This window comes from Periplaneta americana, chromosome 7, assembly GCF_040183065.1.
Source record: "Periplaneta americana isolate PAMFEO1 chromosome 7, P.americana_PAMFEO1_priV1, whole genome shotgun sequence".
NCBI lineage: Eukaryota > Metazoa > Arthropoda > Insecta > Blattodea > Blattidae > Periplaneta > Periplaneta americana.
The window spans coordinates 155,899,958-155,972,046 of NC_091123.1; positions in this window are offsets into that span (position 1 = coordinate 155,899,958).

Sequence of the window (72,089 nt, forward strand, 5' to 3'; positions counted from 1 at the left end):
ATAAAATCACTCAGAAATGCTATCTACTGTCCGTTCAAGTGGTTTTGTCGCAGGTTTGTAGAAAGGGGGGGGAAATCACGTGACAGTTAATTACTTAAGGAGGCTCTTTTATTTAAGTTATTTTAAACACTTGAATAATATTACGTAGACGTCCAATTCCTAACAGAAATTAATGTTTTCAGAAAAGAGCTAAGATAGCCCAGCTACTAGACTTCACAAAGGGGCGAACAGAAGCAGGTGGGTGAAACCGAGATGCGACATAGGGAAACGGACGACAGTACCCGTACGAATATATGATTCAATATTGAAAGCTCTTTCGTCACTGGAAATCGCGAACATATTTCTGAAACTTACTATACTCAGTAACTCAGTACTGCTTACGCGCCCTCGGCTCTGTGTCGTGAACGGTTGGAAGTTTACTAGTAGAAGGGGTGGGAGTGAAGTACATTCCAAAACTCAGGTACAATAAAAATTGAAGAAAAAATAAAATGATGTCCCTGTATATATAAATGTATGTATATATATATGTATGTATATATATATATATATATATATATATGTATATATATATATATTGGGTACGGCAAAACATCCTCCCTAAATTAAAGTTTGAATAAAAAACAGATGGATCAAAATAAGGAAACTGTATTAATATAAATGGTATCTAAACAGTGGGAAATTTAAGTTCACATGCGTTGCCATAGCGATATCAAATGACATGCGCAAAACAGCAAGAATTGAATAGGGCATGAATACGCGGAATTGATATTCAATTAGTGCAAATTGTAATCTGTAACGAATTCCAATTATGCCATGGTCGGGTGCAGAACGTGCTTACGCTGTGGTATCATTTCTGGTAAGTTGTAATTCCGTTGTCGCTGCCCAGCGTGCTTTCCGAGGACGCTTCCAGATTCCCTCTCGTGGTCGCTGTTCAAAAATTGTTTGAACGTGATTTTGAAAATCGTATGAGGTCATGTGCCAAACATCCTTCAAAATTTGCCTGAAGATGCCGTGGTTCTTTTTAGTGATGAAGTACATTTTGAGTTATCGGGATGCGTGAATCATCAAAATTTTCGATATTGGAATGGACAGAACCCTCGTGAACTTCATGAAAAACCTCTACATAATGACCGTGTTATTGTATGGTCCGTGGTTGCAAGAGTCCGGATACTTGGTCCTTACTCTTTTGAAGAGGATGGTGCTACTGTGACAGTAAACTATCAGCGGTACGCTTTTATGATAAACAATTTTTTGGTACCAAGACTCAATGCGCTGCAGATTGACTAGGTATGGTTTCAGCAGGACGGAGGAGCCACCTCTCACACAGCTCAGATTTCTCTCCAAGTCTGAGACAGATGTTTCCCGGACGCTTAATTTCTTCACGTGGTGACGTCCCCTGGCCAGCACCTGCGATTTTTTCTATGAGAGCATCTTAAGGTTGAGGTGTCCAAACATCGGCCGAGGACTTTGCCAGACCTAAGAAATGCAATACAGGAAGAAATTGGTCTTATTCCTCAAGAAATGCTAGTTAGAGTGATGCAGAATTTCCAAAGTCGCATTCAACAATACATTGATAGTGAAGGACACCACTTGAGAGACACTTTATTCAAAAAATGAAAAATTCCCACTGTTAAGATACCATTCATATTAATAAAGTTTCCTTTTTTTTGATCCATCTGTTTTTTATTTACACTTTAAATTAGGGAGGATGTTTTGCCGCATCCTTTATTTTTTAATTATTTTCAAAATGTACTATCGTGCAAAAAATACTGTACAGTACACGTTTGTGAAGTGCATTACAAAATTTCGGAAATTGAAAAACTCGCTCTGCTCTTTTGTCAAACTTTTTATGATTTTGTTAAAAGCACTTCCCAACCTTGTATCGTAATATAGGCCTACTATTTAGTAAACCTGCCTCACAATCACTTTGTCCATTGAAATCACACGAGTTTTCAGGGATCTAATTCAGTTTCGCTTAGGTGAGGAGCAGTTTGATCATGAAATGCATATATCCTGCTTATTTTAAAGAAATAGTACTAATCACTTTTGATATCTTAACAGACAGAAAGTGAGAGATTACCTGTTCATCAGTTCAATTTATATTATTTAAGAAAAATACCACCTTCCAGAAATCGAGGTTGTCGATCTGATGATGGGAGCAAGGGGAACCATAACCTCCTCCTTTGCCAAAACATGGAAAACATTAGACCACAATAACACCATTACTAAGCGAGTTGGCGCAGACGAAAGCGTTTTGTGACTCGTATTCTGGTTTCAAACCCCGTTGCCGACCAATCTGACTGAGTTTTTTATGGTTTCCCTCAGTCACAAAGGCAAATACTTTTTCCCCGTTCTCCATTCCTTCCAGTGCATCTTTAAGGAGGCAGTTTATTCCTAGCCAGTGATCCAGCCATTTCTTTTCTATTCGTGATTGATGTCAGCATTATTCTTTCTTCACCCACTCTTTCTAGCACAGCTTCATTTCTTATTTTTATCTCTTCATTTCACCTTCTTCATTCTTCTCCATATTCACATTTCAAATGCTTCTAGCCGTTTCTCTTCACTTTGATATAATGTCCATGTTTCTGCCCCTGCAATGCCACACTCCACACAAAGCTCTTCATTAATCTCTTCCTTAGTTCTTTTTCCAGAGGTTCACAGAAGATGCCCATTTTTCTATTAAAAGCTTCATTTACTATTGCATTGCTATCCTCCTTTTGACTTCCTGGCTGCAGCTCATGTTACTGCTTATAGTACACCTCAAGTATTTGAAGCAATCCAGTTGTTCTACTGCCTCATTTAGAATTCGCGAGTTTATCTTCTTTATTTTTCTTTTGACAACCATGGTCTTCGCTTTGTTTGCATTTATCTTCATCCCACACTGATCAGAGCTGTCGTAGCTACACAAATTCATCACGATGCTGATTGGGCACCGGTCCCATACACTGGGCGAAATTCATGACAAAACTCTTTTCCTGTGGGGACTCGAATCAGAGCTCATTCCGTAATGCAAGTCCAGTCATATACATATTCTTCTTCAGTGATTGGAAAGCATAATAACAGGACAATAAGAAGTTGGAAGATGTCACTTCATCTTCGATCATACTGATCATTGGCTCACTTTTGCACTCACCACTTCAGTTTTGTTTCCTGGTTTGCCGCTTTCTCCATTACAGTATTCTGCGGTCTCACTAGATGTTTACTGCAGAGGCATCTGCAGTATCAATATTGACATGTTGTTATATGCAGAGACATCTGTTATCAAACCTTGAAGCTTGCTCATGGGGGGAAGAAATTGACGAGTAATCGTTTCAGTAAAGAATAGGATCACATTCTACAAATCTACCACAAGCGACACACTGTTTTATTTCCCTTTCGAAGACACTTATGGTAAAAATTTCTATCGTTTTTGGCAGTCTTTCATTTTCGGTAGATTTTGATCAACTACATCACCAAAGAGAAAAGTATATGCTACACTGCTTCGTCGATATACGAGAAGACCAATGTTTTCCTACTTAGATATAACACGAGGAGCAAATCCCCTGCAATCGGGGAGGTCCACGTTTAGGTTGAGCATGAGAGTCGAGAAATTTTATGGATAATAAAAGTCGATTATAGGGGAATGGGTATTTAAGAGTTATTAATTCATTATAAATAAGTGCATCTGATACAACGTTAATAAAAATTAATTTCATTTCTTAGAAGAAAAGAAAATATATATGAGCCGTTGAGAGCAGAAGTGGTGTAAGTCAAAAATGGGTAATGAGGGTTAAAGTAAATATTCTGTAAAATACAGCGCAAAGTAGCAAATAAAATTCAATTTATTTAAACTATTAGTAGTCAGTGGATAGCACGAAGGACATATTAATTGCTACTTTGCGCTGTTTTTACAGAACTTTTACTTTAAACCTCATTACCTAGACGAATATAAGGAGAGCTCACCCTGCTTGTTGCAGGAGGCCCTTGCCCTAATGGGATGTAGTGGGTTATATATTTATTTATTTATTTATTTATTCATTTAACCAATTTTGACTTACACCACTTCTGCTTTGAACGGCTCATATACAAGCTTACACGTCTATAAAATACAATAATAAATAAATAAATACATAAATAAATGAATAAATAAATGAGTAAATAAATAAATAAATGAGTAAATAAATATTTGACAATGAAACTATTACTAGAAAAACACAAAGAATTTAATATTGAGACACATATGGCTTTTGTGGATTTCAAGAAAGCCTTTGATAAAGTAGACAGATCAAGGTTATTACAAATTTTAGTAGACGACAATGTTCCACAACAGTTTATCCACAATATTCATAACATATATAACCAAAATAAAATAGCAATTAAACAGGATAGTAAGCTATCATCTTGGACACACATCAATACTGGTGTAAGACAAGGATGTGGATTATCATCCATTCTCTTTATTATTTATGTGAACCGAATAATTAAAGAGTCGTCCTGGTGGAAGCAAACTCGCCATGGATATATACAAATTAACAGACACCTTAAATTGGATTCAATTCTCTTTGCAGATGATTTGGTATATTAGCACTTTCAGAAGACGACCTCCAAAGGTCAATATATAATTTGCAGCAAGTAGCAGCCACATACAATATGGAAATTTCAACAGATAAAACAAAAATTATGGCATTCTGTTACCCAATACAAAGTAAAATTTGTCTCGATAATAAAATATAAGAAAGATGTAATATTTTCCCATATTTAGGTTACAATCTTTCCATTTTTGAAGAATTGGACATATCACAGAAAATTAATGAATACACAAGAGCTATGGGCATTATAAATAGTGTGATGAAACCATCCTTGGTTCAGAAACACACCCGCTTACGTCTCTACAACACATTGGCACGACCGATGCTCAGCTATGGCAGCGAAGCATGGACACCGAGGACAGCAGATAAAAGCAGAATAACGGTTTGTGAAATGAGATTCATGCGAAGAACAGCGGGCTATACTGAATGGGATCTGAAACGAAATTGTGAAATTTTAAAGGAACTAAAAACTCAACCAGCTTTAGATTACATTGTTCAATATCAGTCTAATTGGAAACATCATTTGGAGAGAATAGTAGACTCCCAAAGGCAATTTATGATTATGTACCACATGGCCAAAGATCTGTGGGTCGTTCTGCTAAGAGATGGCGTGAAAATTTTATGTGAGACAGTAACAGGCCTTGTGGCCTAACACTTGTCAGGCAGAAGAAGAAGAAGAAGAATAAATAAATAAATATTACCTTAAACTCTTCAGCAGTATCCTTACAGTCTTACTAATAAACCGTGTATAGTTTTTATACGAAACTTATGCAGAGTTGAGACAGAAAACGTTACTAATAAACCGTGAATAAGCTATGGACGTATAAACAGGCTGTAACTATACAATGGGAATTGCTTTGCAATAGTTACATACACGAAACCCCTTGTTTAAGCGTTGTATATAGAGAAAAAATGGCTGCCCCTCTAACAGCTGTTCGTATCGACTGTCATTTTATGATGATGGATGCCTTGTAACCAAAGAAGAACAAACCAAAGATCACAGAATTATTAGAATAATATTGCTGTAGCTTGTACTCTCTGACCAAAATGTAGTGTGGTAATCGATTAGAGGCAGTTGTACTATCGATACTTAACATGCAACACTAGAGCGCTCTACCGGATGCAATAGAGAACCTCAGATATTCTATTACTTTTCGTAACGAAGTAATGACGAAACTATGACGTAGCTGTGTAATAGCTGTACTGTTATACACGACGTATGTAGTGATTATTAGTAAGGAATTTACACACGACGTATAAACGAGCTACTCATTGTATAAGTATAAGACAGTTAAACGTGTGTATATAGAGTTTTTATTAGTAAGACCGTTAATATTTTAGCCGTTTTCAAGGCGTTGAATAGGCCTAATATTTACTTTCCAAAAATACTCAGACATGAACGTGTTTGCGACATGATGCCTTATCGGTATGCGGGGACTTGGATTCTCGTCACAACAGATCACGTTGTACACTACTGCTGCTTTCTTTAGACTCAAACGCATTCTACTAAATAATCGGAGCAGTATATAAATAGGCCTATACGCCAACAACGCAATATTTTAAATATTTGAATAATGCTCAATTCTGCGAAGTTCCGCCGCTAGTTGTCATTTGTCAACTGGTCATGCATAGGTCATAAAATTGGACTATATTTTATTGGATTTAGGCAACAGACTTTTGTAATAAAGCTCGTGATTTTCTGCTATTCGAGTAAACAGCTTTTCATGTACTTTTTTTTTTTTTTTGCAAACAAATCGCTCGCATTTGCCGGCTGGGGAATAAGTTAATGTCCTTTAGGCATAAATTATTGTATGCACGGTTAAATTTCCAATATTTTCCTGCGTGTATGTAGAAGGGTAGTAGCTTTTATATGTTCGAATTCACTGCCTTTTCATTCCTATAAAATTTTTTTCGACTATTACACTCTTACTACGTCATACTACTTTTGACCAATAAAACGGTACGAAAGGACGTATTTCGAACAATCATGGCTGCTTATCGCACAATTGTATCGCGTCCCTAGCATTTGTTTAATTTTATCGCGTCCTAGCATTTGTTTCTTTGTTTGCCAACATTTGAAACTGCGCTGGTCTGGACGTCAAAATATATATATATATATATATATATATATATATATATATATAATTACAAACCACTCCAGTCTATGCACAGCAGTTTCAAATATGACTCGCATTGGCATTCAAGAACAAGAATTAATAAAAATCACTGATCATACCTATGCATCTTCTGAAATCCGATTTACAAATAAATGAAGAGCACCATTCGGAAATCCTGAATAGGTTGAATACACCATGTAGGCCTAAATCAACGAGTTCCACTTCTATTACGCACACGTCCAATATAATATCAATTGAACCACCAACCACATTCAAATTTGAAAATTGTACATTCAATAATTATTCCTTTTAAAATTATTCATGTTTATTTTTTATGTCGTCGTCGTTAATTAAAACTTTTCTAACACTTGTGTATATTAGTTAGGTTATGTTATAGCTTCTGCTATATGATATTATGGATAGTCACGTATCAAGATTGTTTAATATTAAGATTTATTGAAAATCATCTGTCAAGTGACGTTGATTACTGGGATTCGGATAATTGAAGTGGAATGCAACTGTCTTAATAAAAATGAAACTGAATCAACAAAGCTTTCTTGACTAGTAACCGTCTACAGAGTTCAATGAAGATTCCATAGTTGGCACAACTGCCATCTAGCGCAATGGTGCAATAATACATTTGAAGACAGGTTTATTTTTGTAAGTCAATTAATATTTTATTGTATTGGAGTACTTTGTTACTTATAATCTTTATATACTTTCTTCTAATCGTGTAATAGTCAATTAAATCCCACTCGAGTTTTGATTTTCTCTAGATAAATCAAAACCTCTAGTGAGATTACTGTTGATAAAACGAGAGGAAATTATTTTCTTGTGATCTCACTTGTCAGTGTTTTATACTCTATGGATGTAGTGTTGGGAAGGTCATTGCATATAAGTTCTGTAGCGAAAACATTTCATGAACCTTTATTACATTTATGTAATTTTCAAACCTGCTATTATATTTTATAACGCCTTCTTGTATGCCATGCAGTTAAGTGAACATTTTTCTATTCTTGAGACTCAACTTAAAGATCCCGGTGAGTCCAAGTAAAAATTCATGATGTAGAAAGGTTGTGTTGCATAAGCTTTCATCTGGGTACTCCTGTTAATTTTCCTATCGTAATATATTTAAAATAAGTGTACAAGAAATTAGAAAATCTTGCATTGACTAATTTCCACAGAATACCAGCTTCATGTAACATTTTCTGGGTAAGATTGCAACAGACCATAAGTTACCGTGGGGATAACTAGAAATGTGTTATTTTCGAAAAATAGTGACATGCTAATAAATTGTCCTGTTCGAGATACAGTGTAATTCCCTCGTTAAAGGCCCCAAAATTTTGTCCTTAAAACTGTTATCTACTTAAAGTTTGTCTGGAAGTTTTGTATGCACATACTTCCAACAATGTAAAACAGGATCTAACCCCCCCTTCCAATAGGTTTGGGCCTTTTCAGTGACCTTGATTGATTTTTGTTCCGCTACATTGCATCTCGGTAGTGTTGGCTCGAATATCTAGGGATCAACAATGTACACAATCGAAGAGCACGTGTTTCTTGTTCATAAATACTGGTAAATGTTACCGTTTGAGCCAACTAGCTCGGATAAATATGTGTTATTACCTTTATTTTATTAATGTTACACGTTATTGTATTTTCGAAATAGTGTTATTAATAAACGGAGGTTTCAATTTTCTTTGGATAAGGCAGTAGAGCAAGTGAACAGCTTCAAATACTTGGAATGTACTATAATAAGTAACATAAGCTGCAGCAAGGAAGTCAAAAGGAGGATAGCAATGACAAAGGTGGCTTTTAATATAAAAAGGGAGTATCTTCTGCGAACCTCTGGAAAAAGAATTAAGGAAGAAACTAGTGAAGTGCTTTGTGTGGAGTGTGGCATTATATGGCGCAGAAACATGGACATTACGACGCAATGAAGAGAAACGAATAGAAGCATTTGAAATGTGGATATGGAGAAGAATGGAACGTGTGAAGTGGACAGACAGAATAAGAAATGAAGTTGTGTTGGAAACTGGAAGGAATGGTGAACGGGAGAAGAGTTCGTGGCAGAAGAAGATATCAGATGATAGACGATATTAAGATATGTGGACCATATGCGGAGACTAAGAAGAAGGCAGAAAATAAGAACGATTGGAGAATGCTGGGTTTGCAGTGAAAGTCTGCTCTTGGGTAGAACACTATAAATGTTTATATATATCAGAAAAATATGATGTTAAAAGAAAAGTAATACCTGCAGGGCTACTTAAAATTTCTGATTGGAGAAAGCTGGATTTGCAGTGAAAGATCTGCCCATGGGCAGAACACTTATGTATGTATGTATGTATGTATGTATGTATGTATGTATGTATGTATGTATGTATGTATGTATGTATGTATGTATGCATGCATGTATGTATGTATGTATGTATGTTATTTTATGATTCGCAGGGAGAAAGGTTTTTCAGTTGCAGTCACTGTTTTCTCATGAATATCTTTCCACCGATTTAAGTTTTCGTAGGGATTAGTTGCAATTACTTCACGCATTAACATTACGTCATTGCAGTCACTATTTTCTCATGAATATCTTTCCACAGATTTAAGTTTTCGTAGGGATTAGTTGCAATTACTTCACGCATTAACATTACGTCATCATTAATGTTGAAACGTAGCCTTTCCTACGACATTCTGCTCACGACAGAGCTTTACGACAAACGAATGGGATTGTCTCATTACGATTTCTGCTAACGATAATGTGACGCATGCGTAGAACACCAACCATGTGACTATATAGTTTACCGTAAACGAAAATCAGTGTGGCAAAAACTCTGTAATATTTACTACAGATTACGCAATCGCTATTTTAATGTACTGTGTGTTTATATTTTATTATATTTGATACTTCTATTCATATAACTTTTATTTTAATTATCTGATCCAGACTTTGTACTAATCGTATAAAAACTCTTTTTAACGATATTTTGTTTCCTTTTATCTATAACTGGGCGCTGCATGCATTTTTGGGGCGATATTTTCAGTACCTTATTACTGATGGGTAAGAAAAAGCAGCAAACACGGCTGAATATCACGACAGTCGAAGACAAAGCCGCGGTTTTATTAACTACGATAATGTTTAAATTCAGCTCGGGAATAGAGAGCATTTAAATGGGAAATACTACATTAAAGCTTTTATGTAAATCGGATATTCAGTTTCGCAACGTCTCCTCCCACAAACCCTTGCGATATTTATTACACGATTCTACGACATTATTTTCAATATTTGGAAACGCGGGGATGATAAAAAAAAAAGGAAGTGAGAATTGGGTAGAAAGAGAGATATAGAATAAATCGATTCGAAATCCGAATCAAAACAAACTGGAATAAATAAAAATAGGCGGGGGCGGAAAACGGTGTGGGATAAGCAATGTTGAGTAGCTGCAGCATCAACAACAGCAGCTGCAGCAACTTCAAAGCGAAATGAAGAATAATGGCCCCAAGGGAAGCGCAGGGAGAGGGAGGCGATCCAGACAATATGTGACAAAGTAGGTCCCTTCTATCCTAGTGTCCCTGCGTCGCAAGTCCCTCCGCGCCCGCCTGATATACTGCCACACACATTGTCGCCGATATAAATCTGCGAGGCGAGGAATAATAATTGTCCAGTTCTGGACTGTCCTTGTCAACGTATGAATTTCACTCTTTCCTGCTTACAGCATGAACTTCAAGTGACTCCGATACGTCTGTCTCAGCGTAGTTGCGGCCGGTGATCGAAATCCTCGGTGAGGCCAGATGCAACTAGTTTAAATGCCTCTGATAGGAAAAGTTTGTTTATAATATTAATTATTATTGTTATTATATTATTAATATCATTATTACTATATTATTATTACTATTATTAGTCTATTCTTATTACTAGACTTCATTGAATTGCCACACGCAGCATGCAATCAGGTTGCCGATGTACGGTAGTATAGAGGAGGTGAGCGACCGCCCGGTCTCGTAGTATAAGCAGTTCATGTTAAGAGATGTGACCGGTTCAAATAGATAGAGCAGCTACAGCTAATGTATACCTATGTAAGCACTTGTTTTTGCATTACTGTGGTTGGAATAGTCAAAGCTTAACATTTGTTCAGTCCAGACAAGAATTCAATCAAGCATACTACAGTGAGAATTCCAAATAATTGTCCCTGGAATATCCTTACCCCCGCAGCCAGTCTTGACCCGCTGGGGAACGTGGTTGGATGCTGTTAATTATTATGCAGAACATTACGGCAAAATAATGGAGGTAACTGATGCATTGGATAGCACAGACAGTTCCACTGTTGCAGCTGTAAAATCATTGCCTTCTGATCAGCTATTGGAAGATATTCTGTTCATTGATTCTAATTTTAAAATCGTATCCAAAAGCATCATCCTGTTGGAATCGTCTAAACCACAACTCTCAGAAGCCCTTAATATAGTGGATAAAGTATCACAAACCGTTATCCAAAATAACAATTCACTAATTTCAGAAAAAGTGAAATATAAGTTGCGAAACATTATTGCTAAAAATTCTGCCTATTCACAACTTCGTATTATAAATGATGTACTATCAGGTCACGACAAGACATCTGAAGTTGGTGTACTAAAACGTAGTGACTTTCCATTCTTCAAATATGTACGTATTACATCGTGTGATGTTGAACGTACATTTTCCCAATATAAAAACTGTTTGAGTGACCATCGGAGGAGGTTACTTTGCAGTCGCTCAAAATGTACGTAACTCTTCACTGCAATGCACATATTCAAGGATGATGTGAGTATCTTACATTAAATTTTAAGAGTTAATATATCTCACTACAAAATAATTGTGTATTTACATGTTTAGACATTTCCTTATTCAATGATCATTCATTATATTTCTTGAATGCAGGATACATGTTTTATTGTAACCGCAGTATACTGCTCAGTGTTTACATCAGAGGCATACTACATCCTTTGCACGCTCCCTTGTCATACAGTCTATACTGCGTGCGTAGTAAACCTTGCGAGTCTCGTGGCAATTCCACAAAGTCTACTTATTACTAAAGATGAGGGGTTTGTGCGCAGCACGAAAAACACGTTGACTCGACAGGGAGCATAGGTGGACACACAGGTGAACGACTAGGGCCAGTGCAACCAAAAGAAATGCAACTACACGCTATCCATTTGCCTACTTGCCGTCTTATCATAACAAAATGAAACGAACACAGGCCTTCATAGTCCAATGCACTACAGTGGTGAACGGACGTAGTGAGCAGTGGTTACCTACAATGACGGAAACTAAGCAAACAAAGGATGTGAAATTAAATACTTCGTTGCGGAGATACAGCAGTGATATGTTGCGCATCCAAGCAAACACAATTGTATGTACAGTATGTGAGTATGAAATTACAAAATTATGTAGGAAGTACTACGTAGAAAGCCATTGTATCAGCAGAAAACATTAAGACAATATTGCACGCGCTTTAAAGGTGCTGATTCACTCAACATCAAAATTAGTATGAAATGCAAAATCAGAATTTGCTAAGGATTTATGTGCGATGATCATTAAAGCAAATATTCCGTTCGAAGATTTTTGGAAAAATATACCAAGCAGCGTGTTCCGAATCAGACAACTCTCCGTAAAGACTACGTATCTGATTGCGTAGCAATAATAAAAGAGGTATCAATTGGTATCAAATGCAAAATCAGAATTTGCTAAGGATTTATGTGCGATGATGAATAAAGCAAATATTCCTTTCGAAGATTTTTGGAAAAATATACCAAGCAGCGTGTTCCGAATCAGACAACTCTCCGTAAAGACTATGTACCTGATTGCATAGCAATAATAAAAGAGGTATCAATTAGTATCAAATGCAAAATCAGAATTTGCTAAGGATTTATGTGCGATGATGATTAAAGCAAATATTCCTTTCGAAGATTTTTGGAAAAATATATACCAAGCAGCGTGTTCCGAATCAGACAACTCTCCGTAAAAACTATGTATCTGATTGCGTAGCAATAATAAAAGAGGTATCAATTAGTATCAAATGCAAAATCAGAATTTGCTAAGGATTTATGTGCGATGATGAATAAAGCAAATATTCCTTTCGAAGATTTTTGGAAAAGTATACCAAGCAGCGTGTTCCGAATCAGACAACTCTCCGTAAAGACTATGTACCTGATTGCATAGCAATAATAAAAGAGGTATCAATTAGTATCAAATGCAAAATCAGAATTTGCTAAGGATTTATGTGCGATGATGATTAAAGCAAATATTTCTTTCGAAGATTTTTGGAAAAATATATACCAAGCAGCGTGTTCCGAATCAGACAACTCTCCGTAAAGACTATGTATCTGATTGCGTAGCAGTAATAAAAGAGGCATCAATTAGTATCAAATGCAAAATCAGAATTTGCTAAGGATTTATGTGCGATGATGAGTAAAGCAAATATTCCGTTCGAAGATTTTTGGAAAAATATACCAAGCAGCGTGTTCCGAATCAGACAACTCTCCGTAAAGACTATGTATCTGATTGCATAGCAATAATAAAAGAGGTATCAGAAAAAATCAAGAAAGGACCTCCAGGACCTTGCACACAGAGAATAAAGAATAAATAACAGAAAAATAAGAGCTATTTTACAATTTGTAACATGCTGAATAATGCAAAATCATCAGACGATAGGATAGTACACTTGACATATGCACCGTTAACGTAATGTGACGTTAATGAAGCTTTTCGCAGTTCAAGAACTGTTTGAGTGATCGACGACGGCGTTTGGCATTGGATAATTTAAGAATGTTAGTAGTGCAGTGCAATTCGGCTTGTGATGGCTCTGAAGCTATGGATGAATCATAAAAGTAAGTTTCTTCTTCTAACTAAACTAATGTTTCCACATATTCCTCATATTTGTATATTGCCATTTGCTATACCTTAACGGAGCGTTGCATTTGTCATTTTTAGACTGTACTCTTCGCGTGGTTTGTTTACGTCGGAAGTCAACACAGGCACTGGGCATACAACTGTGTAACGTCTATTCACACGCAACCTGACAACAAACCGTACAAATCCCCCATCTTTACTTATTACTATCAATGAAAAATAATAATTTCACTCACCAAATAAGCTGTTATGCTGTGAGTTTCAGTGATTGTTTCAGTGTGATGAAGCATCCCATATTATGTGTTGAAATTCCCCTTTCTTTCTTTTCTTTTTATTTTTTTCCTTTGACAGCAACAAACAAGGCCAAGAGAAGTTTATTTTACATCACATTACCACATAACCATTTATGTTGCCCATACCAGAATGCAATACAAACTCGCGTTTTAAGATTATGTGTCAGAAAAATTATCAGCGATGTCGTAGGTATCTCGGTAGTCTCTCTCTTTATTTAAAACTTCCTTTCTTTCAGTATTATTTCTTCTCGAAAAAGGAAACTCTAACAATGAATTAACTGCACCGGCATTATTTATCTCATTTGTTTCTGTTTATATTTTCCCAAAATACATAACAGCATTGGTCCAGATTCACTACTGTACTACCAAGTACAATAGTAGAACACCCTCGCTTATGTCATAAACTGAGACATAAGGGGAGAGAATCGAGTGGGTCTCTGCCTGCCAAAGAGCTGGAATTTTGTTATTTATGGCCTAGTTAGGAAGACAAGTCACCACTGCTATTCCCACCCCACTCTACCCTTGAGGCCGGCCCATGGATGGGACGAGTGAAACCTGACCTGGCCAGCCGAATTGTGCCTCAGCTACAACGTTTTAAGCGTAAACTCAAAGCCCGCGAAAGAACATGAAATGCATTAAGCCAGACCTGGCACGAACGATTCTGGCCTCAGGAACAAATTTTACTGCAAAACAGGTATATATACATCACAAGCCAGACCCGGCACGAGCGATCCCGGACTCAGGAACAAATGTTACTGCAAAACAGGTCTATATACATCAAAGTTTTCAAATGCTTCTACAGCGATATATGCTTCATTCAAATAACTAATACATTATATAAAAACACAAAATTTGATTTCAGTTAAGCCAAGTGACTGAGGCCCGGCCTCACTTGCCTCAGTCAATCAGCCGCCACTGGGTAGTAGCTGTTAATGTTAACTTGGGTGACAATCTGATTTTGGTGCTCCTAACGACTGGACCTGAAAAATGGGCGGAAATTTAAAATTGAAACTTAAGGGAAGAAGATCCATGTATTATGGGTCCCTATCACCCCGGCATGGCGCGTCCTCAGGTTGCGGATAGAGGAGACAGCCTCCAGATATGGAGGGTAGCTGCGAATATATTGAATAAGCAGTCGTGGACAGCCGATAAGAGGTGGCTTGAGGGTTGGGCGAAGGGCTAATAACCCATCACCGTAAAAAACAGCCTCTTACGAATCCATGCAATAAGCCTCGGAATGGGACCGATGGCGGGCTTGTGTGAGGGCGGTAATGAACCTGCGGGTTCCTTAAAAGCCATTTGTAAGTAAGTAAGTATTTGAAGAAGATTGTTGGATACCGGCTGAAAAGCAGTAGATTTTCATTTTTTTTCTTTTAAAATAATTTTTAATATTTAAAAAGTACAGAGTGGAAACGATATAAACTGCCAAAGTATAGGCCTACTGGTGGTAGAGCATAATTAACTGAAGACAAAAGTCAAATAATGTTTTTCTGTAACTGTGAAGGTTTTCCAAAAAAAAAACCGTGTTTTGTGTACTGGTTGAAAAGCAGTAAATTTTCAATGTTTTTCCTGTAAAATAATTTTTAATATGTCAAAAATATAGGGTGCAAACGATATAAACTAACAAAATATGTTGGTGATGGAGCATAAGTAAATCAAGAAAAAAGTCGACTGTTTTTCTGTAACTGTCAAGATATTCCCACAAAAAAGTGTGTTTCGTATACTGGTTGAAAGCAGCAAATTTTCATTTTTTGTTCTTCTAAAATAATTTTTGATATGTCAGAAATACAGGATTTAAGCCATAAAAAACTGCCAAAATATACTGGTGGTAGAGCATAAATAACTGAAGGAAAAAATCAAATAATGTTTTTCTGTAACTGTAAATGTTTTCCCAGAAAAAGTGTGTTTCGTATACAGAGTGAAAAGCAGTAGATTTTCAATTTTTTCCTCTAAAATAATTTTTGATATGTCAAAAATACAGGGTGTAAACGATTTGAAATACCAAAATATACTGGTGGTAGAGCATAAATAACTGAAGAAAATAGTCAAATAATGTTTTTTCTGTAACTGTTAAGGTTTTCCAAAAAAAAAAAAAATGTGTTTTGTATACTGGTTGAAAAGCAGTAAATTTTCAATGATATTCCTCTAAAATAATTTTTGATATGTCAAAAATACAGGGTATAAACGATTTAAAATACCAAAATATACTGGTGGTAGAGCATAAATAACTGAAGAAAAAAGTTAAATAATGTTTTCTGTAACTGTCAAGATTTTGCCAGAACGAAAGTGTGTTTTGTAAGCCTAACTTTTTGCAAATGAAAAGAGTCAGCCGTTATTTACTTTGCCCGATAGGCTGAAACAGTCGTTGGGCATTTGTATGTGTTGGGTGCAATGTCGTTGACAATGTCATTCACGTTCTATATTTACAGGTTATATTAATTTCTTTGGTATTTAAGCATGTGCAAAATTTCATATGGAGTTTCAACTAGAGAATGGTGTGTTCTCTCCTTGTTAGGTACCAAACAATTCATTAACTGTAATGCTTTGTTAATATTATGCAATGTGCACAGGATAAATTAGTGTGTTCTGAGGAAATATCCTGAAACTTATTTTTGGACTTGTCGTGGAAAGCTGAACCTCTACCGCAGGGCCGGGCATGAGAGCGGCTCCATTTAGCCGGCCAGAGCTGCTCTCGCTCCGCAAGGCACTTCAATTCCAAGCCAGAGCAGAACGCTCACGCAGTGGCGGACTCTCATTACAGCTACCTTCCCTGCTTTAATATAACAAGAGCCACGGTTGTTCTAGTCATTCAGTCTGTGAGTACATAATAGTTTATAAGGATTTTACATCAATCCATTGTACAGTACAGAATTTATAACACTCTTATTAATTTAATGAAATAAACTTCGCTCTATGCACACACAAATCATTAGGCTTATTTACATAACCCATACGCACATACTGCAACCTCCTCACCACGGTTCTACGAGACAGGCGTATGGGTTCCACTTCCCCTACTTGCTGTGGACAGAGTTCATCTGCCAATATAAATTAAACATCGCTTGTTTAATTCACCTTCGTTGAATGTTTTCAATTCCCTTGCAATTTCGTGGCAAATTTTGTAGCTAATCCTCATAGCCGATCAACTAAGTGCATTATCATCATCCTCTTAATACATGATTTAATATAATATAATATAATATAATATAATATAATATAATATAATATAATATTAGTACATTATGCAACGAGCCTATAATGGTAGTAATTAAGACGCAAGTATGATTGTTTTTTGAAACGAGCGCAAGAGAGTTTCATAATTTTCATACGAGCGTCTTAATTACCATTATAGGCAAGTTTCATACGACTTTTTATGCTCGACCATATTTCTAACCTGAAAGTATTCAAAATTATGGTTATGTGCAACTGACCTGAATTGTGAGATGTGCGCAGACGCGAAAGTATTGATTTTTTCCCAGGCCGAATTTCATTGACCTTGGCACAGAATAAGATGATCATTACTCTGGTATAACCTGAAAATTGATTTAGAATTGAAAAACGAGATGACAAATTGAATTTATTTGAATATTATTTACAATCAACTCTACTTATTATTGTAACAGAACATAACCTTCTGCGACAGTATTGGATTTCCAGCCTCCGTGACTTTTCGCTAATTCTCTTTCGATTGCATATCCGAGAATAATCGATACTTGCGGTTTTATAACGGTACAAAGCTGACTTGTCATTGGCTGAACACCTGTAAGCTGAGTTGTCATTGGCTGAACACGTGTACTTTAATGAGTAGATGTACTTTAATGACATGCATTAAAGGACTGCTACCAGGTGTATAATTACTACATTTCGGCATGGTCGAGCATAAAATGTAATATAATATAATAGGATATGATACGATATAATATGACATGACATGATATATGATATATCATATGATATGATATGATATATTATAAACTGTAATATACTATAATGTGATATAACATAATACTTGTATAATTTAAAATTATATATTACTAAATCTATAATAACTTATAATCCAATATAAATATCAAATAGATACTCTGATATAATGTACCTGAGAAACATTTTTTTAAGTTGTATTAATTTATGGCGTTCATTACCTACATATTTTTCATATTCAGTAGCATGTCGTAAAGAAAAATGCCGTTGGATATTGAACTTCTTAATCAGTTAGGTTATATTCAAACAAAAATACTGCATTACTAATGTCATTTCGGAATATTCTGTGATACAGTACTTATCATCATCATCATTATCATGTTCATCAGCCGCTTTAATGTATAAGAGGAAGCTCCGTCTTCAAAGTTCGCCATCATATTGCAGAGTCACCACTGCACCGACACTGAATGACGTACAGCAGAGGTCTCCAAAAAGCGTGTCGTCATTCGTGATGTCGCTGCTGCCCGCCGAACACAGTGTGCTATAAGGCTAGAAAAGGGGAAGAGACTCGTATCTCAACAGATGGGAGCGATCAATGGGGGACGGTCTGGTTATGTTTACAAATAATAACATCAAAAGAATAAGAAATATCATACGTTAGTATATTATTTTAACATACTGTGAAGCTGGCGCCCCATCTGTTGCTATTGACACAAGCCATTGCAAATTTAACCTCTTCTGTTCTATGGTGCCTTTAGTGCCTGGAAAAGATCTTCTCCAGTTGTATTTTGTAATTACATCTAGAAGACATTCAGACACAGTAAAATTTTCATTAACTCCTCGGATGAAAATGGCTAGGTGAGCTTTGTCATTTCTATCTGTGTTTCCGTCTAATGCAAGTGAGTAAGCTACAGACTGGTTAATTGTGGTTTCGACTTCAGATTCAATTATATTTACAATCTTGAAATTCCTTCTCTGAACTGTAATTGGAAACAATTTAATTTTCTTAAACTTTGACTTTGTTCTGGACACAGTATTTTAGTAACGTCCTGCATGCACGATTTTACAAATGATACCTGTGTAAAGGGCTTAATTGATTTTCCAATATTCCAAGTTAGAACATAGCTAGCAAGAAGCTTTTTTTGTTTAAGACTGAGGAGACGTGTGTGATTTGTGTTTGTATTTTCTTGTTTTATATTTATCAAAATATTTGTAGGCCTACACATTTCACCTAAAATTAAACGAAAAACTATATGTTTGTCATGCGGAACTGAGTGCAAATGTATTGTAATATACTGATTATTATGTATATCCAACAATTATACAGATGGCCCCAAAATAAATTATTTTCACATGTCCAACATGCCTGTAATTGTATGATATTCTTTGTGAAAAGTCGAGTATTGTCGTCGCATGTTGAATTTTAACACACCCTTAAGAATTTTCGAACAAATTAAGCATTTCACGTTCTCCCCACTAATACGAAAAAATTTCTCTTCCCTTTCATCCTTGAATGTACTACGTCCATGATTAGAGGACAATGTAAAACGGTGGAACACTCCGACCAACACAATGATAAAGGCAGTCCGCCACTGCTCTTCGTTTGCACATAAACATTGATGGCGAAGTGCATCAACCTCGGTTAAAAATGCAGTAATCATAGATTATGAAAAGACGGTTAAACAGTAGCCATGTTTAAAATGTAATTTCTGTGCACCATTCATAATCACCAATTACTTAAACATGGTTAGCTGACACCTCATTTAACCAGAGTAAAGTCTATGATGCTACACTCTTTCTACAAAATGACTAAAGGAAAGCATCCATACCTTTTTTTTTTAATTTATTGATCGATCAGCGCATTTAGCGCTATACAGATCATTTCTAAAAATTATAAATACAATATATGACGCTGAATTGAGGGCAGCCTAGATTGGGATCCTCAATGAACACAAATAATTGTTAATAAATAATTGTTTACATAGGTTGGTGTGATGATAAATTTTGATTATATTATGAGGTCCATTGGAAGTCGGCTCTTGATTCTGGTGGGAAATGTGGACTTCCTTCCGAGAGAGTAATGGACGGCGCCTGGAACATTTTCTAGGTTGTCATAGAACTTCTTAGATTGTGAATGAATAAACTGTTTGATTGTGTCAATACCAGTTTCTCTGTGTAGTTGGCTGTTATGGACAAACCAAGGAGAATTGAGTGAAATTCGTAGGACTTTATTTTGAAATGACTGGATGTGTTTAATTTCACTTATTGCAGCTCCTCCCCAGACAGGACAGGCATAAAGCAGTAGAGGTCGTAATAGAGATGTGTAAAGTAGCATGCAATTTTGTAGCTTTAGAGATGATTTCTTGTGGAGGAGCGGATATAATTTAGCGAGTCTTGAGTAGGCCAATTTAAGTTTGTTGTTGATGTGATGTTTCCATGATAGACGGCGATCTAAGTGCACTCCAAGATATTTTACAGCTTCATCCTTTGGTTTCCACTGTATCACGTTGGTTGAAAGATTTATGCATGGAGGATTAGCAGGACGACACAAAGTAAATATCATTGCTTCGCATTTATATCCATACCTCTGCAAAGATAATAGTAAAAACGACTGCGATTACTCAGTGCTCCATCAAAACGAACATGTCCTACATTTTCGCGTTGCATTTGTTTGCCTTTGGGCACTGTTATGTTTGCATGTTGCATTTCTTTGTTTTTCAGTGCTGTTAGATTAAAATCGTACAAAATGTAAAATTAAATCCAAGAATGATTGTATCCCAATGTGAGATTGAAGTATTGATAGACTTAATTGCTATATTTCAATATATTATATTTGAAAAAAAAAATGGAATATCCATAAAGGGAAATGTTGCAGAAAATTAGTACGAATGTGTGTACGATCCAGGACTCCATTCATACCAGGGAACTGTGCATTATCCTAAGATCCATCCATAACCTCTCTTCGTTCAGCCAGTGACGTATAGAAAGAGAAAATCGAGTGTTCCCTCTTAAAATACAGAAAATAACAGTTACAAAGAATCGTAATATAAGCTGCCGATCCAGAAGACAAATATGACTGTTTTTGTGTTATTTCAAGTGACCCATTTGTTGCAGCAGAAATTACATTGTCAGTAGATTTTGAGAAACGAAATCACCTCTGAAATTTTCTGTCACCTAATTCCTCGTAAGAATTCTATCTTTCCACTAAAGAAATTTTACTCTCACCACTATATCTATCCAAGTAATTCAAGTATTGCTCAATAATAATCGTCTTCGAAATAATCAGCTGTGAATCTGGCCGCCATTTTGTTTTACTTGCCCTACTAATCACTGGTTATCTCCTTTAACCGCTTGAATATGGCCGGTTAGAGATTTCCGTGGTTAACCTCCTATTTAAGTCCTAACAGAGGTTGAAGCACCATAAAAATGCTTAACCAGGGTTTAGATAGCAGTTTTAACCGGTGGTTACACTAACCGACATTGATGCACGTGGGCATGAGTACAGTATAGGTGGGGATGGGTGAGGCGGAACGCGCTCATTACGTACTGGCTTCGGTTCCGTTCAGGGGCTTACTCGCGAGTACGCTTTTGGAGACGTCTGACGTACAGTATGCATACGTCAGAGAGCTCGGAAGAACCGCTCCTTAAAGCACACAGCGCTCATTTCTCAGAATCACGTAATGTGCCCAGCCCTGCTCTAGCGCTAGCCTTCCGAATTAAGGTGTTCTTTTCTATAGTTGGACTGCCTCCCTGCATGCCCACCTCTTTTCATAGCCGTGAATCTACTCCCTCAAGTATAGCGACGGTGTAGACCTGTAGACTAGTCGATAAGGGCTGGCACGGCCCGTGTTGGCCTGCCTAGTTCCGTATGCTGGCGGCGTCCGCCACCTGGTCCCTCCTGACATGACCTGCCCCCCCTCCTCCGCATGTCGATTTCACAATTCCACTTCCCCATCCCCTCAAGGGAACGCACAACTGCTATAAATAACATATCTTGTGATGCATCTGGAAACGGCACGTATGTCTTCGATACACTGGATCTAGATATTCAAAATATAACACCTCAGAATATTATGATCTCACAACTCGAGGACCAGCACACTTACTTGTAGAAAAGCTAATATGACGTTACCAAAATATCTATGCTAATAATAAATCTGTAGCCGAAATTTTTCTGGTAATTTCCGATTTTCCAAAAACAATTGGTCCTAACATATATAATTAATCGCCCTGAAACCGAAAATCGCATTTTTGGAATTTTTGTTTGTATGTCTGTCTGTCTGGATGTTTGTTACCTTTTCACGCGATAATGGCTGAACCGATTTATATGAATATTTTAATATAAACTAAGTTCGTTGTAACTTAGAATTTAGGCTATATGGCATTCAAAATATTTTATTTAAAAGGGGGGTTATAAGGTGGCTTGAATTAAATAAATCGAAATATCTCCCTTATTATTAATTTTCACGAAAAATATTACATTACAAAAGTTTCTTTAAAAATAATTTCCGATAAGTTTTACTCTATGCAAAATTTTTATAGGACTAATATTTAATGAGATAAATGAGTTTCAAAATTACAATAACAACGCCATCTAAGGCGGTGTAATGAAATAAAAAACAAATGACTTCATCTATAAGGGGCCTTGGTCAACAACAATCGAAAGCTATGAAACATAGCCTACAGAGAATGTTTCTGCGTTTGTATGAAGTAATATCGGAAGCTAAATTAACCGATTTGTATAATTAATTATTAATTCACCATTGGAAAGTGTAGTTTCTCTAGATGGACATAATATTATAATGTTATTACAGTAACTTCTGAGTGAACCGAGGACAGGTAAGATTAAAATAGCTTCTTATACACAGAACATTTGATAGGCTATTCTGTACATTCGTTTCCTGTATTTTCTAAAATAATTTTTATGACCAAATGAGTGGTCTCTGGATCAAAATGATTGCATTTTAATTTTTTAATACAATTTAAATTAAGTAACATAATAAACGATTTATCCTTCTATCAAACACGAATGTTCCATGGATCAAATGTCCTATTTTAATTATGTTAATTACTTTATATTTATTTCTAACAGGTGCAGCGGAGCGCACGGGTACGGCTAGTCCTTTAATAAAATGTTTACGTATCATCATCATCATCATCATCATCATCATCATCATCATCGGTGTAGATCTGGCGGTAGCGCGTATATCTGCTGCTCCAGAGTTGTACTCGGGTGTAGGTTCGATTCCTGTAAACCCCTTGGGCTGATTACAGTGGAACTCCACAAATAGATACAGCAATGGTCCGTGTGCGAGACGAGGTACGAACGCTGTCTTTCTACGGAGTACTGCGGACAATGGTAAACATAAGGGCTGTACGATGTTTTTTTTTTATGGCGTGCGGACCGAAACATAAAATATTAACGTATATAATTTTAAATAATATATTGTAGTATATGCAAAATAGGTAACAAAACAAATCTGTGATTAAGTACAATAATATACGTGATACATCTGAAAGATAAAACAAACTTCTGGAGGAAAAACTCTAAATATATCTACATACGGGGCTTTCATTTCAAAACTTCCCACTCTAAATAACTAGTTAATTGAATTGAATTCAATTTAAACCAAAAAACACGTAAATTTAGATATAAAGGGGGAAGTCTTAAACAAGGCTCAATTGCATTTTAGATTTCACCTCTCAGCCACTCCCACTTTGAAATTTCAAATGGCACCCCTTTATTTTTATACTTAAATACGAAAGAGGATTCACTTGTTTATACACCTCATTCATTTATTTTCGCATCTTTTGTTTTCTATCGTCGCCTGGCAACCTGCATTTTTGTTATTGTTCATTAGAACCGATGAGGAGAAAGCTACAAACACGTATTGAGTATTTCTTGTAATAGTTGTGTTTGTGTATTAAATTATTTTAAAATGTTGTATACCCTTCAAGAGAGAACATGAATCATCCCTATTGATTAAATTTAGGAACTACATAAAATAAGCTGTGTTTCATCCTACAATCAACAAAACTTCTTATAATCACTACAGAATGCCTCGTAATTAGATGAATTTTGTTTTATCCTATGCACTGTTCTGATCGAAATGTCAAATTCTTGAGGGATGACCCTGATTGATTCACCTTTTTTAAACCGTTCCAATATTTGTAACTTCTGCTTCAACATAAGTACACATTTTCTGTTCCCTGCCTCGCTGCCAACGTGTACGAGTATCTGCACACTACTGCACTGGTTCAACCGGTTAGCCCTGTGCAGCACGGGACAGGATACGTTGACTTACCTTGTATCGTGAAGTATACGAGTGTGAGCGTCTATTTGTGGAGTTCCACTGTACCTGGTTGGGTTTTTTTCCCAAGGTTTTCCAATGAATAAGATGAATGTCGGGTAATTTATGGGAATTCCTTGGCCTCATCTCGCCAAATACTATCTCACTAGGCTGTCACTAATTCCACCGACGCTAAATAACCCAGTAGTCGATACAGAGTCGTTAAGTAACCAAGTAAAAAATCATCACTATAAATGTTAGTGGTTAGGCGACTGGTATATTCCAACACCAAAATTTGACATAGAATCCTGCAACAAAAACCATTGACATTCTAATTTACTCTAGTTTTATTTTTTTCATGTCAATAGGCATTGTTCTATTTAAAAAATTATGTTGTGTAAAAAAGTACTTACTTACAAATGGCTTTTAAGGAACCCGAAGGTTCATTGCCGCCCTCACATAAGCATGCCGTCGGTCCCTATCCTGTGCAAGATTAATCCAGTCTCTATCATCATACCCCACCTCCCTCAAATCCATTTTAATATTATCTACGTCTCGGCCTCCCCGAAGGTCTTTTTCCCTCCGGTCTTCCAACTAACACTCTATATGCATTTCTGGATTCGCCCATACGTGCTACATGCCCTGCCCATCTCAAACGTCTGGATTTAATGTTCCTAATTATGTCAGATGAAGAATACTATGCGTGCAGTTCTGCGTTGTGTAACTTTCTCCACTCTCCTGTAACTTCATCCCGCTTAGCCCCAAATATTTTCCTAAGCACCTTATTCTCAAACACCCTTAACCTATGTTCCTCTCTCAGAGTGAGAGTCCAAGTTTCACAACCATACAGAACAACCGGTAATATAACTGTTTTATAAATTCTAACTTTCAGATTTTTTGACAGCAGACTAGATGATAAAAGCTTCTCAACCAAATAATAACACGCATTTCCCATATTTATTCTGCGTTTAATTTCCTCCCGAGTGTCATTTATATTTGTTACTGTTGCTCCAAGATATTTGAATTTTTTCACCCCTTGGAAGGATAAATCTCCAATTTTTATATTTCCATTTCGTACAATATTCTGGTCACGAGACATAATCATATACTTTGTCTTTTCGGGATTTATTCCAAACCGATCGCTTTACTTGCTTGAAGTAAAATTTCCGTGTTTTCCCTAATCGTTTGTGGATTTTCTCCTAGCATATTCACGTCATCCTCATAGACAAGAAGCTGATGTAAAAGTAGACTTTCTCAAAATTATTAAAATCTATGTATGGGCTACAAATACGAGCCCTTGTCTATAATTCAACTCTGAGAAAACCGCACATCAAAATTACCTTCCGTTTCAGAAATATTTGCGGTGCAAGTTTAAAGTGACTCACCCGGTATATTCAGAAAGAAAAATAATCTAAGTTTATAGCAATGTGCGATTAATTGATTTCGTTTTTAAATTATTATATGTTTTGAGCTTATGACTTACAACATTAGAGTGTCACAAATATGAAATACTAGTATTATTATTATTCCAACTTTATACCCTGATTTTCTGTTTCATTATTAGTATTTGCACCTCACCTTCCAATAAACTTAGGAGACAGAGGAATGAAACGGCAATGCAAGAAGCCATAAAACAAGTTCGAGAAAAGACGTGAGAGACGATTCATCTGGATTCAGTATTACGATTGCGAAAACATGAGAGTACAGGAAACATTCGCGAAGAATATATGAGACTTTATAAGACAAGAAAAAGTGAAGAGAAATAAAATTATCGCATGTACCCAAAAGAAGAAAGATTAATACCGAATACATACGAGAATATAAAGTTGTTTTAATACAAGATCTAATACTTAATGTTATCTTTTTTTAAGAAATGCCTAATATTTTTTCTTGCCTTATTTTAGAGTTTTCTAATTTATTATTTCTCGATTTCAGAGTTGTTTCCCGAATTTTATTTTTTAGCATATTAAAGCTGTATCATTCTCTTAGGTTTTAGTCTATTGCAATGAAAATCTTGTTCCATTAATGTAAGAGCTTTATTTAAGAACAACCATATTAGGGCTGGGGACGGAGCGGTTCGGTTCGGAGCAGTTACTGTGACGTCATTACTCGGTTTAACCGAGTACAGTACCGAGTACAAATTTGTGGCGGCAGATTTAAAATTTAGATAGATCGAATCGATTTAGAATGTACTTTGAAAGTGAAACCAAGCGTGTTTTAATAGCGTTGTAGTAAAGCGCTTTCGGTTTGCCAATTGACGAGAAAAAAAAAGTGCTTCTCTTCATTACAAAATGGCGGTTGCAAATTTTATTTGCGTGATTACACCTATTTACGGAGTTATTTTATATGAAAGGCCTATTTAACCTTCAGTGTTGTAAGACAGACGAAATAAAATTAATAAAATAATTTATAAAAGTAATAGTTAATAAATTAACATGTGAGGTAAACGTTAAACGCTGCAGCTAAGTAAAAAAGAAGACAGAAAGAAACGGGCTCCATGAAGCGCTGCCTAAAACACTTAAAAATAATACACAGAATTATTTACTATTACAGAAATGGGTAAGATAATCAATAAAACGTGGAATCTTGAACTGAAGAAGATAATATTTATTTATTTTATAACATTGTTAGCCTTCCATACAACCATGTTCTCTTTGGTGAAGAGTAATATTATTGATAAATTTAAGTAATTAGGTAACATAATTAGTAGAAATAAATACAAATAAAATGATGAATGATGAGGTAATAAAAATCCAATAAACACATACAGAGAAATTATAATGCACTTCCTTTTTTAACATATTTCAATAGTAATCAAACACTATAATATAATAATAATAATATTAATAATAATAATAATAATAATAATACTTATGGCTTTTAAGAAACCAGAAGGTACATTGCCGCCCTCACATATATCCGCCATTGGTCCCTATTCTGAGCAAGGTTAATCCAGTCTCTACTACAATCATAACCCACCTCCTCAAGTACATTTCGATATTATCCTCCCATCTACGTCTCGGTCTCTCCAAAGGTCTTATGCCCTCCGGCCTCCCAACTAACACTCTATTGCATTTCTGGATTCACCCATACGTGTTACATGCCCTGCCCATCTCTAACGTCTGGATTTAATGTTCCTAATTATGTCAAGTGAAGAATAAAATACCTGCAGTTCTGCGTTGTGTAACTTTCTCCATTCTCCTGTAACTTCATCCCTCTTAACCCCAAATATTTTCCTAAGTATCTTATTTTCAAACACCCTTAACCTCTGTTCCTCTCTCAAAGTGAGAGTCCAAGTTTCACAACCATATAGAAGAACCGGTAATATAATTTTGTTTTATAAATTCTAACTTTCAGCGTTTTTGAGAGCAGACTGGATGATAAAAGCTTCTCAACCGAATAATAACATGCATTTCCCATATTTATTCTGCGTTAAATTTTTTCCCGAGTGTCATTTATATTTGTTACTTTTGCTCCAAGTTATTTAAATTTTCCACCTTTTCAAAGGATAAATTTCCAACTTTTATATTTCCATTTCGTACAATATTCTAGTCACGAGACATAATCATATACTTTGTCTTTTCGGGATTTACTTCCAACCCTATCTCTTTACTTGCTTCAAGTAGAATTTCCGCGTCTTCCCTAATAGTTTATGGATTTTCTCCTAACATATTCACGTCATCCGCATAAACAAGGAGCTGTTATAACGGTTTCAATTTCAAACCTTCTTTGTTATCCTGGACTTTAATAATAATAATAATAATAATAATAATAATAATAATAATAATAATAATAATAATAATAATGATAATGATAATGGTAATGGTAATGGTAATGGTAATAGTAATAGTAATAATAATAATAATAATAATAATAATAATAATAATAATAATAATAATGTCAGTGTTCATTAGACCCGCTTGACAGGTCATAAAATAGGATGAACTCCTCTTCAATACTAGAGTTTCAGCCCGCCTTGGAGATGAGGAAATAATTTGTCCTGCAGTAGAAAATATTTAAATACAACAATACCTACGTTGTTGTCTGCTAGAATTGAGTAAAACACGTGAACTCTATTTGAATGCTTGAACTGACCGGTAACGGCTACGGTTAACCGAGTAACTTCGGTGCTCCGCTGCCAAGCACATAAACCGATAGAACCGAGTAACTCAACAGTTCTACTCGCTCCGTCCCAACTCTAAACCACATACTCATAATACTTACACGACAGTTACACAAAACTTTGTTCGGAAACCCGGACTAGATACAGTATTAAGACAGTAAACTATCACACAACTAAAATATCTTACTTTTATCAAATGTGGATAAAATTAATGTAATTATTGCTTATATTACATAGAACTCCAGAATACATTAATTTTTTTGGAATATCAGTCCAACGGTTAGACTATCGAATTTGTACGGTTATAACTCGGGTTCGAATTCCGGCTGGTCAAACTGGAATGTGTGGTGAACAAGGACTGTAGTTATTTTCGAGAAATTTCTGTTTCCCCTTCCCAAATTCCACCATTGCTTCATTAATTACACCGTTCTGCATTTCAAAACTTATATTCTGTTGTTTTAAATCTGATAGGAGATTCTAAACGGATTTTTTGTATTAAATTCGAAAATAATCTCCATTTCCTCCCATCACGTCAGGTTTTCAGAAATTCATGTATAACTAGAAATGAAATTACAGCGTTGTGAAACGTCATAAAAATTATCTTCAACAAAAATTTTGTTAGAAAAACTAGGCCACAATTTGCTATTTTCCACTAATTGATCATTAATTAATATTAATTAATAATTATAAGCACATTCATAACCTTACCTCAATATTGCACTTTAAATTTTCTCCTCTTTGACCTCCTTGCATGTTGTTGAGAGCAGATGCTTTTGTAACATCCAGCAATAGTCCGCCATCATGTAGGTTCCCTCCAAATCATGGGGCTACCATTTTTCCAACTCTTCAACACAATTACGACACACTTTTTGAGGGCACCAGAATTTGTCCTGGTCTCTTAACTTAATGCCAAAATATTGAAAGTAAGTATTGTTTACAAAATATGTTATATTCTCTCTTTGTTTTACTAACGTTGATGACCCACATATATAGGATGTTTAAAAAATACGGGGCTTAATTTCTGGTATGTATTTCCCATATGTAGGCAATCAAAATAGTTCATTACAACATGTGTCCGGAAATGCTTCATTTCCGAGTTATGGCCTTCACAACATTGAAATTCACCGGAACGTTTTTCTTTCCGCAGGTCGTTGTCATTACAGAAGATGTTCAAAATGTCCACCTACTGTTTCAATACAGACCTCATATCGATGTCTCATTGACCTGAGAACACGATCCCAAACTCCAGGAGTATTGCGTATGTCCTCAGAACATGCCACAATTCGATTCCGAAGGGATTCCAAATCAGGCACCGGAGATGAATAAACCAATGATTTTAAATAGCCCCACAAGTAGAAATCGAGAGGGTTCAGATCAGATGAGCGTGGAGGCCAAGCAATTGGGACACCTCTACCTATCCATCGAGTTAAATTTTCCATACTCGCACAGATGGTAATGGAGACGTGCAAATGTCTTCCGATCTGGACATTGTCGCTGTGGGTACCTCTCCTGGTACAAACGACGAGCCAGCGCAGCATTGCCGTCTGCCTTACCGTACATGAAGTGTATTTCTGCCAGCTCTTGATTTGAATACATGTCGCACAGTCTAACGCCTACACAACACTGAATGTAACCTTCGCCTCGGAATGAACTGTCAGAGTGCCCTCTTAATGTCTCCTTTGACGACAACGACCTGCGGAAAGAAAAACGTTCCGGTGAATTTCAGTGTTGTGAAGGCCATAACTCGGAAATAAACATTTCCGGACACATGTTGTAATGAACTATTTTGATTGTCTACATGTGGGAAATACATACCTGAAATTATGCCCCGTAATTTTGAAACACCCTGTTTCGACATTTCTATGAAACAACACTATTATGTTGTACTGTCGCAGAAAAATGAGAACTTACTTCACTTTTACACGACAACCGACAATACAAAACTGAACCTCTAATTTTAAAGCAACTTTTAAAAGGGAATAGATTTATTATCTCAGTAAGGAAATCTGTAACCTCGTAAGCTGGATTGCGCTTCCATAAATAAATATATATATACTGGGACCCTCTGTCATTTCTCTAATTTATTGTTAGTTTTAATAGCAATCTCTAAGAGTAAATATTTCCTTCATAATTTTTTACGACCTGAGACACTAAACATTTCAACTTCCTGTTTATAGACAAGGTTGAGTGCAGACAGATAAAAATCTCCAAGAATAAACAAAGGATGTCTTAACCTCGGTTCATTTTAAGGGGGAGGATACAATTTTGTACATCCCCCAAGGGCGGATGTAGTCAGTAGATTTTAATAAATATCAAATATAAACGTAATAAAATATATTATATCACATTTTAAGTAATAAAGTTTAAATTATAAGCTGTCGTGCCTTTTTAACAAACGACAAGCACACTGCAATATTACTGTATTACGAAAAATATTGAAAACATAAAATTTTGAATTGTAAAAAATTCTGACGTGGTACGCTAAAACTGATTTCATTTTTGCAATCAGTGTGAAATTGTTATTCAGAAACGCTAATTTATTTCAAAACAAATCCATGCAGAACGGTGTTATCAAGCGGTGGTATATAGTTTGTCGTTCATGGTGCATCAAGCACAACGTTAGAGCGGAGGAAAAGTTAACTACAAGATCGGCGCGTCACTCCTTTCATAAAACTTTCTTTATAAACGAGGTAATACATATAATTTTCTATATTTAGATCTGATTTAAGTGATTCTGTGTATGGGAAGTACTGGTAATGTAGCTTTGCACTGTTATGCCCTCTGCTTTCAGGGACTTAGTTGCAGTTCTTAATTGAAGAGAATCTCTTTAGTAAACCCCTTTAGTTTAAGGACAAATAGAAAATGGCGGAGCGTACAGTACGAAACGGCTTTACTAACGCCGCATAATGAGTTTAGCTAACTCCGCACATTCACGAGTTCTCCGGGTTGTTTTGTTCGGCGTTGCCTAAGGAGATCCTTCTCTGGAATACACACACGCGCCCTCGCGCTATAGATGAAGCGCCGGGTGATCCGCAGTCCAAAGCCCCTCATGTGTCTATTCGGCACAGCCACAGAGAAGGTGCCGTGCCCCTGCAAGCAACCAGCTGAATGCAGAACGACACTGAATGCTCAGAGCTACACAGGCCTAAGTACAGGATACGAGAAAATCCCTGAATGTCGATTCCTGTCTCTTCGTCTAATGAACAATGATGGTGATGGTGGTAGTAATGGTGAAATAAGTCTGAAATATGGATAATAAAACAATTTCATTCATTCACTTAGTGCTCTGCCCAAGGACAGGTCTTTCACTACAAACCCAGCTTTCTCCAATCTTTCCTATTTTCTGCCTTCCTCTTTGTTTCCTCATATGATCCATATAATATATTGTAACTTTTATTACAAAACAGTAATGTAATTTTATTCTCACACCAATAATAGTCACTTTCTACAATTTAATTCTACTCCCGTCAACAACGGGATTTCCAATCCACACAGTAACACGGTATTCGTTATTGCACTCCACAGACAACAATGACAATTTACTTGGATTATTGAGAACAACAATGAACTGTTAATCTTAACTAATGTTCACAGAGCACTATTTATAAATCAGAACTGTCAGTTCTCATTTCACAGTTCGTTTGCCTTGGCTAATTCTTCTAGCTCAGTCACTCGAGTTCACAGTATCTCGAACCCCAGACCTTCAGGGACAGTCCACTGAACTTCGAACTCAGGTCCCCCAACTGCGGTCCACTGTACTCGAACTCAGGGTTTCGGATGCTCACACAGCTGCGGACACGCTCAAGTCGAACTCCGGTCTCGAAGCTGGCTTCACTGCTACACGAGACTGGCTGGCTTGCTTGCTGTCCAACGATTACAACAACGACTGCTCAAGTTCACTCGCGTGTCGTAATTTATAACCAAACCATAGCTACGAGAAAGTACGATGCTAGAAATTTCCACGGATGTCGAGAGATGGCACTCTCGAATTCTCTGGATTTCTCCCTTCTCTGCCGCGGTCGCTCTCTCTCCTCTCCTCTATACGCCACAGCACATGCCCCAGGAAGCAGATGCGCGCGCAACTTCCGCGCCCAACTACAGCCGACCTTGGCCTGATTCTTCCGGTCGTGAGATCGTTTCCCGACTGTCACATTATTAATCTCGTCTATCGTTTGATATCTTTTTCTACCCCGAACTCCTCTCCCGTTCACCATTACTTCCAGTGCATCCTTCAGTAGGCAGTTTCTTCTCAGCCTGTGACCCAACAAATTCATTTTTATGTTTCTGACCAGTTTCAGAATCATTCTTTCTTCACCCACTCTTACCAACACAACTTCATTTCTTATTCTGTCTGTCCATTTCACACGCTCCATTCTTCTCCATATCCACATTTCAAATGCTTCTATTCGTTTCTCTTCATTTCGTCCTAAAGTCTATGTTTCTACCCCACACAATGCCAGACTCCACATAAAGCACTTCACTAGTCTCTTCCTCAATTGTTTTCCCAGAGGTCCGCAGAAGATGCTTCTTTTTCTATTAAAAGCTACCTTTGCCATTCCTATCCTTTTGACTTCCTGGTAGCAGCTCATGCTACTACTTATAGTACACCCCAAGTATTTGAAGCTGTTCACATGCTCTACTGCCTCATTTAGAATTCGCAAGTTAATTTTTTTATTTTTAGTAGGTTATTTTACGACGCTTTATAAACATCTCAGGTTATTTAGCGCCTAAATGAGATGAAAGTGATAATGCCGGTTAAATGAGTCCGGGATCCAGCACCGAAACTTACCCAGCATTTGCTCATATTGAGTTGAGGGAAAACTGCAGAAAAAACCTCAACCAGGTAACTTGCCCCAACCGGGAATCGAACCCGGGCCACCTAATTTTGCGCCCAAACGCGTTAGCAGTTACTCCGCAGATGTGGACTCCGCAAGTTTATCTTCTGTATTTTTCTTCCTACGATCATGCTCTTCGTCTTATTTGCATTTATCTTCAACCCGTACTCATCACACCTGTTATTTAGCTTCAGTAACATATCCTTTAGTATCATTTTCTCTTCTGCTAACAACGCCATATCATCAGCAATCTTATGTACTTTATTTTTCTTCCTCCTACTGTCACTCCTCCCATATTCTGAAAACAGTTCTTTACTAAATCTTCCAAGTAGATGTTGAAGAGGGTAGGTGATAAAAGACATCCTTGACGTACTCATCTCCGTATTTCACTTCCTTCTGACATTTCTTCTCCTATCCTGACTTTAACTCGTTGTTTCATATAAAGATTACTGAACAATCTTCTCTCTTTTCAATCCACACCTATTTTCTTTAGGATCCCCATCAATTTATTCCGATCCACTCTATCAAAAGCTTTTTCTAGGTCAAAAAATATTACATACATTTCTTTATTCTTCTCTAGGTATCTTTCGTCGATTGTCCGCAGCAGTCCAATTGCATCTCTCGTATCTTTTCCCTTGCTGAAGCCAAACTGCTCTTTTTTCAACTTTTCTTCCATCTTAGAATAAAACGTCGATTCGGTATTCGTAAATAAATCTTCGCCGAGTGCAATATTAGAGAAATATGCATAATAAAACAAATGTGCAAAGAAAAAAAATTGTAAAATTAAATTTCTTGTAGAGTTTTCTATTAATCTATCTCTACCATCATATCCAATCTCCCTCAAATCCATTTTAATATTATCCTCTCATCTAAATCTTATCCTTTCCAAAAGTTTTGTCGCTCCGGCCTCCAAATTAACACTCTATATGCATTTCTGCTTTAGCCAGTACGTGCTATATGCCCTGCCCATTTCAAACGTGTGGAATTAATATTTATAATTATCTCGGGCACTGGAAGGAATGGTGAACCGGAGAAGAGTTTGGGGCAGATCATCATCTCAGACGATAGAGGACATTAAGATTATATGGATCACATTAGGAGACAAATAGGAAGGCAGAAAATAGGAAAAATTGGAGAAAGCTGAGTTTGCAGTGAAAGACATGAATGAATGAATGAATGAATGAATGAATGAATGAATGAATTATTTCAGCTGAAGAATACAAAGCGTGCAGTTCTGCGTTATGTAACGTCCTGCGTTCTCCTGTAACTTCATCCCTCTTAGCCCCAAATATTTTCCTAAGCACTTTATTCTCAAACACCCTTAACCTGTGTTCCTCTCTCAATGTGAGAATTCAAGTTTCACAAGCATACAAAGTAATATAACTAATATAAATTCTAACTTTCAGATTTTTTGAGAGCAGACTGCATGACAGGAGCTTCTCAGCCGAATTTGATTTCCTCCCGAGTGTCATTTATATTTGTTACTTTGTTCCAAGATATTTGAACTTTTCCACCTCTTGAAAGAATAAATTTCCAATTTGTATATTTCCATTTCGTACAATATTCTCGTCACGAGACATAATCATACACTTTATCTTTTCGAGATTTACATACAAATCTATCTCTTTACTTGTTTCAAGTAAAATTCCCGTGTTTTTCCTAATCGTTTGTGGATTTTCTCCTAACATATATCGTCATCCGCATAGACAAGCAGCTGATTAATCCGTTTATTTCAAAGCCCTCTCTGTTATCCTGAACTTTCCTAATGGCTTATAGATGATAATATTACTGCAGAAATTTTCAGACTTTCAAAAATAAAAGGTTCTTGGGCTCTACTACCTAACAATACAGACTATTCATCTTACAATGGCAAAGTACCGATCAACCAACTAAAAATAGCAGACTTTGCAAAAGTGGGAAAGTACATACCTTCAGAATTCAAAACGTTTTACCAGGAAATATTGCAGTGGCCATCTACAGCGGTCGATAACTTGCCAGGAAAAGACTTCTCATTGATTTTTGTTATTTTTCTTGAAACACTCATTCTCAAGTAATATTTGTCAATGAATTCTCATTTTTTTGTATATTTATTTATTTATTTATTTATTTATTTACTTATTTATTTATTTCATCAATCATTGTTCACGTCATGGCGGATCACATTCATCATTCAGCAGTTTTTTGTATATTGTACTTTGTGTTATTGCTTTTTCCACTTTTTTTCTTTTTTTTCTTGCTTATTTACAAAAATATTGTCCATACAGTTCGCAAAGGACATATCTCCAAAATAAAAAGCCAAAAGAAAATTATATGATAATTTCTTAAATATATTTTTTCTTTCATATTATATTGTATTTTGAAACTAAAACGCTAACTGTAAAGTTTTATTTGTCTGGGTACAACGGTTTAAAATTAAATTAGTTTTTTTTTTTAATTTCTGAACATTTTCACTTGTCAGAGATATGCCCTTTTCGAAATTGCACATTCAATTACTTTCAATTTGTCCAATAGTAGTTGCACTTACCGTAGATAATTATGGACAACCAGAATAATTCGAGTAATTTCGTCGAGATAGCACCAATGTTCACCATCATTTCCAGTCGGACATATGTGGATTTAGACGTGGCTCACCAGCATGGGAATCGTATGAAATTCGTCGTATCTTATAAAAAATTGAAAATATCACAACAGAACAAGAAAATTAGAAACGTGTTAATATCTTCAATTTTAATTAAATAAATTTATAGCCTATGTGTATGAATTAATCAACCTATATTATATTTGTATTCTATAATTTTGAAATATATATTAGTCCTACTTTTCACGTGAGTATTATTCTTCTCTAGTGTTAATATTATATTATATAATTCCATTGCCGCTGTAATTATATTTTAGTTCCTATTTTATTTTACTTATTTATTTTTATTATTAATTTTTATTTTAATATTATATCTGAACTGCGACCGAGCACGAGCGCTGCTCATTCGGTCTCAAATTTTGTTAATACTACTGTATCTTCTTTTTATATTGCTTGTATTATTTTATTCCTATTTCTCTTGTTTGTTTTGTAATTATATTCTTTATTCTGTATATATTTAAATTTAAATAAATAAATAAAATAAAGTTTTTTTGTTATTCACTTAGGAACTGCTGCTTGAAATGAATTAACGAATCTAATCCCCGATTTTCAAACTTTCTGCACGTGCATTCTCCCCTTTCTCGAGAAAGTTTCCATTTCTCTCCCTCAATTTCACCCTCCTTCATAAGATATCGGCTATTTACGATTTAATTAGCTTACTAAACTGGGGAGAGTTTACGCAACAAAACAAATAAGTAAAGCGAAAGTATTTCTTTCGCAGCAAGACTTAGCTACCCTCCTTCAAAACAACACTCTTCCCTTAGTGGGCTCGCACCACGCTTTGTAAATCAGAGGCACAGAGGGATCGTATGTCGTTGTACAGCATCGGTTCTGCGTCCTGGGAGAACATATTCCTACATACTAATAGCGTATTTGGAGATTTTTCAGTATATACTTCCTTCAACAGAATTCCTTTTTGCATCTCACTCCACAAAATAACTGCTTACAGAATCAAGTTAACAAATTCTTTCCCACTGTATGTCTTTCTAAAAGAACTTGCATTGTGATTTAGAGATATAGAAATATCATAGAAATACAGACGTGGACAAATTATTAGACTAAATTAATTATATGTGCAACAAAGCTGTATTTATCGGTAGAAATAATGAACAGAAATGTATTTTGCACAGAAATAATGGACAGTCTGAAGGTTACTAATATTTTGTGAACATTCCCTTATTCTTTATTAACATATATTATTTCAATGTACCGAAGTACATATGATATTTCACTCATAACGAGTGCACCTCAGCACATGTGTGGACTTCGGACCTATGTTCATAGACATCTACGACGTAGTGCAGAGGGAACCCAAGAGTTGGAACTCAATCAGAGACAATTCTGTTCGACGCCGGGGTTGTATCCGGTGTTGCTTAGTGGATAAAGCATCAGCACGTAGAGCTGAAAACCCGGGTTCAAGTCCCGGCGCCGGAGAGAATTTTTCTCCGTTCCATTACTCTTTCATCGTACCTTTATTAACATGTTGATTTTGTCAGGGATCGTGGAAACCAGAGTTTGACACTTTCTTTGATTATCAGCTTCATTTAGCCAAATATTAGACAGTGCTTAAATGAGTCCATGTTTTGTTGTAAGCCTCTTTTTGTTCACTTTCTTCTTCGGTATAGATCACAGATTTTCAATTTCGTTCATGCCCAGTCTTCTTGCAGTTGAATATGTATGTATGTATTTATTCACGCTGCAATGGGTATACTGCTATACTGCTTACTACATTTCGGCATGGTCGAGCATAAATACCTTTTCTCAACAATTTTGCGTTTTGTATTTTGGTTATTTAATGATCTATAAAATTATCTTAAATTTCTGAAAATATGACATTAAAAAGAATGACCAAGATTTTAATAATAATAATAATAATGATAATAATAATAATAATAATAATAATAATAATAATAATAATAATAATTGAATGTCTGCGAAATCACGACAATGCACATTTAAATATTAGGAGGAACTGACATACATCTTATTCAGGATTGGAGTAAAGAGCCATCGTCATGTGTATGGTCTCGGGTTTGAGGGATCGTTGATTGCTTTACTTTCAGCAATTTTACGTCTTCACTTGTGAGATACAATGTGCTGACTGCGGGCACTGCAGCATCAGTAGGATATTTATTCTGTGGCGTTGAATTGGTTGAAGCACGTAAGTCACGTGATCAGGAGTCAAGGATGATGCAAACATAGGAAACATTTCTCTATGACACAATTGAACTGCTTAAGCAATCTGCAGTGGGATCTCGAATACCTGAAGTTAAAAAATATCCATTTAGGCCTACAGGAAACTACAAAAAATACATAATAATTGTCTTTATATTAGTTAATTAACTCGATCACCAGACACAGACTGTTTTCATTTCTTAGCACGTTAACTTTGCACTAATTAAGTGAACTGCAATATGCTGCCATCTAGTGAGCAAAGTTCGATTCTTGCTGCGAGTGGAGTGTTTCTTTATTGTAGGAGCTTTGTACTTCACCCTTGTCTTGCTTTCAGACATTCAAATAAAGAAAATCTCATCCAGAGAATTGGCGTCTGGAAAGGTTCCCAAAATGCTGGCTGCGTTTCCACGTTGGATGGCTATTCCTATTCGTTGCCGTAGATAATTGGTGCAGCAAGGGTCTCCATTAACAGTCACCAAATTTCTGCTAATTTCGGAAACCAGGTCTTTTGCTTCTTTATACCAGGAGCCTATTGTTTCGACAGCAAAGACGATGAAGATGTAATTGTCTACTAGATGTACGTATTTACGACGTTTACTGCGTACGGCAGATTCTGCTACAGAGCTTGTGATTTTAGAAGATGATGGCAAGTGGGATGGAGCTAAGGTATCCACGCATGTCGTACCCCACATTAGCGATTTTCCTCTGCTCCACGGGACCAAGGTTAATCCATCAGGGCGCTTTCCATCGGTGCGACTAATCCCAGTGGGTTCTAAAATAGCAGGGATACCAGAAGATGTTAATGCTATCTTGATTATATTGTTAATTGTAGAATGTCTAAAAAAACGTCCCTTACTCTTGACACAGCTAAGAGCATGATGACCGAAAGTGTCGACAACTTCCCCACATACACATTTATGTGGTAGGCAGATTTTGCATCCAAGACGTAGAGCGACTGCAGTCTTAAAAGACTTGTTGTCCATCAGCGTTCCAATATTTGGGGAAGGTAGAGCTTGTATATAGAATATAGATTACGGTTATACCGTAAATAAAAGTCCGTTCAAAAACAGAAAAGGGCAAAAATGCAACAAAAATTAGAACATTTCCTAAAAAATAACCAATTTATAATACAAGACCAAAGTGTTCGTTCGTGTTGAAGTGAAACGAGTTTATATTGTATCTTGCATTGTCTGTGATGTCTCAAGAAAAAAAGTTGATGTTTCATCAACTACCGAACCCTAATTATTAGTAATTAAATCACGAAAGAATATACCTTTTATGACCACGCGTAATGACGCTACCTTCTCTCGCTGCGGGTACAAGAGCATCGAATTTTCGTATAAAATTATCCGTGCCGCGCGGACTCGTACGAAACCCTTCGAATGTACCATAATGAAAAATTGTGAGCTGGGATTAATTTCGGAATGTAGTTTCATAATTATGAAGAGAAAATAATCTATATTTCATGTTTTGCATTAAATACTTCTCTTATTATAGACCCATAGTCCTTCTCTCTATTTTTAAATCGAAACAAAAATAAAACATTCAAACCAACACAAATGTAGGTTTATTTCCGAAACAGATTATACGTGTAGGTATATTCTAAGTGCCGGTGCATCCTTGATACAGAGTAGAATTTTTAATTATTTTAAATTAAAATGGCACAGATGTTAGAGTCGTCCTATTAAAAAAAAATGCCAATAGACTTACTTACTTACTGGCTTTTAAGGAACCCGAAGGTTCATTGCCGCCCTCACATAAGCTCGCCATTGGTCCCTATCCTGAGCAAGATTAATCCAGTCTCTATCATCATATCCCAACTCCCTCAAATCCATTTAATTTTCCCAGTATACAATAAAAGTAAAGTAGTTTCACAAATTTTTGTTAAAATTTACTAGAAACATGTTCATGATGTTTTATGGGCGAGCTAAAATATGTCTAAACATGAAAAAAAATCAACAGCTTTCTTACTTAACCATTGCCAACTTTGTTTACCTGAGCATGATGACCAAAAGGCGTATGGGTAAATATTTTTGTAACTTTCAAAGAAAATTTATGTTAAATAACAATTTTTTTCTTTTTCTTGGAGTGAACAGTAAAACTGATTCATAAAGCGCGGGTCATATTTAATAATTTATTATTTTATAATCATTCCTCTCGAATGATGTTGCCTCAAACCACACAATCGTTAGTTCTATAGTGTTCTTTAGGATACTGTCAAATACCATGCTAATTATTTTTTACAGGTTCCAGTCCTTATCGTTTGAAGGTTATATTTAATTATTTTTTTACTTGGATATTAACGATACTGTACCGTATATAGCGTCAATGGATAGTATTTGGCGAGATGTGACCGAGGATTTGCCATAGATTACCTGACATTCGCCTTAAGGTTGGGGAAAACCTCGGATAAAACCCAACCAGATAATCAGCCGGAGCGGGAATCAAACCCACGCCCGAGCGCAACTCCGGTTCAGCAGGCAAACGCGCTACTGCCTGATCTACTCCGGTGGTTTTTATTTATTTATTAGTACATGTTTTTCTGTTACGTCGGTGATGATGATCATGATGATGCTGATGATGATGTGCCCTGATTTTAGTGTCTCTGACTGAAATGTGTCTATTAAATGTTAAAAAAATGCACTTCAGTTCCTGAAGTAGTAAACTTCCGAACTGTTACGTTTATGTGCGACGTTGCCAACTCGATTCATAATAACCCACTATGAAACAGTGCAGAAGTCGCTGAATTGCTATATTGCCCACATAAAATAAGATTATTTTTTTCGCTGTGACAGCAAAAAATTCCCGATTAATCTCTGTATTAGCAGTACAAATTTCACAAATTTTACCCGCTAAACTAACACTGTAAAACGCTAGATCTAACGGGAAAACAGCTGAATTGGCAACATTGTTTATATGTCTCCCATAATATCATTCCCGCTCCCTTCTGCAGCATAATGGGATGTTTTTATACTATATACAAGACAATGACCTATGAAACTTCACCCTTGCTCTCTTCTCTTACTCCTCCAAAGATTTTCTTTGTGTAGGAAGTGGAAGGTCAGATATGCGATACCTAAAGACTGGATCATTATTTCGGAGTTCCTGCAGTAATTTAACCCAGTGTGCAACATCATATTAGCAGCAATAGCAGCAACACTACTACTGCCATATTCAGTTCTCTAAGTTACTTCAGTTGATTGGCGACAATCAGAGTGAGAAAAGTGGCCATTAGGCTTGGAGCTCACATAATCAGTTTTCCTAGCCCCAAATTCCCTTGCATGGATGAGTTTTCGCGTACATTTTATATGTTTCTCCTCCATTGACATTGAGAATGACTTGAACGAAACCTGGCAAACGATTGGTACTTTTTCCTTAGAATGTTTAGTGCAGAATCGTTTTGGATTCTCCTGGATGCGGTGGCATGACGTATAGGAATTTAAAACTAAAATTCTTGTCAATTACGGAAAAATTAATAATGATAAAAGAAACTGGAGTACCCAATGAAAATCTGACCCAAAATTTTAATTTACATTATGCTGGGTGTAATAGAAACGAGCGTAAGCGAGTTTCATAATTTTCATACGAGCGTCTTAATTGCCATTATAGGCAAGATGCATACGACTGATTTTGTTCGACCACAATTAAATTTATAAGTGTTAAGTTTTTACAAATATCTTATCTTGTTACTATGCTGATAATGAAACGGAGACCATGAGTGTATTTTCTGCGTGTTCTCCACTATTGCAACAGATGGCAGGCACGGATCATGAGTGTCTTTTAGGCGTGTTCCCGACTAGTGCAACAGACACTAACACAGACACGGAGCTCTTTTGAGTCTACGCAGTATTTATTGATTTTTTTTTGCAGGGCTTTGGTTTGGACATTTTAACCTGAAAATAACACACATTAAAAGACAGGAAATTAACTGAATTTATTATAATATTATATTATCGCGCCTACCATTTTGGATTCCTGCTTTTAAGGATTGCGTGTTGTTGAAAGTACGATATTAATCAATATCGCATATGCTTAGTTGGAAATCGATAGCCAGGCAGGCAATGCTGGCCAGGCAATGGAACCATCCCTTTCAATCCATCTATCTGGAAAATGGTGATCTAACCATTGGCGTACAGGAAGTCTGAAATGTGCTGGAGCACTGTCTAGTTGATACAATAGTTGCCTGGCCACCCCAGTCCCCAGATATAACACCATTGGACTTATTTCTCTGGGGCTGCATGAAGGGGAAAGTGTACCAAACGGAGATAGCAAGCAGGGAAGACCTCGTTGCAAAGATTAACACGGCTGCAATGGAGATACACCAGCACGGATTGGTTAATGTGCAGCGAGAGGTCAGAAGGCGTGCTGAAGAGTGTGTTCGTACGAGAGAGAGACATTTTGAGCATCTGCTCTAGACACTGACAATTAGCCTACTTTCTCTCAATCATACAGGTCCATTATTTGTGGAATGAAATGGGGATAGATACGGTACGTGATATTCGTGTAACTCGGAAACGGGGGTGAATATTGAAAAAGTGTATTAGAATTTTTTGTTCAAATAAGGTCCTGAATAAGGTCCCCTTAAGGGGTGGATTCGTGAGTACTTCACTAAGCGAAAAATCTCCTTTGTTTAACTCGTCGTAATTCGGGAACCAGTAAAGATTTTTAAACGTACTTTCCGTTCATTTTCAACATTTCTCTCGTTTTGACCCCCCCAGTAACGTGAAAAACAACAAATTTTATGACATATCAGCTTCTGAACGTGTAAGTGTTTATTCTGAAGAGATCACATCAAAGTTAGTATTTTTTTTCTTATTTTTCAAAAATATTTTAATTTCGAATTGTTTTCTATGCCTTCCTTAGACATTGGGCTATCAATTAAAAAGTTACAGCGCGATTGAATTACTATCCAAAGAGCTGCGATATGATAAATGTTAAAGGAGCGGAAATGTCGTATAATGATCCTTTCGTCAGCAAATACGTCATTACTGACGTCAACATAGCGTTAACTGTTTAGCCGACCAAGAGGGTGCGAAACCTCTCTGTCTTCGTGCGTGTTTAAAATTGTCTATATTGAGATATTTAATTAAAACTATGTCATAAAAATGGTTAACGCATCAATCAGTTTAAAATTCTTTAAAAAAGTGGCAACACTTATCTTTTGTTCATCCAAAAATTGTCTTTCGCTGGCTGGAATTTGAAATTACATTTCCAGTGTAGATGATCGATAATGTGCTCGATCGTCTGGCAGCGTTCCCATAGGCTCTTTATATCGATTTATTCTCATATATCATATTTATCGATACAGCATAAATTACAAAATTAGACTATTGGGATGAGTGTAAAGGTAAATTTAAACTGAGAGTTATGAGAACAGAAACAATAAAACTCGTTCGATTGAAGCACTTCGGAACTTAAGGTATATGTACACTCACAAAACGCAAAAAATGATGAAAAATTAGAATTTTCAAAATATAAATATTTTAATATAGAATTTTCTTCCCTTTAATTTGATATAAGAATTTTCGATTTATGTCTTATGGTTTTTCAGATAAGTCCCATGTTCCAAAATGCTGCGTCATCAGCCACGGTCACTTAGGCTACTTTTGGAGTGATCTTCGTAGCAGTCAATCCCCTCGTCCAGCATTGCTTGTAAGATAAACTCCTTTCTAGTCCCGAAATAGATGCATAGATATCTGGGCATGAACATTAGATTTAAGAAACTTTTTTACATAATGAAGTAATTTATAATCTTTTACTGTTAGTCATAAAACTGTAAATTTGTGTGTCAATGATGTTGTACATCATTTTAATAAGAGTCCAAAAGTAGAAATTACAATTCTGAGGAGGATGGGCATAAACCCTGGGACAAACACCATCGCAGGATTTGTTGCATCAATGGAAATAGGGACAAAAATGCCAAAAAAAAAAAATTCAACACCTGAAGTTAAAACAAGGCGGAGGTATTTGAGAGGCAGAAAGAAGCTGAAACTGGACCGACTTGAAGCTGCTTAAGGGGTGACATATGATGATGGAGTCTTCTAGGCTCTGAAAGTTTGTGGCTCATTTCCTGTAAATAGTAATTTTAGAATATTTAATTTTTTCAAACATGATATCTCAGTGAAATATGGTGATACCAAGAAGATAGTGGTGTCATTTTGAAGCTTGAAATGTCCCCCAATGCCTGACAATGAGTAAAATAACATTAATATAATTAATACGAGGCGCATTCAGAAAGTAAGTTTCCCTATTAAAAAAAACCGCACACTTTCAGGAAAACATTTATTGGCAACAGGTACAGCAATGTTTCAGCTATTTTTCAACATAACCACCATCAGAATTGAGACACTTGTATCGTGGGATCAACTTTTGTATCCCTCTGTCGTAGAACTCTGCCGCCTGTGAATGGAACCAGCGTATGACAGACGTCTTCAGCTCTTCGTCGTTGCCAAAACGCTCACCGGAGGACAGGAATTTCTTGAGGTGCAAGAAAACGTGAAAATCGCTGGGAGCAAGATCAGGACTGTAGGGTGGGTGATCAAACAACTCCCAGCCAAATTCCGTCAAAACAGCTGCTGTGCGCCGAGCCGTATGTGCATGAGCATTGTCATGGAGGATCACAACACCTGCAGTAAGCATTCCACGCCTCTTGTTTTGAATGGCACGTCGCAATTTTCGCAGTGTTTCACAGTAACGGTCAGCGTTCACTGTTTCACCTCTTGGAAGGAAGTCAATGAGCACAATGCCCTTCCTGTCCCAGAACACCGTGCACATCACTTTCCGTACCGACAGCGTCTGTTTGAATTTCGTCCTGACCGGAGATCCATTATGCCGCCAGTGCATTGACTGCTGCTTGGTTTCCGGGATGAAGTGCGAAATCCAAGTCTCATCGTCCCTGACGATCCTGTCGAAGAACTCGTCGCCGTCATCGTGATACCGTTGAAGAAATGTCAGTGCTGCTCCTAAACGTTGCATTTTGTGTTCGGGTGTCAGGCTTTGCGGCACCCACCTGGCACACACTTTTTTGAACGGCAGGTGCTTAGTGAAAATCTCATGCAACAAGGATCGCGATATCTGCGGAAAATGGCTGCTCAGCTACGTAATGTTGAAGCGACGGTTCTCCATGATGCACTGCCGCACCAGCTCAACACGATCATCATTGATGAGGGACGGTCGCCCACTGCGCTCTTCATCATGGACACTTTGACGACCTTCGGAAAACTGCCTATACCAGCGACGCACCATCTGCTTACTCATGATGTTCGGCCCATAGACCTGACAGAGCTGCCGATGAATTTCAATTGGCGCAATGCATTGTGCATTAAAGAACTTTATCACCGACCGAACCTCGCAGGCGGCGGGAGAAGGAATAAGAGCTTCCATTTCGGATCACTGCTGCCACGCTACTGGCACCAGGCGGGACCTGTCCGGCTGGCATATGATTGATACGTCATAGATCTGTTACGCATGCGCAATTGAAACGGCTAATTACGTTTACATTCAAGGGGAAAAAATCGGGAAACTTACTTTCTGGATGCGCCTCGTAATTATCTATGGATTTTTTACATGATTTATGCAACATAAAATATTATTGTAAGTTACATATATGGTAATATTTAATTAATATAAATAAAAATAGCTCTATGTCAGGAACTAAAGAATAGTTTTAGCTATAAAACAGTGAAAAAAACTATGGCTCTATCTTAAAAACTGCATGAGCTATCATGTTTCAAGTTGCATGTCAAAATTATAAACAAAATAATTTTTAAAAACAATTTAGACATAATTTCAAGGGATCTGTTCACTTCATTCTCTTTCTGGTACCATTCTTAATTGTGTAAAATTTTTACAGAGTAAAATTATACAAAACAAAATTTTTGTATGTAAAGGTGTACATATACCTTAAGCGCGGTTGATTTATTCTACCTTCATGTTTGCTTTATGTTCTTGTACCAAGACCACATCAGCACGGCCCTTAATACAATGAGAGAGACAGAGATAGAAGCTTGGGAAGGTCGAGAAAGAAGAGAAACGAGTGCAGAGCATCTTACGATGCCTGTGTTGAAAAACCAAATAGGATTATGGGTGAAGGCAGACAGACAGGCGTGTGGGAGGTAACGGCCACTGGGTGTCGCCTATAGCTGAAACCAGTGGCGTATAATATCTGATTCTCTGTTTAAAGTCTCTTGCTTTGCGGATAATAGACTGGCGCAATGCGGAGACCCGGTGATGTGCATGAAGATGAAGACCTGCAACATAATGCCTGTTTACTCGCTTTTGCACCGAGTCACGCAGCTGTGAATGCTCAAAGAGCTTCAGCAGTTAAACACTTGTTGTAGTATAGAGTGTCGTGATTTTTGTCACTGGACAGAGCCAGGAATAAAGAACTCATAACATTTAATATTGCTAGCCAGTTTATGTCTTAGATGTTTATCGTTAACTGTCTGCCTAAAAAGTGATCGTGTTGAACTGTGATTGCGTGACTACGTCTTTATTATTTGGATTATTAGTAGCCTATATTAATGTTACATTATATTTCATTTCAACCTAAGAATTATGAGGAATAAAATGGTGACAATAATAATAATAATAATAATAATAATAATAATAATAATAATAATAATGTCCTCCTGTAGATTATTCACTGATATGTTATTATTACACAGATATACATATTATATTATTGTATGCACTATATTTAATCCATGCCTTAATATTGGTGGGCAACACCAAACTTCTCCCCTCGTATGAGATGGACACAACATCTAGTTCCATTTGTTTTTTTTTAAATACTGTCATCATACTAGATGGACTTGTCTTTGTTTCCATTTTTTAGTACACCCGCTATATTAGGTGGACGTGCCTTTGTTTTCATTTCTTTTTTTTTAATACTCCCATCATATGGGCTGGACTTGTTTTAGTTTCTATTTTTTTTAGTACTCCCGCCATATTAGATGAACTTGCCTTTGTTTCCAATTTTTTAAATACTCCCGTCATATTAGATGGACTTGTCTTTGTTTCCATTTCTTTTTTTATATTCCCGTCATATTAGATGGACTTGTCTTTGTTTCCCTTTCCTTTTTTTTTAATACTCCCGTTATATTAGATGGACTTGTCTTTGTTTCAATTTCCATTTTACTTAATACACCCGTCATATTAGATGGGCTTGTCCTTGTTTCCATTTCTTTTTTTTTAATATTCCCATCATATTAGATGGACTTGTCTTTGTTTCCATTTCCTTTTTTCTAATACTCCCGTCATATTAGATGAACTTGTCTTTGTTTCTATTTCCTTTCTTCTAATACTCCCGTCATATTAGATGGACTTGTCTTTGTTTCTATTTCCTTTTTTTTAATATTCCCGTCATATTAGATGGACTTGTCTTTGTTTCGATTTCCTTTTTTCTAATACTCCCGTCATATTAGATGGACTTGTCTTTGTTTCCATTTCCTTGTTTCTAATACTCCCGTCAAATTAGATGGACTTGTCTTTGTTTCTATTTCCTTTTTTTTAAATACTCCCGTCATATTAGATGGACTTGTCTTTGTTTCCATTTCTTTTTTTTTAATATTCCCGTCATATTAGATGGACTTGTCTTTGTTTCAATTTCTTTTTTTTTTAATATTCCCGTCATATTAGATGGACTTGTCTTTGTTTCCATTTCCTTTTTTTTTTTTTTAATACTCCCGTCATATTAGAAGGTTTTGTATTTGTTTCCATTTCCTTTTTTTTTTAATACTCCCGTCATATTAGATGGACTTGTCTTTGTTTCTATTTCCTTTTTTTTTAAATACTCCCGTCATATTAGATGGACTTGTCTTTGTTTCCATTCCCTTTTTTTTTAATACTCCCGTCATATTAGATGGACTTGTCTTTGTTTCCATTCCCTTTTTTTTTAATACTCCCGTCATATTAGATGGACTTGTCTTTGTTTCCATTCCCCTTTTTTTAATTCTCCCGTCATATTAGATGGACTTGTCTTTGTTTCTATTTCCTTTTTTTTTTAAATACTCCCGTCATATTAGATGGACTTGTCTTTGTTTCCATTCCCCCTTTTTTTTTAATACTCACGTCATATTAGATGGACTTGTCTTTGTTTCCATTCCCTTTTTTTTTAATACTCCCGTCATATTAGATGGACTTGTCTTTGTTTCCATTCCCTTTTTTTTAATACTCCCGTCATATTAGATGGACTTGTCTTCGTTTCCATTCCCTTTTTTTTTAATACTCCCGTCATATTAGATGGACTTGTCTTTGTTTCCATTCCCTTTTTTTTAATACTCCCGTCATATTAGCTGGACTTGTCTTTGTTTCCATTCCCTTTTTTTTAATACTCCCGTCATATTAGATGGACTTGTCTTTGTTTCCATTCCCTTTTTTTTTAATACTCCCGTCATATTAGATGGACTTGTCTTTGTTTCCATTTCCTTTTTTTTTTAATACTCCCGTCATATTAGATAGACTTGTCTTTGTTTCTATTTCCTTTTTTTTTTTAAATACTCCCGTCATATTAGATGGACTTGTCTTTGTTTCCATTCCCTTTTTTTTTTAATACTCCCGTCATATTAGATGGACTTGTCTTTGTTTCCATTCCCTTTTTTTTTAATACTCCCGTCATATTAGATGGACTTGTCTTTGTTTCCATTTCCTTCTTTTTTTAATACTCCCGTCATATTAGATGGACTTGTCTTTGTTTCCATTCCCTTTTTTTTTTTAAAACTCCCGTCATATTAGATGGACTTGTCTTTGTTTCCATTCCCTTTTTTTTTTTAATACTCCCGTCATATTAGATGGACTTGTCTTTCTTTCTATTTCCTTTTTTTTTTAAATACTCCCGTCATATTAGATGGACTTGTCTTTGTTTCCATTCCCCTTTTTTTTTAATACTCACGTCATATTAGATGGACTTGTCTTTGTTTCCATTCCCTTTTTTTTTAATACTCCCGTCATATTAGATGGACTTGTCTTTGTTTCCATTCCCTTTTTTTAATACTCCCGTCATATTAGATGGACTTGTCTTCGTTTCCATTCCCTTTTTTTTTAATACTCCCGTCATATTAGATGGACTTGTCTTTGTTTCCATTCCCTTTTTTTTAATACTCCCGTCATATTAGATGGACTTGTCTTTGTTTCCATTTCCTTTTTTTTAATACTCCCGTCATATTAGATGGACTTGTCTTTGTTTCTATTTCCTTTTTTTTTAAATACTCCCGTCATTTTAGATGGACTTGTCTTTGTTTCCATTCCCTTTTTTTTAATACTCCCGTCATATTAGATGGACTTGTCTTTGTTTCCATTTCCTTCTTTTTTTAATACTCCCGTCATATTAGATGGACTTGTCTTTGTTTCTATTTCCTTTTTTTTTTCTCCTCTCGTCATATTAGATGAACTTGTCTTTGTTTCCATTTGTTTTTTTTTTTTTACAATACTCCCAACATAATGATATGGACTTTGCCTGTGCTTTAATTTGGTTTTTACAATACTCATCGCATGAGATATACTTGCCCTATGCTTTTATTTGATTCCTACCATAGGTACTCCCATCATGTGATATGGACTTGTCTTATGAATACATTTGTTTTTCAATATTTCATATTGTGAAGACTGTTTTGAGAATGAATGTATATCTTCTAATACTATGATAAATAGTGATTACATTTAAATATCTAAGTAATTGTATTTTACAAAAATGGTAGTTCTAAGTGATTATCTTTACATTTCTAATGTATTCAGATTAACTAATAGATTAGATAAGTTTCAGTAATAGTCTTTCACAACGTATTATTATTATTATTATTATTATTATTATTATTATTATTATTATTATTATTATTATTATTATTATTATAACTTGAGTATTTGCATTGATTGCAGATCTTATTGAGTGGAAGAGGAGGCTTCAAGGTCTTAACTCTGCTAGGTAAGTAATATTATTTTACTAAGTATTCTGTCATTAACTTACCTGAACAAGAGTGAAATTCAGTCACTCTTACAAATTGTTTTAATTTTATTCCCATGTAGTAGTACTTTCACTCGTTCGGGCAACAAGTCCTTGAATTATATTGGCTCGTGTTGAACATCTTAGCATATTTCAATATCAATACAATCAATAATGATACTCGCATTACTATTACGTTAAAAATGTTGAAATAAAAAAAACATTAACATAAGTTATATTATTATAATTATTTATATTCTGTAAAATTTTAGTAAACCTATTTTTGAGACATGTTGTAGGCTCTGCTTTGAGAGTAACATGCGTAAGTATGCAAATGGGGAGCCCCGTGCTTGTATGCACCGAGCTATTGAGGTTAAAACTTCCACAGTAAGGCAAAGAGTGATTCATGCAATTGAGTTTTATTGCATGCACTTTCATTATTACTGGGCGTATAAACTGTTGATGAAGAAAGAATTATAGGTAGGGGGTATGAAGCATTTATTGTAAAAAGAAAATGTAATGGTTGTGTTGTCTGTTGTTGCGCGTGAAAAATTATGTCCAGATATGATACAAACGTATATTTATTATATTCACCTGCTCTTTATGTAAATTATTTCTTATTATTTAAGTGGAGAATAGATTTTATTTTTAACTTAATTATGTTGCGAAAAAAAATGTTTCATAACTTACGTGTTATGAAAAAGAGTGAATAAGGTCAAAGTTTCAGGCTGATTTTTTTTAATAGCTGCAAGTTTCTGTCTGACGCTTTTTCAATTCACTGCGGGTTAAAGCAAGGAGATGCACTATCACCTTCACTTTTTAACATTGCTCTAGAATATGCCTTTAGGAATGTTAAGGAAAACAGGAAGGGTTTGGAATTGAACGGGTTACATCAGCTGCTTGTCTATGCGAATGACGTGAATATGTTAGGAGAAAATCCACAAACAATTACGGAAAGCACGTGAATTTTACTTAAAGCAAGCGAAGGGATAGTATATGATTATGTCTCATGCCCACGATGTAGTATGAAATGGAAATATAAAAAATGGAAATTTATCCTTTGAAAAGATGTAAAAATTGAAGTACCTTGGTGCAACAGTAACAGATATATTAAATCTGCAATGCCTGGGGAAAGTGACATAAGTCAGTTTCCACAAACCTTTTTTGATAGTTTATTGACAACTTACGGAACATCTGCTCGCTTGGAAAAAGAGACATAAGTACAGTATTTCTCCCATTAGGCCTACAATAATTCATTCAGAAAATAATCAAATCGACAAAAACCAGTGTAAGTTGTCAATAAATTATCAAAAAAGGTTTGTTGAAACTGACTTATGTCACTTTTCACAGGCACTGCAGAAATGACACTCGAGAAGAAATTAAACGCAGACTAAATATGGGAAATTCGTGTTATTATTCGGTTGAGAAGTTTTTATCATCCAATCTGCTCTCAAAAAAGCTGAAAGTTAGAACTTATAAACAGCTATATTACATGTTGTTCTGTACGGTTGTGAAACTAGGACTCTCACTTTGAGAGAGGAACAGAGATTAAGGTTGTTCAAGAGTAAGGTGCTTAGAAAAATATTTGGGGTTAAGATTGATGAAGTTACAGGAGAATGGATTAAGTTACACAACGCAGAACTGCACGCATTGTATTATTCACCTAATATAATTAGGAACGATATAAAAAATTATTTATATATATTTTTAAACTCAAAATAAAGGCAGTTTACTGTGCAGTGATGAAGCGTTTCCCTCATAACTCATAAACGTGTTAACTTTTTCATGTTCTCTCTCTTTTATTTTATTGCTGAAACTCATGTTTACAATATCATGCTCTTTCAACTACATTCCTTAATAATTAATACTTTTTTATTTTGTGTTAGAAGAAAATACTGATATTTGCCCATTTTTAAATGATTTTTTATCAGATAATCTATAGAGAAATGATCTTGCATCAAATTGTAGATGTGAGAAGCATAAATACATAGACCTACAAAAACTTTCATCACAGAATGTTGGATGGTTTTTTAGTTATGTGGGAAAAGCTTCATCACTGCACAGTGAACTGAATTAAAAAAAAATTATGAATACTTTTTTATATCGTAAAAATATTTTTTTCATATTGCAGAAAGACAGTGTTTTACACATACTAATTTTCATTATTGCACAATATAAAATAATGGAGGGAAAAAATGTTAAATATTTCCAAAATTTTACTGCTGTGAGCTGTACCTAATCCCTTAAATCCAGAAGTTTGAGATAGACTGGGCATGTAGTACATATGTGTGAATCTAGAAATATATATATAGAGTGTTAGTTGGAAGACCTGAGGGAAAGTACCTCTGGGGAGGCAAGGCATAGATGAGATGATAATATTAAAATGTATTTGAGGGAGGTGGGATATAATGGTATGCTCAGGATAGGGACCGATGGCGGGTCTATGTGAGGGCGGCAGTGAACCTCCCTGTTCCTTAAAAGCTGCTTGTAAGTAATTAAGTAAGTAAGCTGTTTTATACATATTACATAAATTCCTCTTCTTGTATGTATTTCAAAGTTAGATTTTTAGTAATAATAGTAATATATTATTTATTTATTTATTTATTTATTTATTTATTTATTTATGCATTTATTTATCTAAAACTTTGACATTGTTATTATCAAAAAATGGATTTGGAATTTAATCTTTTATTGCCCCACCGCCGCAATTATTTTTGAATATAATTATTATAAGATAAAATATTTATGATGTCTAGCATTACGAAGAAATCAGTTTTCAAAATTTTTAAATATTCCGAAGCGTCTGTTTTGCAATATGACCTTTGTACTCACAAAGGAAGCGGACCAAACTTTCGAATATGAGCAGCGTCAAACCACCAGATGTCGCAGAAACTGGAATAAGGGTCAACTACTCGCATTGCGAAGGCACGTACAATGCATACAGATAAACTCTTATACAAATTGAATCGCTCTTACTGCCTCTTTCATTGCATGTTCCAAATAGCATGAGATACCCCAGTAAAATAATGCGAAAACAGCTATTATTGTGATAACAGTGTGTAAATGACCGCCTTGTTCGAGATCAAAATTTAGATAGTTACACTGTGTAAAGAACAGCTCATATTTTCACCGGAAACGGCCAAGGATTGCGGTCTGCGAGGAACACCGCAGTCCGTAACAAGAGCACGTGAAATTCGCATTATGGCACTCACTAGCTGTAGCAGGCCATCAGACTGGTTTTAAAGTGTCACGACGTTCTTTTTGGACAGTTTATAAAAGGCCTACACTGAAATCTTCAGTACAGTTCAGTACGTCTCTTCTCCATCACGTTCTCAATGACCTTTCTTACTGAAAATAAGACGGACAGAGTAAGAAACGAAGCTGTGTTGGAAAGAGTGGGTGAAGAAAGAATGATGCTGAAACTGATGAGAAAGAGAAAAAGGAATTGGTTGGGTCACTGGCTCAGAAGAAACTGCCTACTATGCTATTATGACTCAGTGTTAGTAAAGTATACGTAAGCTAGGTTTCAGTTACAAGCTTGGAATTTAATTTTCCACACGTAGACGTATTTGTTCATGTCTGCTGAACAATAACTTCTCATCAAATGAATCACTCAACTAGAAAATTTCTCTATTAATTAAAGTCGAGTTATGAATAATAACGCTGTATTTCTTTTAGAAAATAAATTGTAGTTATGATTATGGTCATTTTCATGGCTATCGTAGTCCGTCTAATTACAGAAAAATCATTATTCGTTCATATATTGCGTTGCTATAAGAAACTACTGTCCAAATTTCACGAGAGGATCCCTGTGAGAGGAGCGTGGTTCTTGCGGGGTAAGAGGAGAGAGTAAGCCAGTAACTCAGCGTTCTTGAAGGAGCAGGTTGATAGGAGAGGTGTCATTGGCCGGCTGGGACAAGCAAGGTTCAGTCATTGGCCGGCCGGTTCAGTGTCGGGTATAGGTTATAAGAGTGGGGGAGAAACTCGCATTCCTTGCTCGGATCTTCTCATGAAATGCGGACTGTACATAAGCCTCGTAATTCGAAAACATTTGTAGTTCGGTCATCTGTCTTGAAAACTGTTTCTTTCAACATACTCCATATGTAGGCATCTGGAGTTGTGAGATCCGGGGAGCAGGAAGGGTACGGGAATGGAGTTCCACGAGAAATTAGGCGATCTCCAAAGTGTTGCAGAAGAGCAAGTGACTCCTCCGCGGTGTGGGCTGTAGCTCCATCTTGCCGTTGGAGGGGTAAGTTTCTGGTGCTACAAAAACGGCGCAAATCCCGCACGAATTGAGTAATTATGTGGTCTCTGTAGTACATCTGGTTTACTGTTTTTCGATTCTGTGCAACATCCTGGACGAAATAAGGGCCCATTATTCCATGACTGGACACTGTGCTTCAAATAAATAAATAAATAAATAAATAAATAAATAAATAAATAAATAAATAAATAAATAAATAAATAAGTGAGTGAGTGAGTGAGTGAGTGAGTGAGTGAGTAAGTAAGTAAGTAAGTAAGTAAGTAAGTAAGTAAGTAAGTAAGTAAGTAAGTAAGTAAGTAAGTAAGTAAGTAAGTAAGTAAGTAAGTAAGTAAGTAAGTAAGTAAGTAAGCAAGCAAGCAAGCGAGCAAGCGAGCAAGCGAGCAAGCAAGCGAGCAAGCGAGCAAGCAAGCGAGCAAGCGAGCAAGCAAGCGAGCGAGCGAGCAAGCGAGTAAATAAGTAAATACGTAAATAAATAAATAAATAAATAAATAAATAAATAAATAAATAAATAAATAAATAAGTAAATAGGGAAATAAGTAAGGAAATAAGTAAATAAGTAAGTAAGGAAATGAGAAAATGAGGAAATAAGTAAATAAGGAAATGAGGAAATAAGTAAATAAGGAAATAAGTAAATACGTAAATAAATGAATAAGGAAATAAGTAAATAGGGAAATAAGTAAGGAAATAAGTAAATAAGTAAGTAAGGAAATGAGGAAATAAGTAAATAAGGAAACGAGGAAATAAGTAAATAAGGAAATAAATAAATAAGTAAATACGTAAATAAATAAATAAGGAAATAAGTAAATAGGGAAATAAGTAAGGAAATAAGTAAATGAGGAAATGAGGAAATAAGTAAATAAGGAAATGAGGAAATAAGTAAATAAGTAAATACGTAAATAAATAAATAAGGAAATAAGTAAATAGGGAAATAAGTAAGGAAATAAGTAAATAAGTAAATAAGGAAATGAGGAAATAAGTAAATAAGGAAATGAGGAAATAAGGAAATAAGTAAATACGTAAATAAATAAATAAGGAAATAAGTAAATAGGGAAATAAGTAAGGAAATAAGTAAATAAGTAAATACGTAAATAAATAAATAGGGAAATAAGTAAGGAAATAAGTAAATAAGTAAGTAAGGAAATGAGGAAATGAGGAAATAAGGAAATAAGTAAATAAGTAAATCATAACCCGTGAACTGTGCAGTGGTTTCTGTATAACGACCTCAGGCCGTTCAAACCCTAAAAAACGACTTGTTTTTCGGTTGATGTAGTCAAGTTGCCTTCATATGAAAACCGTATGTTGCAGAAGAAATCTGGATCGTGATATGTCATGGACAACACTCGGCTACAATACTGTAATTGGGCTCGCTCATCCCTTTCTGTTAGACGCTGAGCAACTTGAATGTGGTATGAAAATCCACCCAGCTCTTTAAAAATCCGCTGAACAGACCTACACTGATCCTCGATATTGTCATTGATGTTCATAATTTTAAACAACGATTTCTAACGAATTATTTCATATTTTTATATATGCTCGTTTAATTTATAATTAATATTTTCTTCCTCCTGAAGAATTACTTTCTGTACTGTCACATAGGAGGTGTTAGAAGAACAACGACGATATGTACTGTATAAGACTTATTCTGTTGTAACGCCTCACGCATTTATCGCGAAATAGCCACTGTTTATAAGGTAGTAACCTCAGTTTCTAAAACATGTTTGGCTAAAAACATTGTTATAAACAACTTAAAAATGAATGTAAATACTGTAGGCCTACATCTTACAACTTTCACAGTGGAAGTTCAAAGTATCATTCTGCTTCAATACATTCTTGACATCTCCGAAGATTGTTATGAAATTTTTTAAATTCTCGACAGATTTCTTCCTGAGAAATATCCGTTACTTCTAGGATATTTTCTTCCACATTTAGCATAACTGAAAACTACAACAATTTGCTACAATATGCCACCATTCTAAAATAATTAGGAAACACGCAATAGTTTGCACTACACTACTCAAATATGAGTAATTACTTCAGTGATCTCAAACATTTAAAGACCAACATAATAGCTTGTGCTTCATTACGAACGAATGAGAAAACACGTCACTAGCCCACAACAGAATAAGGTGAATTGTATGCATACAGCTCCCAATAAATGCCTTTGAATTTCGGCGCCTACGACAGATGTACTATGGCAGGTAACGTTTCTGAATCCGCGCTCCATGGTGTCATTATGGATAACACTCAGCGTATTCCGAATCTCACCGGGCCGGTGGACAACAATGACGTCACGCTGCAGCGGAATAGGAACAAAACTGCTGGAAGGATCTATGGCTGTCATGGCGACTGTGTAAGTTGTTATCTGTGCTACGCTAGCAAAATTTTGCGAAATTCCCGTACTGCCATCTCGTTCAAAGAAAAGAGATCATAAACAACTTATTTCTGAAACCGGTAGTAATAACTGGTCCGTTGACACATTCGCTCATAAGCCATTAACATGTTGTTTTTACGTTGTGCTCATTACAAACAATACAGTAGAACTAAAGCAGAACACACCGCCATGACACAACAGTGCACGATGTCATTCGTCTGCTAATTCCCGCCCTATATAAGAACCAATCAGATTCAATGATGGCGGCTGATGGAGACTGTCATCACCTCTGCAAGCTGATGGCACCGGTGCGACACCGGTGGAGCATCAATGACGTCATCGGTGGAATTCGGAACACCGTGATGCCATCGGATTGCTCACCGGTGAGATTCGGAATACGCTCTCTGCAATGACTCTTAAGCTCAATATTTCTATGAACTGTAAGGCAAGAAGTTCTGCATACTTTTCTGTTTTCATGGTAACATGGTTCAAATCACAGTAAACTTTTCCATGTGAAAACTTTGCAATTTTCCTCTCTTGTTGTTCGAAAAGAAGTATTGTGCGAGATCGTGCGTATTTGCTTGTTTTCCGCACAGAACCAATACGCGGTAAGTGTGAAATACCACATTCAGTATTCCCAACTTAACACACATAACAATTTCCCTCTTCTTACCGCTTAAGCGCGACATTCATTTTACTGCTTTAGGCTTTTAACATATTATTTTTAGAGACGTTTAACATAGTAATAATTATAAATTGGAAACTTACCACTGCTATTTCACCTAAATTGCAATGTTAATTATTGTTTTTAAATATTTGCAAAAATTAAGTAAAGTCTACTACTCCACGAAACTTATTGCATTCCTGATACAAGTAACATTTAGGAAGCCGTGAAAAAATCAACGAGATTCCAGATGCCGATGTTATTACTGCAATATGTTATATAAATAATATTGTTAAAATATTAAAATGAAAAATAAATCATTACATAACCTTACCGTTTGTTTTAAGTTCGCATTTATAGACTGGGGGAAAAAAAGACAGACGTATATCACGGCCTGCTGGAGTATAGTAAACACAGAAAATATTTTACAGCAACAATGTTGAAGAAAGGTATTTTGGTGTTCCGAAGTTGGCGTCATTAAACAGAAACCAACATGGAGATTTCATTGCAACTAATTAGAAATTCGTCTTTCAGGTATGTAATAAACGATCTTCGCACAAAATAATGTACGATACACGAGCGGTATGTTTGTTTTCATGTTCTCGGAAATTAATAAAGCTCAACTACGTTTCGCTTTTTCAATCTTTTCCTCGAACATGAAAACGTCAACATACCGCTCTTGTAACGTATATTACTATTATGTAAAAAGAGGTTGTATTTTGTAGTTAATATTGATGTTACGTAAGGAATTAATTAAACTATAAATTAACAGGAAATATAAAATGTACAGTATAGATTTTCTGTTTTCTTCTTCTACAAACTAATTGGACGACAGTATAAGTTCTCTTCTAAGTTTATATTCCGATTTAACTAACTTGCATATCGTCATAGAGCGAGTTTTGTGAATTTTATTTATTTATTTATTTATTTATTTATGTATGTATTTATTTATTTAATTATTTATTTATTTACTTATTTGTTTATTTATTTATTTATTTATTTATTTAATTCTACTGGAAGAGTTAAGGCCACAAGGTCTTCTCTTCCACTGAATTAGTATAAGAACACATAGCAGATATAAAACCAATAACAATACAGGAACCGTTATTAGTATGTTGTATTCGTGAATGCATCGATAAAAAATAAGTCCAATAGGATATAATATTTACGTATAATCTAAATGCTACTTTTCTTATATTGTTGAGTTCACAGCGCCTGCAATGACTGGCCCGCCTCTCAAACGTGAAGGAGAAGTTGCGTCACTTCTCATTGCAGGTGTATGTGTTGGTCTGTTTCAGTCTATAACCTACAGGTTATTCATGTAGCTACGTAAAGTTCATAACAACTGCAGTAAAACGTGGGGTCTATGTAAAGGCTGATTCACAATAATCCGAGAACGGAAACGGCAACGAGAACGAGAACGGAAATATTGTTAAAATAAATGTATTTAAATGCGAGGAGTCACAATTAACTATTGTGAACGCTCACATTTAAATACACTTATTTTAACTTTATTTCCGTTCTCGTTCTCGTTGCCGCTTCCGTTCTCGGTTTATTGTGAACCAGCCTTACCTGAAAGGCAGTGATTTAAATTACTGAATTACGTACGTACAACTCGGAATAATACATAAAAACATATACATACATACATACATACATACATACATACATACATACATACATAGATAAGTATTCTGCTCAAGAGCAGGTCTTTACTGCAAATCCAGCTTTCTCCAATCTTTCCCCTTTTCTGCCTTCCTCTTAATCTCCGCATATGATCCATATATCTTAACGTCGTCTATCATCTGATATATTCTTCTGCACCGAACTCTTCTCCCGTTTACCATTCCTTCCATTTCATCCTTCAAAAGGCAGTTTATTCTCAGCCAGTGACCCAACCAATTCCTTTTTTGCTTCCTGATCAGTTTCAACATCATTCTTTCTTCATCCACTCTTTCCAACACAGTTTCATTTCTTATTCTCTCTGTCTATTTCACACGCTCCATTGTTCTCCATATTCACATTTTAAATTCTTCTAGTCGTTTCTCTTACTTCGTCGTAATGTCCATGTTTCTGCGCCATACAATGTCACATTCCACACAAAACACTTCACTAGTCTCTTCCTTAATTCTTTTTCCAGAAGTCCTCATAGTTTACTGCTTTTTTCTATCAAAAGCGTGCTTTGCCATTGCTATCCTCCTTTTGACTTCCTGGCAGCAGCTCATGTTACACCCCAAGTATCTGAAGTTGTTCACTTGCTCTACTACCTCATTTAGTATTCACAAGTCTACCTTCTTTATGTTTCTTCCGACAACCATGGTCTCAAATAAATGAGTTAACGTTTAGATATAAGATAATTTTCGAATTATTAAAGAATCAGTTTAACAGAAGAAAGAGGGCTAGGAGCACTTGAGCATTTCATTTAACTTGTCCTAATGTGTTTTAATCAATATAAAGTGACTAGGGGTGCTATGCATAGACAATTCGCTAGCCCGCGCTACGAGCGTGCTAAACTAGTCCCGGCTATCGACTGATTACTTATACAGGATTCATATCATATCATGTCGCTAACACTGGTTTATGAATAGGAAAACATTAGTTCGCTAATCATTCACCGGAAGCCCGTGCTAAGAATGTCTATGAATATGGCCCTAGAGTAGTATTATTTAATATAAGTGCATTACATATATTTATTTTGAAATTTTTCTCCTATAATTAACTCAGATTTTAATGTAATTGTTAGTGTTTTATATTATACACGTTTATTACAAAACACATTTTAAAAAACTTCTTTCTGACAACAATTTGTTTGGATCCTTTTTTATTTTAGATTTATTTAGCCGGTCAATAACTAACGTAGAAATCGTCACTGTGTAGCAGTCGTCCATTTTACGTAATAGATCAACCGAAACCTGATACACAGAGTTAAAGTACCCAGTATTTATAAAGAGAACAAACTCCCATGCAATAACTCCCGATACGATGTAAACAACTGGGTACGCTAGAAGTGACTAGTGACATAGACCGTTGTAACTCGTGTAGGAGCGCCTCTGATAACTTACAGATATTGAAAAACAATTTTTGTGACAGCTGTGTAAGACTATACAGAGCATTATTGCATTAAAAATTCGATTTTGAAAAATTGTAACATATACCGTTATTAGGCCCAACGCGTCAATTACTTTATAAAATTTTGTATTTTTTTTTTTTTTTTTAATTTTTGTTACACTGCATTTTAGCACAAAGTAGATATTTATGGAAAGTCGAGCTTGCTCAGATAGTTATGTGCCATGTTTATTCTATGACTATTACTTTTATTTTGTAATTTGTAGAAATAAAATAGGGATATAATACAATACTTACCGTAAGAAATTAGAGTAGACTTACGTATAATATACAGATATGTAAAATATCCATCTTGAATTTCTACGTATAATTTTAAACATATTAATGTTCATTAGTCTTTTATTTATGTATAAATCACTTGGACACAGCCTTTCTCCTTTCTAACATTAAACGTTAGCTTGTAAAATGAATAAAGGCATATATAGCCCATAATGTTGAGGGGTACACGTTTAAATTATTTTATGGAACTCGGAAAGACTCATTGACACTAGTAAGGTAATTCCTGGAAGAGACTCAACTAGCCGTTGAGAGAGTGATGCAGAGTTTCCAGTATTTCGACTGACAGAGAGGAAGTGAACTGGAGTTAGTGCTCAGTGCAAGGGCTGCAAATTGAGACAAAGTGCTCCACACTAAACTAGACTACGACAGAAATGCAACAATGAAAAACCCGTTACGCTAGGCAATGGAGCTATAATGGCCCACTTTCAGATGTCGAGAAGAGACAGTAATGACATGTAAACGCATGTGAGGATTTTGATATTGTATGCGATTTGTTAAACGAAACAAACAAGAACTATTTTATTGCTGATGGTGGAAGCAATCATAGGATCGATATCATAGCTATAAATAGGAATAAACAGACAGCCGAAGTAATTGATCCTACCATCAGATTTGAAATCTCAGCCACTCAACCATCTGAAGTGAACGAAGAGGAAGAGAAAATCTACGAGCCCACAATTCAGTACCTATCGGCGAAATACAACATAGAAAAAATCACAGTTACTGGTCTCTTCTTCGGAGTGAGAGGCACCATCCCGAAAGCCTTTGTAAAGTGGAGGGAAAAATACAAGCTGACGAGAGATCTTCAAGATGCCATCGTCACCACCATAATAAAATTTTCTGTAGCGATATTTCGTCAGCATCTTTATGGTGTACATTCAATTTAAATTACATTTGGTTCTATTTTTTTTTCTTATGTCTTGTCTGAAACCTGTTTATATAATTTTTAATTTAAAATGTTTAATTGTGAGCTATTGTGTGTCGCAGGGCATACCCAAAATATTGGGTCAGACTACTAAATTAAATATAGGATTTCAGTTTAAACAACTTCCGACAATGTTCTACATAAATTACACCACTACTCCCAAATGTAGGATAACATCATATCAAAAGTTATATATAGGGACATCATTTTATTTTTACTAACATTTCTAATATTAACCTGGCTATACCTTTGGATTAACGGTTGAGAACCGGAAACGCCGTTTGCTACCACCTTCCACGACTGGAGTTTGATGATACTGGCGTAAAATACAAACAAATCACTTTACTACGTATAGGAGGGAAGAAAAGTAATTCATCTATTTACGTAAACTAGGAAATATCGCGATTTTGAGTTTGATAATTTTCATTAGGTTTTTATTTAATCAAGATACAGTACTGTATTAACAATAAGTGTTTTTACTCACGAACTGAGCTATCCATGCGGACGTATTCATTATGCAGTGTATATTATGCTGTTTACAGGAAATTAGCATACAATAGAGAGAGTGAATTTAATTAAAAAATAATTGTAATATGGATATTTAAACACATTTTTGAAAATGTTGGCCGTTCATTTCGATACAGGCTTCAGTTCTTTTGTGCATATTATCGCACTCTATGCTATTGTACCTAATTCCAATTAGGCTATCAGTTTCGTCCTTCGTACTAGTAACTCCTGTTGAAATAATTCTGTACCTACTCTATAAAAGAGTAATTACCTTACGTACTGTAAATTCAGTCTTCACTTCTGCCCGATTGGAAAAGGTAAAATTACGCAGACATGCTATATACTGTCCGTCCAAGTGGTTTTGTCGTAGGTTCGTAGAAAGGGGGAAATCGCGTGACAGTTAATTACTTAACGAGGCCCTTTTATTTAAGTTATTTTGAACAGTTGTATAATATTACGTAGACGTCCAATTCCTAACATGAATTATTTTCAGAAAAGAGCTAAGACAGCCCAGCCACTAGCCTTTACAGAGAGGCAAGCAGAAGCGGGTGGGGGAATCCGGGATGTGACGTAGGCAAAGGGACGACAGTACCTGTGCAAAAATATGATTAAATATTTAAAGCTCTTTCGTCACTGGAAAACGCGAACATATTTCTGGAAAGGACTATACTCACTAACTCAGTAATGTTGACCTAAGACGACTTTGACTGCATACGCGGCCTTGGTTCTGTGTGGTGGACGGTTTACTAGTAGAGGGGGTGAAAGTGAAGTACATTCAAAAACTCAGTTACAATAAAAATTGAAGTAAAAATAAAATAATGTCCCTGTACAAATAACCATATAAGTTCAATTATAAGTTTAATGTACTAAAACTATTTGTAAATTATTTTAATAAACCCACAATAGTCTTTCTATTTTAGAAAATGCTTCGACATTGGTATATAGTTTGTAACATAAACCACAAGGATTAATACACAGGAGTAACTATACCAAATGTTATAACATATAAACATGTAAACCAAAATAAAGATCAGCCAACAATATTTTTTTTTGTGTATAGATAGATGGATTTATTGAGTAATATATACATACAGATTTTATATTATCATAATTTTCTCTAAAATCCAATGCACGTATCTTCTGACTGTACGTGCTTTGTACCCAAAACAAGTCCTGCTTTGTAGGCTCCCCCCAACTACTCCAACTACTCTCTAAAAGAACACATATTAAAATGGCAATGGCACAACAAAACACATCATATAATATATATCCTAACCTAAAAGACAAAAGTGTACAGTTTACAGTTGGGTAGATACTATTATCCCTTCCTCAGTTCGCGTCACATCTTCAACAGCTGCAGTTCTAATCTTTTTCGCCTTCAAGAGGAACATTCCAGTCTTTTGTTCCCATTCTCTATTCCCCATGAGGTCAAGACATGCAAGCGAACTCCTATTCTGACTTAGCATCGACAGTGGTAAATATTTTCTCCGTATATGTTCCAATTCGACACACTGTAATAAAATATGTTTATAGGAGTCCTTTTCTCTGCAAAGCGGACAAAGAAGCTCCCCTTCTTCGTTGACAATTTTATTACCCTTACATACCCCCAATCTTAGCCACGCTAAACCTGCTCTGCTGTCTTTGTTACAAGAATTTATGTAGTCACACCTCTCCCAGTTAAGCATGAGATCTAATTGTAAATGTAATGAGGATTTTTCCGGATATTGGAGCTCAATCTCTTGCCTCTCGATATCAGACACGACATTTAATACAGCCTATAAAGAATACAAATAGATTTATCATGTAAATAAAAATGTAAACGTGTTTTCACTCACACACAAATTAACAATTTACATAACAAGACAACAAAGAAATGCTTATTGTATAAGTAAATGAAGTCTCATAATATTTAAAAATGTTTTTAATATTTTATTCTTTTACTTTTAACCTAAGTTTATCATTCATCTCTCAGATTGACTAATATCTGCTAATAACAGAGGTTAATATATTAGAAATTGTATATATCTATTGAAGTTGCAAGTGCGACCAAAACGTTTAAACAAATCATAAAATATGTAATATAAAATGATTTATTCCTTGAATATTGTATGATAAGTCACTGACTGAAACTAAAAACCTTCATTGATATTATCCAGAGACCTATCTGAATCGTTTAAAAAATGAAATTGTAAATTAAAGTTTTTTTAAGTTCCTACCAGTGACTGTTGGATTTGAATCTCTATTGTGAACTTTGTTCGTTATCAGTGCCATATCTTGCATTATACAAGGGACTGTTGTCGTATGTAGTAACACGTTACATGAATTTCGTCATTGTCTGCCTGGTGAATACAGTTCATAGCCCGGCAATGCTTGGAACACAGTGAAGTCAGTTTCGCTCTTACCCACCATTTTATCCCATTAACATTTTGTGTCGTTTGTATTCATCAATAGGTTAGGTTCGCTTTTATTAAGACAGACACAGAAGATTAGTGGCGACACTGCTTTTATTCTGCTCCCCTAGCGATGACTCATATCAGCTGGTAGTATGATACAGAGTGATTCACATGAATTTACCGTACTTACGGAGCTTATTTCCGAAGACATCCTGAGAAAAAATTGTCATATAAACATGTGTCCTAATCTCAATATTTTCAGAGTTAAGGCCCATTCACAATGGAAATTAAACATAACCGTAACATAAACACAGAAGTTTGCGGCCAGGTTACCAAATGAGATCAATCACAATGATTCACATAAACATTGACATAAACATTACCGTAAGACGTTAACATGAAAGTCTGCAAACTCCAAACTTTCATGCTTATGCTTACGTGATTTGCAAACAGTACACAATCTTGGAGCGCTGATGCTTACGACAGAATATGAGGAAATGGCGTCGATGTTCTGTTTTCATGGTTACCAAGTATCTTTGCGGTTATGTTTATGTTCCCATCGTGAATGTTCTTGATTTTACCGTAACGTTTACATTTTTAAGTTAACGCTTACGTTATATTTAATTTTCATTGTGAATGAGCCTTTACACTAATTTGAAGTTATTTCTAAAATTCTTTTATGCTCGACCGTGCAGAAATGTAGTAATAAATTATACACCTGGTAACAGCCCTTTAATGCACGTTATTAAAGTACACCTATTCATTAAAGTTCAGATGTTCCACCAATCAGAAAATACCATGGTAGCAATATGAAAGCGCAAGTATCGATTATTCTCGGACATGCAATCGAAAGACAACTAGTTCTGTTACTATAATAATTAGCGTTAATTGTAAATAATATTCAAATAAATTCAATTTGTCATCTCGTTTTTTAATGTCGAATTCAATTTCAAGGCTATATCAGGATTAATGTTTATTTTACTCTCTAGATTATATCAAGGTCAATGTCGACATTTGTTTCTCGGAAAAAAATCAATACTTTCGCGTCTGCGCACATCTCACAATTTACGAGGTATTGCACAAGGTCAGTTCCGCTCCTCAGTCAGATAAGAATAACATGAATACTTATGAATAATTTCAAGTTAGAAATATGGTCGAGCATAAAAAGTCGTATGAAACTTGACTATAATGGTAATTAAGACGCTCGTATGAAAATTATGAAACTCGCTTGCGCTCGTTTCAGGAACATACTCTCGTCTTAATTGCTACCATTATAGGCTCGTTGCGTAATGTACTATTATGCCATCCAAGCAGTATAAACAGGTTGTTATTACACCGGATATCGGTCATAATTGGCTTATGACACGCGCGTCATAATAACAATGACGTATTCACTATGACGTAGGCCTAATACCGCAACGCTTGAATCACGATGAATGCATCTTGTCTGACTATCTTCTATGCGCCGTGTAACAAGAAATGAAATGCAGGACACAAGGTAACGTATTGTGACAGCGACGTGAGATTCGAACTCACGACCAGCAGAAGGAAGTGCAAGGTCGGCCGGCGCGGAGGTTGCGCGCGCATCTGCTTCCTGTGGCATGTGCTATGTTGAGGAGAAAGGGGAAAGAGCGACTGCGGCAGAGAGGAGAGATATCCGGATGATTCGAGAGTGGAATCTTTCGCTAACTCCCCAGAAACTATATTTTGGTTATAAAAGACAACGCGCAAGTGAACGCGAGTCAGTCAGTCAGTAAGGCAGTGTTGCTAAAGTCAGTGGAGAGCCAGCCAGACAGTCTTGTGTAGCAGTGAAGCCAGCTTGAGACCAGAGCGCGACTTGAGTTTGTAACTGTGGAGCCTGAAGCCCGGAGTTCGAGTGCAGTGGACCGCAGTTGGGGGACCAGAGTTCGAAGTGCAGCGGATCGCCTCTGAAGGTCTGGGGTTCGAGATTCTGTGAACGCGAGTGACTGAGCTAGAAGAACTAGCCAAGACAAACGAGCTGTGAACTGAGAACTGACCGTTCTGTGTTGTAAATAGTGCTTTGTGAATATTAGTTAAGATTAACAGTTCATTGTTGTTCGTAATAGTCCAAGTAAATTGTCATTGTTGTTTGTGGAGTGCAATAACGAACGCTGTGTTGCTGTGCGGAGAGCAAATCCCATTGTTGACGGGAGTGAAGTTAAATTGTAGAGAGTGAAGAGTTATTGTTGAGATAATAAAATTACATTGTTGCTCAGTATAAAAATTTACAGTATCACTTATTTCCAATCTTTAACAATTTTATATCACTTTTGTAATATCACATGAAATAGTTCTGTGCTTCAGAGAAACTATATTAACAGAATAAAGGAACATTTGTAACATAACCTCCAAGGTCATTCATTCCTCTCTACTCGATGTCCAGGCGCAACTAATCGATACGAACTTATGAACACAAATTGTCAGGTATAGATCCCGAGTTTCTTTCATAGTTTTCCTACAATTTATAATGCTAAGATGCCATAAAATGTTGCATTCAACTCGTGGCTAATCTTATTATGACACTCGTGAAAATTGTCGCAAAAACGATACTCGTGCCATAATGATCAAGATATCCACTTGTATAAATAACGATTTTTCTTTAGTTTTAAGGGTAAAATAATATTATAAATAGAGATTTAACTATTCACAAGTATCATTTGTTTATTTAGAGAATGTTCTAGAGCTAAAAATGTGTTAATTGCTTTCTACAGATTTTGGTTTTTCAATTTTTAACTAAAAATTACATTATCCTTACACACTTATGACAAAAATTGTTAGGAATCATACGACTTTAGGAACTTGATTCTTTACAGTTTAATTATGCATCATAATGGTCTTGAAGAATTTACAAGAATGGCGTGATTTGTAACAATTATTGTGATAAATCGTAAGAAAAATGTAATTTTGTAGTTAAAGTCGAAAAAAATCTGTACTAAGCAACTATGGAATTCACAACACTTTTTTAGTTTACACAAATTCCACAATTTGGGACATTGGCCGAAATCTACGGCTGACCACTAGGATCCAGAATACAAAGCAGAGGTTAAATTAAAAATAAAATACAACATGATTTGCGGAGAGAATACGGAACAATGATAAATTTAAAAATAAAGTACAATTTGATTTCGGAGAAACATGAGATAAAGGTACATTGAAGAGTAATAAAATGAAGTAAAATAAAATATTACGTAGTGTTATACAAGTGATTGTGTAAAATGGATAATGAATCTCTCAATACCATTAGGCAACTTTTGTTAATGTCCTCATTAGAAAATTTAAGAGAAAAGAGAATGTTTTGGGTTAACTTAAATGAAGTTTCCCTAGCCCTAAAAAGTAGTCCTTTCACTTCCCATGTATTAATATTCATTTTATATCTCTCACTGAAGTGAAGAATACATGGGTTGCAAATATACTTCTTTTCATCGTTAATGTTATTGGCTTATTGATCATCCTTCTCAAAACGGACAGTAGGATCAAGAATGAGGTTTCTTTGATTCCGGCGATCGATGGCTATAATGTCTGCTCTTCTCGTTGACCCATTCTCAGCCAAGCAGTGCATTTCTTAGTAAACCTCCCACTTTGGCTTCCGAAGAGTGTTTGCGATGGAGCTTCTCACTTTATGCTGGCGATTGTTCCTCAGTAGTTCTCCTTTAGGGCAATAACCCAAAACATGCCCAAGGGTTTCTACTTCGCTGCATCCTGGATGACGACAGTTTTGATCTTGGAAATAACGATCTGGCACAGATCGTACTGCTGCAATGTTTGTGGACATCTTTATGGCATTGGTCCACTCTGAGGATGATATCCGTCTTCTATTACTAATCCAAGAGTTGTTTTTTGGATCTTCACTGTAAGTTACCACTCCTTTACCTTTTTGTGGAAGACTACACTAGCTAATTGAAGAAATGATACTCTTGAATAGTTAGACTTTTATCTGTAATATTTTTTTTTTACCCTTAAAACTAAAGAGTAATGGATTTTACAAACCAATTCAAATTAGTGTAACTCTGAAAATATTGAGATTAGGACACATGTTTATATGACATTTTTGCTCAAAATGTCTTCGGAAATAAGTTCCGTAAGTACGTATATATTATATATATTATATTAATGTGCCGAAGTACATATGATATTTCCATGCAGATATTCTGCGTCATCATACGATGAAAGAGTAATGGAACGGAGAAAAACTCTCTCCGGCACCGGGATTTGAACCCGGGTTTTCAGCTCTACGTGCTGATGCTAAGCAACACCGGATACCCACCCCGGTGCCGGACAGAATCGTCTCAGATTAAGTTCCAACTCTTGGGTTCCCTCCAGTGGCCGCCCTCTGTACTACGTCATAGATGTCTATGAACGTAGGACTGAAGTCCACACATGTGCTGAGGTGCACTCGTTATGAGTGACTAGTTTGGCGGGATCCGATGGAATAAGCGCCGTCTTAAATCACGAAGTGATTTACGCATATCATATATATTATTTTAATGTACCGAAGTACATATGATATTTCCATGCAGATATTCTGCGTCATCATACGATGAAAGAGTAATGGAACGGAGAAAAATAATATATATAAATTTATATATATATATATATATATATATATATATATATATATATATATATATGATATGCGAAAGACGTCGGATCCCGGTCAACTAGTCACTCATAACGAGTGCACCTCAGCACATATGTGGACTTCAGTCCTACGTTCATAGACGTCTATGACGTAGTGCAGAGTGCGGCCACTAGAGGGAACCCAAGAGTTGGAACTTAATCTGAGACGATTCTGTCCGGCGCCGGGGTGGGTATCCGGTGTGGCTTAGTGGATAAAGCATCAGCACGTAGAGCTGAAAACCCGGGTTCAAATCCCGGCGCCGGAGAGAGTTTTTCTCCGTTCCATTACTCTTTCATACGTAAGTACGGTAAATTTACGACAAGGGTGCAGTTTATCGCCCACTTTATTTTATATAATATAGACGACATTTTAAATAAATGGAAAGTTTTAGTGAATCTAGGAATAAGAGTAGATAGTAAAGCATATATAAATAATCTTTTGTTTGCAGATGATTTAATCATAATACAGAAAAATGAAGATGACTTACAGAAATCTTTACATGAATTAAATAAAATATGTAAATTATACGATCTAAAGGTATTAGTAAGAAAAAAGAAAAAGACAATGGCATTTAGAGGAAAATATCCAGTGAGATCCAAAATTATTTTGGGAAATCAAAGTATAGAACAGGTGTCTAGTTTCAAATATTTGGGCTGTGATATTAGTTACAATATGGAAAGAGATATTGATTCTAAAATAAATAAATTTCAGACGGTATGTGGAACAATACAGAGAACGTTAAAAAATAAAGTTAGAAAAGAAACTAAAGTAAAAATGTATAAAGTTATGGCAGTTCCCAAAATAATGTATGGATGTGAAACTTGGGCTCCAACGAAAAAACAGAAAGATATAATACAGACGGCGGAGATGAGGTTCCTCAGACAATTTAAAGGGTGTACAAAACTTGATAGAATTAGAAATGAGGATGTAAGAGAAGAATTGAAAGTACAGCCTTTATTGGATAAAGTCACGTATTATAGACAAAAGTGGATTGAACACATGAATGGAATGAGTAAGGAGAGATATCCATTGTTAGAAGAAGAAGTGACGTCGGGAGACCTAGAAAACGTTGGGCTGATGAATTATGAAGTCGGAACGGGAAATTGCCTAATCCTTGGAGTGATGATGATGCACGGTAAATCCTCATGAATCACCCTGTATATGATGTGGTGCCTGACACGTGAAACCTACAAGTTATAAGGTAATAATCTCACGTATATAACAATTTCCTTGTAAAAATACGTTAATATTTAGTAAGTTTAATTTCACTGTTCTTTTAATCAATGAAAGCGAAAGCACATGGAATCACAGCTAGCTATAAATTTTAGTTTTGTGTCTCCTATTACGTGAATCTAAAGGAGAGCCTTTGCTTTTTATACTAAGCACGTGGAATGAAAGACGAAGGATAAGTTCTCAACACGGATAACCCAGGAAAATCTGCCTCTTTCCGAAGAATGATTACGTCCACCATAATCTTCCCTAGGCACTCAATCTTTAATAATTTTGATAGGTTACCGTATTTAGTACTTAAGGGTAGATGGTGCGATATCGTAGTTATAAATGCTCATGCCCCTACACAAGAGAAAGACGACCATATAAAGGCTAGCTTCTATGAGGAATTGGAACAGACTTTTGATCAGCTACCTAGATATCACATGAAAATTTTATTGGGGGATTTCAATGCTAAAGTAGGACGGGAGGATATTTTTAAACCGACTATTGGAAAAGAGCGCCTACACAAAACTAGTACTGACAATGGAGTTAGGTTAGTCAACTTTGCCACATCAAAAAATTTAATTGTCAAAAGTACAACATTCCCCCATAAGGATATACATAAATATACTTGGACTTCTCCAGATGGATTAACACATAACCAGATAGAAATTGGAAATTGATCTTTTGAAGAGGTGGAGAAGTTCAAGTATCTTGGAGCGACAGTGACAAATATAAATGATACTCGAGAGGAAATAAAACGCAGAATAAATATGGGAAATGCCTGTTATTATTGGGTTGAGAAGCTTTTATCATCCAGTCTGCTATCTAAAAACTGAAAGTTAGAATTTATAAAACAATTATATTACCGGTTGTTCTTTATGGTTGTGAAACTTGGACTCTCACTTCGAGAGAGGAACATAGGTTAATGGTGTTTGAGAATAAGGTGCTTAGGAAAATATTTGGGGCTAAGAGAGATGAAGTTACAGGAGAATGGAGAAAGTTGCACAACACAGAACTGCACGCATTGTATTCTTCACCTGACATAATTAGGAACATTAAATCCAGACGTTTGAGATGGGAAGGGCATGTAGCACGTATGGGCGAATCCAGAAATGCATATAGAGTGTTAGTTGGAAGGCCGGAGGGTAAAAGACCTTTCGGGAGGCCGAGACTTAGATGGGAAGATAATATTAAAATGGATTTGAGGGTGATGGGATATGATGATAGAGACTGGATTAATCTAGCTCAGGATAGGGACCAATGGCGGGCTTATGTGAGGGCGGCAATGAACCTCCGGGTTCCTTAAAAGCCAGTAATTAAGTAACCGAACAATAAAAATTATATACATTTATAGAATACGTGTTAGTGATCCTTCATTGCAGCACGGGGATTTTATCGAGTCGTGTCGAAATGCCAAACCTCTCTCTTTGAAGATTGCTGTACGCATGTGCATATGGAATCCGATAGGAATTCGATATCTGGCTAAAGGACCACTCTTGCTCTGTCCACTTCCTCGGCTGAATGTGCACATGGGAAGCTATTTCAACCGTCTAAAAATAGCATACTTTCGCCAAAAGATTAACAGTTGTAGCAGAGTTCAGTATCGACGAGACCCGGCTTATTGTACCCCCAGGTTTATCAATTGGAGTTCTAGCCGCTGTATTGACTTCTCGAGTCTTTCATTCAGACTTTAGGAACACTTCAACTCTGAGGTCGAAGCTTGCGATTACGATTCTGAACCATAAATTTCGCTACTTTAAAAGTAAATTTTCTACCATAGCGAGTTGTCTTCTGCTCGCTCTGCTTCCAGTATAACATCATAATTTAAATACTTACTTACAAATGACTTTTAAGGAACCCGGAGGTTCATTGCTGTCCTCACATAAGCCCGTCATCGACCCCTATCCTGAGCAAGATTAATCCAGTCTCTA